Raw genomic sequence first — 72,089 nt, 5'->3', positions numbered from 1 at the left:
TTTCATTTATCTGAAGTTGCTTTATTTCAGTTTCATTTTCAAAGATTATTTTTATTGCATATTAGACTTCCAGTAGAGAAATGTTGCTGTTGCTGTTTTCACCACATTAAAGATGTCAAAGTCTTTTTACCTCAATTGTTTCTGGGGAGAAATCATATATTTTCATATCATTATTCTCTTAAATGTAAGATGTCTCCTTGTTTCCACTGACTGATTTTAAGATTTTCTCTTTATCCTTGATTTTCATACTGTGCTATGATGTGCCTGTATGATCTTTAGTAAATATCATTTTTCTTGGGCTTGTCAAGATTCTTGGATTTATAAATTGATATTTTTATACAAATTGAGGAAACTTTGGCCTTAATTACTTCTACATTTCTTTGTATTTCCCCACCATTCTCTTTCCTTACTTTTGTATCTCCAATTATATATATATATATACATATATATATATATATAAGCATGTGACAATGTTCTATAAATCAATAAATCTTTGTTAATTTTTCTCCTTTGTTTTTCATATTGGATAATTTTCTTGCTCTATCTTGATATTCACTAGCTGTTTCTTCTATAGTTTCTAATATTCCAACTGTTAAGCCTATCCAGTGAATGTTTCATTATATGATTTGTATTTTTCAGTTCTAGAATTTTATTGAATCTTCTTATAGTTTCCATTTCTCTGTTGAGGATTCTCATCTTTTCCTTTAACCCTGTGAGCACATTTTTTTTTTTTTACTTTATTTTAATTTACAATACTGTATTGGTTTTGCCATACATTGACATGAATCCACCACGGGTGTACATGCGTTCCCAAACATGAACCCCCCTCCCACCTCCCTCCCCATAACATTTCTCTGGGTCATCACCGTGCACCAGCCCCAAGCATGCTGTATCCTGCGTCGGACATAGACTGGCAATTCGATTCTTACATGATAGTATACATGTTACAATGCCATTCTCCCAAATCATCCCACCCTCTCCCTCTCCCTCTGAGTCCAAAAGTCCTTTATACACATCTGTGTCTTTTTTGCTGTCTTGCATACAGGGTCGTCATTGCCATCTTTCTAAATTCCATATATACGTGTTAGTATACTGTATTGGTGTTTTTCTTTCTGGCTTACTTCACTCTGTATAATTGGCTCCAGTTTCATCCATCTCATCAGAACTGATTCAAATGTATTCTTTTTAATAGGTGCACATTTTTAATAGGTGCTTTCATGGTCTTGTCTAGGCTATCTAAGGATCTGTTTCTTCTTACTGCTTTTATTCCTTGTTGTGGGCTGCCTTTTTCTGCCTCTTCCCATATTTCTTAATTTTGTTCTGACTGATGAATGTTGCTGATGATTTGTTGTCAGTCAGTCAGTCAGTTCAGTCGCTCAGTCGTGTCCGACTCTGCGACCCCATGAATCACAGCACGCCAGGCCTCCCTGTCCATCACCATCTCCCGGAGTTCACTCAGACTCATGTCCATTGATTCCGTGATGCCATCCAGCCATCTCATCCTCTGTTGTCCCCTTCTCCTCCTGCCCCCAATCCCTCCCAGCATCAGAGTCTTTTCCAGTGAGTCAGCTCTTTGCATGAGGTGGGCAAAGTACTGGAGTTTCAGCTTTAGCATCATTCCCTCCGAAGAAATCCCAGAGCTGATCTCCTTCAGAATGGACTGGTTGGATCTCCTTGCAGTCCAAGGGACTCTAGGGACCCAAATTATGTCATTTTCTTTTAAAGAGTGTTGAGTTCTGTTTTGGGAAGCGGGTAAATAACTAGGGGGCTTACCTGGTGGCTGGACTGTAAAGAATCTGCCTGCAGTGCAGGATACCTAGGTTCTATGTCTGGGTTGGACTAGACACTCTTTTAGGTTCTGTTAGGCTTTGTTTGGGCTTCTTTCAGTGGCTTCTTTAGTGGTAAAGAACCCACCTGTCAATACAGAAGATGCAGGATCACTTCTTGGGTTAAGAAGATACTCTGGAGAAGAAAATGGCAACCGACTCCAGTATTCTTGCCTGGTAAATCCCATGGACAAAGGAGCCGGGTGGGCTAAACTCCCTAGGGTTGCAAAAAGTCTTGGACACAACTTAATGAGTAAGTAGCAACAAGGCTTTGTTGAATTTCTTTGTAAGGACAGGTCTTTTTTTGTTTCAGCCTTAAACTTGTGCTATGGCTTTATTTTCAGATATGATTCTTGCTCCAGAAGTGTGGCCTTCCGGGGTTCTCAACTGAATGCCCGAGGTCTTGGTTAGATTTCTCACTCTGTACCAGAGCTTTAATGTTTTTAGCACTATACAACTTCCTGTTTCTGCAGTCAGCTTTCAGCCCTGCAGAAGCTGCTCTCTACAAGACTTTCTTGAGTCTTGTCCTGCAAAGTCCCAGCCCAGCCTTCAGCCAAGGACATATGGTGAATCCCACACAAACTTTTGGAACACCCACTTTTGGAACTCCCTTCTTCCTAGTACCCTAAAAAAATCCAAGGACTTCTACAGTCTGGAATTCTGATCTCTGCCTTTTCAACTTGGCAAAAGTGCCAATCCACTCCAGTTGGGCTTTATTTATTTTTTTTTTTTTAACATTAGGAAAATGCCCCTAATAGAAAACATGGAGGTTCACCTTATATGTTTCTCTTCTCTCAGGTATCACAATCCTTCACTGTCTGTTGTTAATGCTTAAAGAAAGATAGTTCATATACTTCGACCATCTTTATACTTGTTTATGGTGGGAGGGCAAATCTGGTACCATTTACTCCCTTATGGCTGGGAGCAGAAGTTTGAATGCTGTTTGTAACCATAAGGAAAGATTTTATAACTAACCGCAAATGTATTTGGTGAAAACAATGCAGTAGAAATGGAAGTCTTTCTCACTGCCCTCGCCCCTCATACCCCCAAACATGTGCACCAATCATCGGAAATCTGAGCTCTGATCACCACTGGGTGTTCCAGTGTGACTAATGTCTTGACTCCAGTGGTGTTCTAAATATCTTCATGAGTTGCCATTAATTAAAAATGTAAGAAGACTGACCTAAAAATCCACAGTTTCTGCTCTATTTTAAAATGAAAAGATCTGGTGGCATTAAATGGCAACAGTAGCCTGGAGCAGAATAGCGGTTGCCTTCTTTAGAGAGAATGTGTGTTTTCTGATCTTGCCATAGGCTTAAGAGAGTCCACTTCACTCATTATGTTGTCTGCCTGATCCCTGTAGCTATTTATATATGTGAGCCTGACATGTGGGATGATAATCTTACACATAAGTAGCATGCCCACAATATCCAACATGATCTACCCCATCACTACCACGTTCTCCATGATAGCTTTATTCCATGAACATATCCAGTTTTCCCAAGCTCCTGCTGGCCATGTAAATATTTCTCTAGAGAAAAGAAATAAAGACACAGGGAGCAGATACGGAATGAAGTTAAATTTGGCCATTGTACCTTGGTCTTCATGTAGGTAGAAGTTCATCAGTAAGTGGTCAGGGGCCAGCCATGCTGTCTGCTTCCATTCTGATTCCAAGATTAAGATGTGTTTATGCCTTTCAGCCAGCAAACCTCTCTATTGCTTAAAAGCTTCTCAGAGATTACTTTCCTGGAAATTCAATTTGGCCCTGCTCTGAATTTTATACCCGTAGTTTTGCTTGAAACTCAAAGAAATGAAAAACCATAATTGTTTTGCTTATGCAATAGGGAAATAGTCTTTGTGTTTTATAATCAAAACATTGCTTTTTCTTGGATTCTGTGTGTAGTGGGGGGGTGGGGCATGTGTTTTGAGGGATACTAATATTAACCAACATGTCTTGGATACTTACTATGTACTAGGAATTCTGCTAAGCATTTTCTATGAAAAGTGAAATTTTGTCTTCAACAACAATCCAGAGAGGTAGGAAGGAATGTTTTCTTCTTTTCACAGATTAAAAAAAGTGAGGCAAAGAGGTTAAACACTTGACTGAGGTCAAATAAGTGGTGATATTGGAATTTGAAATCTCTGAATTGAAAATGAGATATGTGAACCAAGTGCTAACCAGGTTGTGCCCTTTGACTTTCTAAGTGTAACATTTGCCATCAAGGGTGTCGAGGATTCCCCACCCACCACCACTCTAGCAGGCCCCTGGTTTATGCAACCCAGAGGGTCTTTCATACCGAGAGTTATACTCAAGTATTCACTGTGAAAAGGAACTCCTTCAAGTGCATGCCTCTTCTGTGTAGAGTCAGCAAAACCTGCAAAATGAACCACAGAGTGTCCCAGTGAAATGTGCAAATTCCATAGGAAGTGAATTTCACCTACTGTGCTCTACACTGACTTTGTAGCTCATCCCTCTGTATTGACTCAGAAAGCAGGCAGGACAGAGGCATAAAGAAAACCCCTTTAGTTTCAGGGCAAAAAAAGCCTGCAAAGACTTGGCTGAGGGGATCAGGTAAGCTTTGAGGAGTGTTCCTTCTTCCCACTCAAGGTCATAAAACATGAAAGCTGGAAGGTCCCAGGGAGATATTTTCCTCCAGTCTTCTCATTTTATAGATGGAGCAACAGAAGTCCAGACACCAGTCAGCGGGGGTCTGACTCCCTAGCTATTGAGTCAGCGATGGTGGACTAGAACCCAATACCCAGACTTTGTGGTTCTCCAGCACATTGTTCTCTGCACAGTACCCACAGTGCATCTGCTGGGCAAGACTAAGGGTCTCCTCAGAAGAGGACTCCACTCTATCTTCTGGCCACAGAAACAGAGGGAGAGCAAAGCATCCACAAAGAAGGAGCCGGCAGTGGAAGAGCAGTGATCATTCAATCAATAGGCAAAATACCACATTATTAAAAGTAGAGCTAACTTTTCCTCTTCTATTACCACCCAAACTTTCATAGACATCTCTAAGCTGTCTTCCAAGAGATCTGAAGTAATAGGAAACTGAGGATATTGTTTTATTTTATTGGTTCCTTCTCTGATGATTAGTGCCAGGAAGCAGAGAACTTATAATAGTGAGGGTGCTGACATGGAGCATCTCTTTTGTTTCAGTACTTTGACACAATGCTTGCTGCTTGACCTCTCTTATGTGTAGTATGGTGTCCCCTTGTCATCAGTGGAGCAAATGGGCTGGCAGAAGTCAACAGGTATTCTGAAGTTTGCATATCTACTAAGTTCAAAGTCTGGACCTAGAACCTCTGCATTTCCAGGTGCTTCTTCTCGTAGATGAGCAACCATCAAATAAAACGTATTGAACTCTAAAGGAGACATAAGTCTGAGGAGGCAAACTTGGAATAGTGGACAGAGATGTGATATATTCTACCTATGGACATATGTCAGCTCACTAGCTGTATGACTATGGCCAGCCACTCAACTTCTCTAAGCTTTCACTTTTTCATCTGCAAATTAATAACAATCATAGCTGCCTTATGGGGATTAACATAAATATTGCATGCTTATCCTTACATTACATAAAGTAGTTGTCATGTAGTAAATTGTTCAAGAAATGTTAGAGAGTGTTCTTTCCAATAGCCTTGGTCAACACTCAGATTATTCAAGAGTAACCAGAACAAAAGATCTATACCTGGTTAAGAAAAATCAAGATACAAACAGAAATACCAAACCTTGACTGCAGTATGGCCTCTGATCAGGCTCCTCCACGGCACAGATACTTGTTTCCCTCTTTTGATGACCTTTCAGATATTCCTGTTGGCAAGCACTAAGGCAGAATAAAGATTTTTAACCTTTTCTAAGCCTCCTTAAATTCTTCACAAAAAGCTTTGTATCTCCTATCTTTGATATGCTGATTTAGTATGTGTATGGGTTTTAAAGAAAGAATGATTGAAAAGAATAAAGACTGTAGATGGGCACTCTTCTGAGGCTATAATCTGTGCATACTATGTGAGTCATGCTCTCAGGTTTTGGAAATGGGAAACAGAATTCCAAGAGGTTGAGTTCTAAATGCCAATGATAAATCTTAAACTCTAGTTGAGGATAGAAGTGAAGAAGTGAAGTCGCTCAGTCGTGTCCGACTCTTTGCGACCCCATGGACTGTAGTCTACTGGAGTGGGTTGCCATTTCCTTCTCCAGTTGAGGATAAGGTTATCCTAAATGTGGGAATGGGGATGGGCCATGAAAAGGGGCTGTGAGTGTGGAAACAAGACAGTTGGGAAAAGGGCCCCAGAGCGCTTACTTGAGCAAGGGCAATAAGAAGCCAACCTCCACGATGGATCTGTCTCCCCAGTGACTGACACTCTAACCTCCCATTTCTGACAAAAATAAGGATTATTGTAAAAGTGGCAGAGGAGGTAAGGTTCCTGATACCAGCCCTGCCACCTCCCCTGTGTAATCAGGGTGGACAAGTGACTGTGCTTGTTTCTGCTTCCTTTGCTGGATTACATTTTTAATAAAGTGAATATTATTTTTCCCTTAAAAATATCTGCCTATTTTTATGGGCTTGTACCCACAGAAATGATCATAAATAAAAATATTTAGCAAACTGATTTTGTAGTCGATTTTGGTGCATCTGCCTAGTCTCTATTTCACCATTTTTCTAAGAACTATTCACCTACCCAAGTGGATAGGCTTTTGTAGCTATATGCATGCTGACTGGCCCTTCTTTTACTGGTTGTAAGTGGATTGGATTAGAGATGGAGAGTGGACCCAAACTGGTCTAATGAGATTCTCTTTTAGGATTTTGGTATTCAATTAGTTGGAAATCCTGATGGGTGGGAGGTGATGTGGTTCTAGGGCTGGGCCTGTGATATTCCACCATGTGCAAAAGGAACTGAGGTAAAGAGAGAGAAAGAGAGGAAAAAAAAAAAAAAAAAAGGTACCTGGGGAGAAATAGAGCTTCCCAGGTGCCTGAGGGGTAAAGAATCCACTTGTCAATATAGGAGATGAGAGTTAGATCCCTGAGTCACGAAGTCCTCCTGGAGGAGGAAATGGTAAACCACTCCAATATTCTTGCCTGGAAAATTCCATGGACAGAGGAGGTTAGTGGGCTACACTCCACAAGGAGTCAGACACTACTGAGTGACTGAGCATGCATACAGAAGCAAATAACCTCACAGTCACAGAAAACCTGGCAATAGCCCCCTTGGTTATGATGGAATGTCCAGTCTCTATTTCCTTTTTTCCTGGAGCCTAAGGGTTGTTGAGTTCTATGAGATACACAGAGATTCTTTCAAAAGAAAGAATTTGAAAGAAAAACTTTCAAAGAGAGAGTTTTAATTTTCTCATATCTGAGTCTGTCATTTGTTCCAAAAATCTAACTGAGGTAGTGTGTATCATAGTACTGTGTACGATGATTAAGTGGTCAAGATTATTATCCAAGTGCTCTGTACCAAAGGTGTCCTGTAGGGAAGGATGAGTTTCTCATGCTCCCTACAAGAAAGCAAGGCTTCTGCCAGAAAAAAGCTACAACAATCGCTTTGTTCAAGTTCACTCGCCGTGCAGTTCTATTTTCTCTTCCATGTATGTGCATTCTTTCCAACTAAACTGGAAGCATCTTTAGGGAGATGATTGTACTTACTCATCTTTTCATCCCCTGTAGTACCTGGCCCCTGATACTATTGAATTTGCTGATGGTGTTCATGCAAAAAGGAAAAATAATAAACTTTCTACTTCAACAATTTTCCATTTGGGCAAAACTTCTCTTACCTCGACTTAGGAAATAATCACATTTCTTTCCTTTTTTTGTTGTAACTGATCTCTCTTCTTAGCTTTGTGTCAATGAGGAGATAGGTTTATTTAGCCAGTAATTTCCACTGCAGAAAATCTTGGTCCCAGATTGCCCTGCAAAAGCAATATGTTCTGTTTTATTTTTATATTACATTATATTTATTTTAATTGCATTCTCCATCTGGTCAAAGATAGCATTAGGCATCATAGATGGAGAAAAGAAACAAAGAGATATCTAACCATGATAATAACTGGAATTATTATTTTTTAAAACTATCCTGGGGTACTATAACCTCTAGGAATGAGGTGAAAAACAATAGCCCTTTTGTTAGAGAGCTCTAGAATGATTCTGCAGAGGGAGAGAGAGAGGTGAAATGAACCAAATGGACTCCTAGGGTCCCCTGAGTGGACTCTTGCAATGGTCCCACACCTGGAACCAGTTCCAGGACAGTGTGGACCACAGTGTGAAATGATACATATAAGCTCTAAGCTATCTCGAGCACTTTTACTATTTCCCAAGTAGTTTCAGCAGGACATTAATGCACAGTTTCAATCACATATTTTATTAATAAACTTTAGAAGAGACCCCCAAAGGGGAGGTCATTTCCTTCTCATTTCAGAAGATGTTTCTGCAAAACTCTGCTAGCAACTGGAGGTCTTCCAAATGAAGCTAATATTAGGTTGTGGTTTAGCATACTAGAAATAAATCCTAAATTGGATGCCTGCAGTGGATGGCCAGGCACTTGGCTTCTGGGTCAGGATCCCAGTTGAGGGGTTATCAAGGACGCTGAATCATTTATTCCTGTGTTTAAATCTGAAAATGATGGGACTGGAGGGGAAGGTTTACACATGAAAGTTTGCCAAGAAACTGTGAGTGGTAACATTCCTTGATGAGAGTCCATTTCCCCAGCCACTCCCTACAAGCTACCACTTAGGATATTTATGTTTCAAAAAAAAAAAAACAGAAAAACAACTCATCTGAAACTGGCATAGGCAAATAATGGCATTTGTTGGCTCAGAGATTGATGATTCAGGGGTATATATCTTCTGGTGAAATCTGACTCAGAGATTCAACATATACTACAAGGGTCCATTGTTTTGAAAACCTTTTGTCCATCTTTAGGGTCAGATCTTTTCTTCAGGTTGGCCCCAGGCTCAGGTTCCAGAAATGGTTTCACGGTTTGAAACATCTTTTTCCATGCCAGTCAGAAAATAAAGTGCCTTTCCTAGCCTTTAATAATAGTTGGGAAGCATTTTCCCCAAAAATTTCAAAGAAAAGACTCTTTGCACTTATTGGTCCAGTTAGGTCATGCCCTCATCTCTAAGGCAATCCTTGTGCCTGAAACGAGGGTTCATGGATTTCACAGATCAGCTTAAGCTTATCAGAGCTCATACCAGAAACGGTATGGACCAAACAGAAGAAGAAGATATTAAGAAGGGGTGGCAAGAATACACTGAAGATCTATACAAAACAAGATCTTAATGACCCAGGTAACCATGATGGTGTGATCACTCTCTAGAGCCAGACATCCTAGAGTGTGAAGTCAAGTGGGCCTTAGGTAGCATTACTATGAACACAGCAAGTGGAGGTGATGGAATTCCAGCTGAGCTATTTCAAATCCTAAAAGATGATGCTGTTTAAGTGCTGCACTCAATATGCCAGCAAATTTGGAAAACTCAGCAGTGGCCACAGGACTGGAAAAGGTCAGTGTTCATTCTGATCCCAAAGAAGGGCAATGCCAAAGAATGTTCAAACTACAAAACAATTGCACTCATTTCACATGCTAGCAAAATAATGCTCACAATCCTTCAAGCTAGGCTTCAGCAAAATGTGAACCGAGAACTTCTAGATATATAAGCTGGATTTAGAAAAGGCAGAGGAACCAGAGATCAAATTGCCAACATCTGTTGGATCATAAAAAAAACTAGAGACTTGCAGAAAAACATTTACTTCCACCTCATTGACGATGAAAAGCCTTTGACTGTGTAGATCACAACACACTGTGAAAAATTCTTAAAGAGATGGAAATACCAGACCACCTTACCTGCCTCCTGAGAAACTTGTATGCAGGTCAAGAACTGGGCATGAAACAATAGACTGGTTCCAAATTGGGAAAGGAGTACATCAAGGCTGTATATTGTCACTTTGTTTATTTAACTTCTATGCAGAGTACATCATAAGAAATGCTGGGCTGGAAGAAACACAAACTGGAATCAAGATTGCTGGGAGAAATATTAATAACCTCAGATATGCAGATGACACCACCCTTATGGCAGAAAGTGAAGAACTCAAGAGCCTCTTGATGAAAGTGAAAGAGGAGAGTGAAAAAGTTGGCTTAAAGCTCAACATTCAGAAAACTAAGATCATGGCATCCAGTCCCATGACTTCATGGCAATTAGACAGGGAAACAGTGGAAACAGTGTCAGACTTTATTTTGGGGAGCTCCAAAATTACTGCAGATGGTGATTGCAGCCATGAAAGTAAAAGACGCTTACTCCTTGGAAGGAACGTTATGACCAACCTAGATAGCATATTGAAAAGCAGAGACATTACTTTGCCAACAAAGGTCCGTCTAGTCAAGGCTATGGTTCTTCCAATGGTCATGTATGGATGTGAGAGTTTGACTGTGAAGAAAGCTGAGCAGCGAAGAATTGATGCTTTTGAAGTGTGGTGTTGGAAAAGACTCTTGAGAGTCCCTTGGAGTGCAAGGAGATCCAACCTGTCCATTCTAAAGGAGACCAGTCCTGGGTGTTCATTGGAAGGGCTGATGTTGAAGCTGAAATTCCAATGCTTTGGCCACCTGATGTGAAAAGCTGACTCATTTGAAAAGACCCTGATGCTGGGAAAGATTGAGGGCAGGAAGAGAAGGGGATGACAGAGGATGAGATAGTTGGATGGCATCACCAACTCAATGGATGTTGGTTTGAGTAGACTCCAGGAGTTGATGATGGACAGGGAGGCCTGGCGTGCTGCAGTTCATGGGGTCACAAAGAGTTGGACACGACTGAGTGGCTGAACTGAACTGATGCAAGGAGTCAACTCGTTGGAAAAGCCCCTGATGCTGGGAAAATTGAAGGCAGGAGGAGAAGGGGACGACAGAGGATGAGATGGTTGGATGGTACCAATCTCAATGGACATGAGTCTGAGCAAAGTCCAGGAGATGGTGAAGGAGAGGGAAGCCTGGTGTGCTGCAGTCCATAGGGTCACAAAGAGTCAGACATGACTAAGTGACTGAACAACAACAGCAATCAGAACTTCTACCGGAAGTGGGACTTTCCCCCAGTGGAAATCTGGAATGCTGTCATCATGAAAGAGGAGGAAAGGGGTACAGGAGCAAAACTGCAGGTACCACCTACAATGTTCAGAATCATGACCAGTACCACTGACTACCCTCTGTGCTAAATGGTCCCCTTTCACCTGATAGCTACTACTTTTGATGCCAATTTTGGTGTATTTTACAGAAAAAATGAAAGCATTTTTCTTTTATTCTGTAAGTTCTGATAGGAACTATCCTTGAAAGAACTTTCTAAAATAAGAAAGATGGACTGAATAATTAGAATAATTAGAAGGCTGTCATAGACACAGTTGGTGCCCCACTCATATCCCTGTTCAGGGGCCCTTCTGGAGCCCTTCCCCAGCTGCTTTGAGTGGTGGCTGCTAAGAGCTAGTTCTCATCCTGCTCTTTGGGGAACTGCTGTTGGCCGATGGGAGCTGCTTTGTTCAAGTTGACCTCGGCTCCCTCCCAGACACCCATGCAATTGGTGACTAATGGGATACAAAATTCTTGCCCCCATTCCTCAGGCTGAGACAAATCTGGTGAGCAATTTGTCTTCTGAGCCCCTTGTACCTCAGGCCAAGTCTAGGTTTTAGCTGACATCCACCCCACACTGATCGCCTCACTCCCTGACAGCTTCTTCCTGATGAGCAGCCTCTCAGATCACACTACCCAGATCTCTGTCTCAGGCTCTGCTTCTACAGAACCTGACTGGTGTAGAGGAAGAAAAAGCAAAACACAGGCAAACACAAAAATGTAAGTCAGAAGCTGTGGTTTCAGGTGAGTTTGATGATCTAATAGGTTACAAAAATTGGAAGGCGCCTGAAATAATGTAAGACTTTGCTATTTCCAGGTAACCACCCCCTCCCACCCTATCCCCACCCAAGTGAGTCAAATGTAAAAGGAAGGATGCCTTATAGAAATGGAGGTGGCACAGATGAGCTCAGGGCTGCAGGCAAGCCTTGGTAGAAGTCCGTTCACATCACTGGCCTCAAATGCTCCTCTCCTCCTCTCTCTCCTCTCTGTGTCTACTTCACTGTTCCCTTCTCTACTCCCCAGGCCACGTTGGAGGAAATCATCACAGGCCAGAGCTCTAAATAGTTTTCTCTTGCACCTAGGATTAGACAGGACTCCACCATTCCATTGTTTTGCTCCCGAAGAAACTTTATTGGCCCACATGTATCACAGAATCCCTGGGCCAATTAAGGACGAGGCCCGTGGAGGCTTGATCTGCCCCATGCTGCCACGATCACACAGCAGCAGGCAGAAAACTCGGCGAAGTGTGCACTGGCTATCGGAACTTCTGCCTAGAAGTGACGCGTGTACTTTCCACTCACATTTCTTTGGCCAACACATAGTCACATCCAACTTCAAAGAAAAAAAGGAAGCACAACCATATCACATGACCAGAGGTAGAAAGACAGATTCAGGATGGCACCAATAGGATTGTGATAACAGTAAATATTGAAGGTTCATATTAAGTTGACAGGAGGTAATTGTGATAATGAAGAATTCCTCAAGGAAATTGCGAAAAGATAGTGTAGGCTTCATTCCCTCACAATTTGGGGAATAATAGCTTAAATCTAATCATCTGAGATTGCCAGATTGTGAACCAGGTTGGTGGTTTTCATCCTATGCCATGGACGGAATGACTGCTTCTACAGCCTCCGTAAGAGGTTAGCGATGGGCTTCTTGGTACTCCTATTTTTCTTTTTCTTTTTTTTAAACTATTCTCATCAGTTTTATTATGCATGCGTGTATTTGATGGAATTCTGCTTTTTAGCACCCATTCCTCCTCCGCACCCCAATTTCTATTTGGAAAACGATGTCCTCCATGCTGTGGGCAACTTCAAAATGTCCTGCCCATCAGCCATAGAGGCTACTGGCTTCTTCTAGCATAAGCTCTCACCACTTGGTACAGCCAAGCACTTGCAGGCAGGCATATGCAGTCTCAGTTGTGTCCGATTCTTTGCGACCCAATGGGCTGTAGCCCACCAGGCTCCTCTGTCCATGGGATTCTCAAGGTAAGAATACTGGAGTGGCTTGCCGTTTCCTCCTCCAGTGGATCTTTCCAACTCAGGAATTGAACCCTCATCTCCTGAGTCTCCTGCATTGGCAGGCAGATTCTTTACCACTGAGCCACTTGGGAAGCCCACCAAGCGTGTAACTCAAGTGTAATCAGACTCTCTCTCCTGAATTTTGACCCTTAGACCAGTAACTACAAAGGCAAAAATAATGGTCCGAGTTTATCCAGCGCCGCTTCTGTTCCCGCTGTTTTGTTTATTCTCAGCCTCATGCTTCCATCCTCCCTTCAATCACCAGTACTTTTCTAGTACATCCGCTTTTGCTAGTTTAGTTACCTGCAACCAAATAACCCTAGGTGGATAAAGTTTCATTAAGATTGGTTTTTGTTTATTTTTTATCTAGTTCCACTGCTAAAATATTAGAGTTTGGGATAATTTTAGATGTTGTTCCTAGTCCCATGCATTTAAGCTTGAAAAACAACAACAGAAGAAAATGCTTATTGCAGATCTGGCAGCTGACTCAATGCAAATGTTACAATCAACAGGAACCACAAAGAAACCTAGGTCAGTAATAGGCTCATGTAGAAGATTTCTCAATAGCTTTCCCACCAATCTTCCGGTGCTGGCCTCTGAAATTTAACCCTTTCTAACATCCAAATGTGCAGACTTGCACATCTGAAATTGTGTAATCTCAGTTTTGCTTTTGAATTTCACTCTAAATTTCTCTCTGTAATGGAGGAGAAAGAACATTGTTCCCTGTGCTTGCTGAATTTGAGTGAGGTTTGTACAGGCCCATTTCTGTAAAATAGAGACACCATTTTTGGTGAATGATTTGTATAATCCTGGCACCACCTCCTCAGTCTTCCTGGCTGATATTTACGAGTTTAAATATGGCTAATGATACAACATTCCTGCCAGATGGTCAATAGGAACTACATGGTTTCCGATATTTGAGCATCAGACAAATGCTTGATTCCTTTGATGGAGACTCAAACATGAAGTCTTTTTTGGAAAATAATTTAAGTCTGAGAGTGCATAAACATTATGAGAGGTAAACAGAATTAGCCAGCAAAGATAAATGTAGCAAGAATGTGCTTAGCATGGACCATACATGCTTCTCACCTGGGTTGATTTTGGTGTCTCGTCAGGGCTGCTCCATGTCTTAGGACCCTATTTGTGTGTTCTGTCTAGAACACCTGTTGTTACATAGGTTGCAGGGTGTTAACATGCAGTTCCTCTGTGACCTGCCCAATGTTCGTTTATTTCGTTTATAGGACTTTGCTCCCTCCCACTATAAATGTTTATAGGTTTTGCTGATCATTTTCATTGCCTCCACAGTCTCCACCGCCTTCCTCCTGTAAAGCATTCTTTGGCTATAGTCTGAAAAGTCTGTCTCACGCTGCCTGGAGGATACTCCATTTCATTCCATCCCTCTGTTGAGTCTCCATCCTGCGTGTCTGTCTTCCCAGCCTCCATCTCCCTAGGTCACTCAATTGATTATTGGAGATACTCCTTGAGGGCTTCTCAGGTAGCACAGCGGTAAAGAATCTGCCTGCAGTGCAGGAGATGTGGGTTATATCCCTGGATCAGGAAGATCCCCTGGAGAAGGGAATGGCAACCCACTCCAGTATTCTTGCCTGGAAAATCCCATGGACCGAGGAGCCTGGCAGGCTACAGTCCATGGGTTCACAAAGAGTTGGACATGACTTAGTGACTGAGCAACCACAACAATGCTCCTTGAACAGCCATCACCCACAGTGAACATCCCGGGTATTCTCTGAGAAATATTTCTCACTCTCTGCAAAATAGTTACTTCTTCATCTTTACCCAGAAAGCAACCTGGTTTCCACCAGGAAAGACTGACCTCTTGGAAAAATATCACCCCAATCCTCAAAACAAAATTTTATATGTGAATTTTTGTTTGCTTGCTTCGTCTTCTAACTTTTAAAGCATCACTTGGCTGTGGCAAATGCAAGCACATTTCAAGTGTAGAAATACCACTGTGTGTTTCCTGCCTACTCTTTCCAGGTTCTAAGTGAGGATGACTCTTGAACTTAGATAAGAGGGTGGAATAAGAGAGAGTTTCATGGAAGAGAGGATTTGCAAAGAATATAGAACCGAGTCCAGCGGAAGAGGGTTAAGGAAAACAGAAAGCAACTGCTGCTGCTGCTGCTAAGTCACTTCCGTCGTGTCCAACTCTGTGCGACCCCATGGATGGCAGCCCACCAGGCTCCTCTGTCCCTGGGATTCTCCAGGCAAGAACACTGGAGTGGGTTGCCATTTCCTTCTCCAGTGCATGAAAGTGAAAAGTGAAAGTGAAGTTGCTCAGTCGTGTCCGACCCTCAGCGACCCCGTGGACCGCAGCCTTCCAGGCTCCTCCATCCATGGGATTTTCCAGGCAAGAGTACTGGAGTGGGGTGTCATTGCCTTCTCCACAGAAAGCAACTAGTTTTGGACAAAAAATTAAAAGGAAGCCACACACAGACTCTGGAGATGTTCAAAACCGATTAAAGACTGGCCTCTTTCTCTTTAAGCATCAGTTTCCTTTGCACAGATATCCCAAACAATCCACCCGGCTGACCTCCCTGCTCTCTCCTCCACTGACCTCCCTGCTCTCTCCTCCACATGCAGGTCTCTGGCAAAATCCAAGGAGTGATAAACAACAACTACAGATAAGTGCCCCGGAAGTAGAGGTTCAACTCCTGAACTATGAACACATTTAGTAAATTACATGACATTACTGAACAGTCATTACTGTCCTTCTGACCTTGATCTTATCAGGCTCATTCATTCCTATAAACGTGCCTATATAAATCAGCACTCCAGCCAACAGTCTCTTGCGGGGGAAAGGTATTTGCTTACCCCGACTGTCATCCCTCTGTCCCTCGGTCTGTCCTGAGTCGTCATTGTCAGGTCCTGGGAAGTACAGGATCTGCTTCCTCAGTTATGCAGTCATGTGAATTCATTTCTCACGTGGGCATCACACAGGGCAATTCTGTCACTGGCCAGTATTCTCTTTTGGCTCCTCTCCCCGCTCCATCACCCCCACACCACCATTCCCCTAGCTGTCTGGGATCTGGGGCCAGCTTCGGGAACAGCCCTGCCTCTTAGGAGAAAGAGTGCTTTCCTATGCTCTTCACCCTGAACAAGATCTTTCATTTCCAAAGGGAAGATGTTTTATTTTGCCCCTGAATTAGAACAATGAAACATTTCTTGTAAACCTGGAAATTAAAATGCAGACAATACATGTCCTTCAGTTTCCTTTTATTGGTCTTCAGAGGTGAACCAAGGAACAGTTGTAAATATGTATCAGGGTAGCTCCTGGCCTGGAGGTATTGAAACTCCACTGACAGCAAAGCCGAGTGCGCTGTCTGGCGTCTCCACGGGCCCCCTCCCATGTGTCCCCACCCTCCATCTCCCTTCCATCTCTCTTCCCTGTTTACAGTGACTTTGAGGCTGGTAAGAAGCATTTTGAGGTGACACTCGAGCAGCTGTGTGGTCCAGAATGCATTATCACATTATGTCTCAATTACAATATTCTTCAGTGGATGGGGAAGGCCGGCACAGCCAGTATCCAACCTTAGAGAGCACTGCCATCTCCTGGAAAACCCTCTATCCTTGGGGCCTGCTGTCCCGGCTCCCCCAGTGCCACCAGGAGGGAAACAAAGCCTTAGTCATGGCCTTGTATCTTTAGAACCCAAGATCTGGGTACCCAGAACCATCTTCTCCCACCCCTTCCACTTGTAACGCTCCAATTCCCTGAAGGACACGTAAAGGTGTGGCACTGTCCTCTTAATTAAAACAAGTAACTAGGTTGGGGAGGCCACTGGTGCTGAGACAGTGATCATTACTCCTGCCTTCTGCTCCCAAGGCTGGTAGCAGACGCTGCTTCCTGTAAATGAGTGCCTGGCACCAGTACAATCCTGCCTCCGGGATCTTTGGAAGAAGCTGTAACCTTATTTACACCATTAAGGACAGTGCTGAGGACTTGGGACTGAAGTCACCTGCTCAGGCAGAGCTTGGGAGAGTTCTGTGGCAATTTCTTATTTCCATCTTACAGGCCTGATGGGATAACTAGTGAGATATTTTTCAGAAAGCACTGAGGACATAGAAAAGCCTCTCTGTGTTTCCACTGAAACTCAAGGCATATGAAAGCCAGCACACATGATTGTGTCTTAGAGGTTCAGTGGATCTTCTGAAACAGCTTTATTGATTAGACCTGGCTCATGGTCAGGCTTGGCCTAGAAGAACAAAATACACTTGGGAAGATATCAAACTCATTGTTATGAACAAGAATGGGGTAATGGATTTGTCTACCAACAGCTTTGCTTTGAAATAAAAAAGGTTGTCAGCATAAAGACAAATAAAAAATATTCTCATTAACTGAATTAATTGATTTCAGTTAATTAACTGGATTGTTCAAATTCAACTAGCATCCCTCTGAATCCGTAGTTCTTATCTTTTCGAAGACCCTTTGAAAAATGTGAAAATGTCTGTATCCTTTCCCCAGAAAAATACAGACATCGATTTAAAAAATTTCATCACCACTTGGACAAAGCCAGAGTGATCTTAGAGACACTCAATTTAAAATGCCCTTTGTAGCTTGACTTTGCAAACCTAGGTTTAAATAGTGGGTTTCTTGATTATTTGGGGGAGAGATGGAGGCCCTATAAATACTTGCAAATGAGCTGACCTCTAGACTGGCACCTACAAGGAATGGCCAGGTATTCCCTTCTCTTTCACTCCCTGGACTCATATTGAAAGTAGGTTTAAATGCTCATCTTTTGAAAATCCTGGTCTTGTGAAGGTACACATCTGAAAAGCTCTGATAATGCCTTGTTTTCAGCCTGGCTCCAGGAAAACAAAGCTGAATCAAGGGTTCTGCCATGGCACCTATTTAGACAAGCCCTGTGTCTCTGCGCCTGGAGAGAAACCCTAATGAAAGTGGTTTGGGAAAGCAGCTTTCCACTTGGCCGGAGGATGCGATACCACCTCTTTCGACACGGTCATGTCTGTAGTCTTGCAATCCTTCCAGGGGACTGTTGTGTATGAAACAAAGGGCAAATTTCATGGCACAGAGGTGAGGTGAATTGTCAGAACTCCATTGAAATTGCAGTAAAACATGGACACACAGGATTTATTCCTGGGATCCAGGCTTCTAACCCAAGGCTTGTGTCCTTGACTTTCTGTTTTATCTTTATCATCAGTTTCTGCAAGGAAGCCTTCTCTTTCTCTTCCTGATTTGTTGGCAGGTGCTGTGTGGTTACAAGGGTAGTTTCTGGTTTGAGTTTCCAAAGAAGTTTCACCTTCCAGCCTGCCTGGGCCACTTCAGCAGGTCACTGGGAACTCACTTTCATTTCTGCATTTCACTATTTAAACCTCATCTCTCTCCACTTAGCAGATGGAAAAGTGAAGCACACATAGATAAGGATAATGAACATCAACTCCTGGCACTTAATAATGATAATAACAGATAAATACCAACGGTTCTTGTGTATCAGGCAGCTTATTTAGCACTTCATGTGCTTTTTCTCATTTACTCTCCCCAACAACACTATAAAAGACACAGTTATGAGCCCTTCTTTTCAAATTATATAAAAGAAAGTTCAGACATTGAGAGAAGATTCAGTTAACTGTTATGCAATAATGCTGTATAACAAACAGCTACAAATTCTCCACATCAAACAACAATAAGCACCTAGTTAGACTGTATCTCTGGGTTTACAGGAGGTTGAATTTACACTAAACTGGATGCAGCTGGGGCAATTCTACTTGTGTTTTTCATCCTTTTTAGATCAATGCACTGGCTGAGGCATACTTCTCATAGGGATGGTGGAGATGAAAACAGCAAAGTGGAAACACATGAGGCCACTGAAGTCTTAGGCTCAGAACTAATACAGGGGCACCTTTACCTACACAAAATTAGCCAACACACGTCACATGGGTGAGCCTACAGTCCAGAAATGAAAGGGACACTCTGCCCAATATGGAACTATGGCACAGTGGATGCAGAAAATGGTGAAGATACCCTGAGAAAACGATAATTCAAAAAGTTACAGATACCCCAATATTCACTGCAGCACTATGTACAATGGCCAGGACCTGGAAGCAATCTAAATGTCCATCGATAGATCAGTGGATAAAGAAAATGTGGTACATAATTACAACGGAATATTACTCTGCCATAAAAAGGAATAAAAGTGGGTCATTTATAGTGATGTGGATGAACCTATAGTCTGTCATACAGAGTGAAGTAAGAAAGAGAAAAACAAATATCATATATTCATACGTATATGTAGAATCTAGGAAACTCGTTGCAGGACGGGAATAGAGACACAGACATAGAGAACAGACGTCTGGACACAGAGATGGGGAGGGGAGGGTGGGATGAACGGGGAGATTAGCACTGACATATACACACTGCTGCTGCTGCTGCTGCTGCTAAGTCACGTCAGTCGTGTCCGACTCTGTGTGACCCCATAGACGGCAGCCCACCAGGCTCCCCCGTCCCTGGGATTCTCCAGGCAAGAACACTGGAGTGGGTTGCTGTTTTCTTCTCCAATGCGTGAAAGTGAAAAGTGAAAGTGAAGTCACTCAGTCGTGTCCGACTCTTAGCGACCCCATGGACTGCAGCCCACCAGGCTCCTCTGTCCATGGGATTTTCCAGGCAAGAGGACTGGAGTGGGGTGCCATCGCCTTCTCTGATATATATACACTACCACGTGTGAAATAAGACAGCCAGTGGGAAGCTCTACACCACAGGGAGTTCAGCTTGGTGTTTTGTGATGACCTAGACAGGAGGAGAAGGGGATGACAGAGGAGGAGATGGCTGGATAGCATCACTGACTCAATGGACATGAGTTTGAGTAAACTCTGGGAGCTGGTGATGGACAGGGAGGCTTGGCGTACTGCAGTCCATGGGGTCGCAAAGAGTCAGACTGACTGACTGAACTGAACTGAGAGGGGTGGGATGAGAGGTGTGGGAGGGAGGCTCCTGAGGGGAGGGGATATATGTATACATGTAGCTGATTCCCTTTATTGTACAGTAGACACTAATGCAACATTGTAAAGCTATTATATCCAACTAAAGAAAGAAAAAGGTGAAGAACTGGAAACAAAACTAGCTAAGGGACAGGGTTGGAATTTGAACCAAGGAAGCCTGGCTTTAAAACCTAAGTTCATAACTATTGTGTTACATTAGAAAGGCCACTATTGCTTTCTTAAAAACACAGCTTGTCCCTCACAGACTAGTGGGATTAATGTAGACAAATGAGAATAAGAGTGGAAAGCTATTAATGAGGAAAAATGGAAGAATGAGAAATAGGACAGAGAGGGGGTTTGTAACTATGGTGTTAAATCACAATTACCAATATTTACCAGTTACTGAATACTTGCTTACATTTTATATCATCATTTCAGAGTAAACAGACTCCTGAGCATCTATACTGACATGTGTCAAATGTTTTGAGACTCAGAGTCACTTTTCAGTAATTTGGGAGATGTTTCCCATCGTGGTAGCAGCACTCGTTTGGACAGGTCAGGGACACTGTACTCTTTTGGAAAGGGTGCTGGATCAGAAATATGAGGATCCAAGCTCACAAGGAGCAGCAAGAGAGTAATACCAACATCAGGAAATCAGATGAAGACAAATCGGAGGGACAATGCCTTAGAATGACCTTTGAGAATCAGCAGGATCAGACACGACTGAAGCGACTTAGCAGCAGCAGCAGCAAGATTGGGATAAAATAAAGGTGATGAATAAAAGGTAGATGACTGAGCACAGATGAAACTTTTGCCTATCAGGGAAAGACAATCTAGTTTCTCTAAATTTGTACCTCAACTCAGAGCTAGATTTCTGGTTGTTGCTGTTGTGGTTGAGTCTCTCAGTTGTGTCCAACTCTTCGACCCCATAGATGGCAGCACACCAAGCTTGCTTCCCTGTCTTTCAGAATCTCCCAGAGTTTGCTCAGACTCATATCCGTTGAGTCGATGATGCTATCCAACCATCTCATTCTCATTATTCACAGATTGCTGGTGGCAACTGCAAGTAATCTGACAAGGGAGAGAAATCTATGTCAAGGCCAGGTACCCAAATTCCTGGTCATCTTCAAGGGGGCTCATTCAGTCCATTTTTGGGAATTTGATTGAAACTGTTGGAAAATAAAAGCACTTTTCCTCCAGTGTTGCAGAGAGGGTGAAATGTAGACCTGGAGCTGTGGGTGGTCACTGGCATCTATGTGGAAAGAACCTGCTTCAGTCAAACCAACAAATGCTGATACAAAAGTAAAAAATGAAAAACTACTAATTCTGATAACACTTGGAATTGCCAGATCCTTTTCTTCCTGAACTCCCTCTGTACATTTCTATGATCCAAACCAGTAAATCCCCTTTTATTGGTTTAAAGCCAGACCGTTTGGGATTCCAGTCCCTTGTAGCTGAAAAAAATCTCCCTAAGACACCTGTGGTTCCTTAGAAGAAGGCATGCCCCTCAGTCCTAGGAACTCCATTCCTGCAAAGGCCGGATCCTGAGGATTTCCTCCTGTGACCAGGGAGAGAAGCCAACATCAGATGCTTGGCTTTTTATTTTAAGAAGCAAACATCCAGAGACAACCAGGTGTTTCTTCACTCTTCTTCCTGACTCTGAGAGAGGGTTTGTGCAGGCTTGTCCCAGCCCCCACCACTCTCCTCCTAGCCCCTGACTTCCAACCATACTCCCCCTCCCCATCCCACCCTGCCTCATTCTGCTTCATAAAAGACTGAGAATACTTTCATTACAAAAGCATAACTGAATGGAAAATCCATGGCTATTCACAAGCTCTCAAATGAAAGAATGTGTCTTGCATAGAGCACATATCATTTAAGCAATCAGACCCTTTCCAAGTATTGCTCCAGCTTTAAGGCAAGTAGGGGACACCTCCCCGGGCCACTTTAGATACTGTCATGGAGCCTGAGGTAATGGCTCGTCTACTCTTAGCTCTGTGCACGTGGCCCAGGTGAGATGTTTGCTTGTTTTTCTGTATTTTGAACTGGACTCTAAGATCCTTGAGGGAAGAAATTTCTTCTTTTCATGCTTTATCCCCTTTTACTTAAGAAAATAAATCAAGGTACCCTCGATTACCCAGTGGCATCTATATCCCAATGATGAGCCAAGTGCTCTTGATTAGAGTTCTGCAAAGTGTGTTTCCTAGAGCAGTAGCAGCAGCATCACCTGGGAACTTGTTAGAAATACAAGTTCTCAGGCCCCACTTGGTGAATCAGAAACTGAGCTGAGCCTAGCAAGCCATGATTAACAACCCTTCCAGATGATTCCACTGTCCTAATCTCTTGCTATTCAGTGTGTCATAGTCCAAGGACCAATAGTAGCAGCCTCATCTGGGAGCTTGTTAAACATGCAAAATTTCAAGCTCTACCACAGACATGTTGCTACGCCTGGGAATCTGTGTTTGAACATGCTTCCCAGGAAATCTGTAGCTTCAGTCATGTCCAACTCTTTGTGACCCAATGGACTGTAGCCCACCAGGCTCCTCTGTCCATGGGATTCTCCAGGTGAGAATACTGAGTGGCTTGCCATACCCTCCTCCAGGAGATCTGACCAACACGGGGACTGAACCCACATCTCTTATGTCTTCAGCATTGGCAGGCGACTTCTTTACAACTAGCACTACCTGGGAAGCCCCGTACTCTAAAGCAGCATTTCCTATATATTTAAGAACATCACTTTACTTAAGGAAAACTCAAGTTCTGATGCCTGAGAACAGGAATTTTTAACAAGCTGCCAGATGAGACTGATGCTGCTGGTCCATGGGCCACACTTCAAGTAGTAAGTGCCTAGAGAGAAAACAGCAAGTTATTCAAGACTCAGGGAAATTGGGGGCAGGGAGAGCAGAGAAACATCTCCAGACCTACTCACTAACCATCCTCCTCCCAAGATCAGGCAGAGCAAATTTTTTTATCTGATTTTAATATCACACTTTAAGGAAATTTTTTATTTCAAATAATAATTCTGCTGCAAAACAAATCTTCTAGGCAACTGCATTACAGAAAATAGTCAGCCTTTAAAGTGATAGACTTGCAAACCTAATTTTAAATTAAATGTCATAGGGCAAATTAGTGTATGTGCACAAAGAAACTGGTGGATTGACATGAAGTTTGCACGAAGAAACTGGTGGATTGACATGAAGTTTGCTTGTTCCTGGAGACTTGGTTTACAGTTGCAAAGCAAACCTTAAGTTTTGACTGATACTTCAGTGAGACAATTTTGCATTTCCTATTTCCTGTCTGAAAAGAAATGGCTCATCATTTTTTCATACTGCTTCCCTTGGGCTCCATGGATCTGTAAGTCTGTATTAAGCATTGGTCTGTTACACCTTTCTTGGTAGTGATGAGGTAAAGGTGAATTAAGACAAAGTCTCATGATCTCCTAATACCACTGTTTTTCTGTTTGGCCATGCTGAACAATTCTTTTTTTTTTGCCGAACAATTCTAACCCTCCTTTTTCCACACCCCCATAATCAAAAAGACCCCACACTGAATCTTTCTGAACAACATCTCCGATGTCTGTTTGATTCCATTTTTATGGCCACCAACTCAACTGAAGTCTTATTCAATTATGTATGTGCACCATACACTATTTTCTTAACTGTTTGCCTAATATGTCTCTCCTCCAACTGTCTCATTCTAATCTATCCTTTGAGACTAATCTTCATGTTAGGAAAAACACACTGACTGAAACCGCCCACCCTGGCCAGGCACCATGGTAACCATTTGCATGAGTTATTTTACGAAAGGAGGTCCTAGTAAGGAACACAAAACTAACAAGCCACCCACAAGCCTAAGAATTTGGGAAAGGTCAAAAGGAGACACGATGTGTCCTACCATCTCCCAAAATCCTTCTCTCTGGCAACCATTTTGGCTGAGCAGTGTGTAGGCCACACCAGTAAGGACCCTGAGTTAGAGTGATTGGCCAAAGACAACCCAGAAACTAATCCCATCACCATAAAACCTGAGACTGTGAGCCACTCAGCAGAGCAGTTCTCCTGTGTTCCTTTCCCTTACTGCTCTCCACCTGGGCTGCGGCTGCTGCTAAGTCACTTCAGTCATGTCCCGACTTTGTGCGACCCCATAGACAGCAGCCCACCAGGCTCCCCCGTCCCTGGGATTCTCCAGGCAAGAACACTGGAGTGGGTTGCCATTTCCTTCTCCAATGCGTGAAAGTGAAAAGTGAAAGTGAAGTCGCTCAGTCGTGTCCAACTCTTAGCAACCCCATGGACGGCAGCCTACCAGGGTCCTCCGTCCATGGGACTTGCCAGGCAAGAGGACTGGAGTGGGGTGCCATCGCCTTCTCCCTTCCACCTGGGCACCTTCCCCAAAAAAGTCTCTTGCTTTGTCGGCTCCTGTATCTCACTGGACAATTCATTTCCGAGTGTTAGACAAGAGCCCACTCTCAGGTCCTGGAAGGGGTTCCGCTTTCTGTAACATTTACACATGTGTTTAATTACTCTCTTTGTGCAAAAATAGGGGGACTACCTGCAGTCTATAGGGATAATAGCTAAACTCTTATCCAGTGCTCAGGGCCTTCAACAAATTGATTCCAACTTGACTTTCCACCTCACTTTCTCAGGATCTTCCACCTAATCAACCAGATTTTGCTGGTGGCAGGGGGTAGGGTGGGGAGGGGGTGGGATTCAACCTCGTGAATACACATTCTTCTTTGCCTCCTCTGTGTTTCTGTGGTTGCTTTTGTACCATTTATGTAAAGAGGGAGGGAGACTTTTTTTTTAATTGGCACCATTTTTAGAGCTGACTTGCACAAATGTATTTTTTTTTAAAGAACAAATTCTCAGAAAAAAACATAAGAGCTCCAGAGGAAAGGAACATGCAGGTAGGAAAGGAGTTAACACATTCAGCATTTAAGCTCTTCGGAGCTTTATTTTTTATTAGTATTATTTTAAATGAATGACTCCTTGGAAAGAAATAAAATTCCTTTTTCAGGGGAGCTAAGAAAAGACTATGCAGTCTTGATTATGGCCGAGTGGAAAACTGTTATGAGTGGCTATTATTTCCACATAAAGTCTTATAATACCAGATATTTCAAAATTTACAAGTCCATAAAGGCTAATCTTTTTTTTACTGTGCCTTCAATAGAGACCAGACTGGAAATGCATATGTTTTCCTGAAGTGAAAGTCTTTTCTGGAACAAGATTCCTCATGATCCAGAATGGTTACATCTTCAAAATAGGAAATATTTCTGTCCATATGATATTGTAATCCCCAGGCATATTCTGAATATTAAATATAGTAATAAAAAAATTATCTCTAGGTTTTTAAAATTGAAGTATAGTTGATTAACATTTGTTTTCATTTCAGGTATATAACACAGTGATTCAGTTATATATTTTTAATATATTATATATATAACACATATGTAATATACATGGGGTTTCCCAGGTGGTGCTAGAGGTAAAGAACCCACCTGGTGCAAGAGACCTGGGTTTAATCCCTGGGTCGAGAAGATCCCCTGGAGGAGGACATGGTAATCCACTCCAGTATTCTTGCCTGAAGAATCCCATGGACAAAGAAGTGTGGAAGGCTGCAGTCCATAGGGTCACACAGAGTTAGACATGACTGAAGTGACTTAGCACATCAGTTCAGTTCAGTTCAGTCATTCAGTTGTGTCCGACTCTTCGCGACCCCATGAATCGTAGCACGCCAGGCCTCCCTGTCCATCACCATCTCCCGGAGTTCACTCAGACTCACGTCAATCGAGTCCGAGATGCCATCCAGCCATCTCATCCTCAGTCGTCCCCTTCTCCTCCTGCCCCCAATCCCTCCCAGCATCAGAGTCTTTTCCAATAAGTCAACTCTTCACATGAGGTGGCCAAAGTACTGGAGCTTCAGCTTTAGCATCATTCCTTCCGAAGAAATCCCAGGGCTGATCACCTTCAGAATGGACTGGTTGGATCTCCTTGCAGTCTAAGGGATTCTCAAGAGTCTTCTCCAACACCACAGTTCAAACGCATCAATTCTTCGGCGCTCAGCCTTCTTCACAGTCCAACTCTCACATCCATACATGACCACAGGAAAAACCATAGCCTTGACTAGGCGGACCTTAGTCGGCAAAGTAATGTCTCTGCTTTTGAATATGCTGTCTAGGTTGGTCATAACTTTTCTTCCAAGGAGTAAGCTTCATAGGCACACATATAATATACATAATGAGTGAAGTCGCTCAGTCGTGTCCTACTCTTTGCAACCCCATGGACTATATAGCCTACCAGGCTCCTCTGTCCATGGCATTTTCCAGGCAAGAGTACTGGAATGGGTTGCCATTTCCTTCTCCAGGGGATCTTCCCGACACAGGGATCAAACCTGAGTCTCCTGTATTGTAGGCAGACGCTTTACCATCTGAGCCACCAGGGAAGTCTTCTTATATACATAATACATATATGTCTATATTATATATATATATATGCTTTTATGAAAAGCCATTTTAGGAAATTAATAAAGTATTATGTTTTGGTAATAATTCCCAAGGAGACTGTCTTATGTTGGGTTCCCTAGAGGTAGACCCAGAAGTGAGGATTCATGTACAAATGGCTTGTTTAGGAGGTACCACCAAGAGGAAGTGACACAGGACAAGGAGAGGTGGAAGCCAAGCAGGGCTGTAACCTCAGAGAAAGGCTTTGGAGGGTCACGTCACCTGTATCCCACAGGCACGCTGGGACGCAAGTGATGCTTTGACATTTTTCCCAACCCACTACAAGGGGCTGGGTTTCATATTATTGGACCCATGTGTTTCTATCCAGGCAGAAGCTGGGAGTTTCTGGTGGTGGGTAGAACTCACAAATGCATCTAAGTTCTCTGTAGCTGCAGTCAAATCACATGCGGTAGCCCAAGGGCAGACAGTGGATAAAGAGTCACAGAGACACATCAAGGACAGAGACAGATGCAGGAGAAGGGACCTGACAGGATCTGGAGGAAGCACTGGCCGGGGCCACTAGACAGTACTTTTAACGTGGTAGAACCTGGAAGTTCCTATCCCCAGAAATTATTTGATCAATCAAGAATGATTAAGAACAGTGTGACCACATGAAGGATGCAGATGTGTTTTCTTGGACCTGTGTGGCCTTGTAAAAATAAAGACATTTGGGCACTTCCCTGGTGGTCCAGTGGCTAAGACTTTGCACTCCCAATGCAGGGGTCTGGGGTTCAATTCTTGATCAGGGAACTAGGTCCCACATATTGCAACAAAGAGTTCACACGCCCAACAAAAAGACTGCTGCATGCTGTAATGAAGATCAAAGATTTTGCATGCTTCAATTAAGATCTGGAACAGCCACATAAATAAATAAAGGTAAAAATTTTTTTAAATAAAAGCAAGGACATTTGATAGAAAAAAAAAAAAAGAATGATGTGACCATAGATATGCTACTTACATTCTCTTCATCTCAGGCTCTTCATGAAATTAATAAAAGTGCCCAACTCAGGATTCTTGTGAGTATTATGCAAAGGAATACACACAAAGGATTCTAATCACTACCTATAGTATCAAATTAATAATTATTAATTTAATTTTTAAAAACTCCTTCATATTTAATATTGTAATTTTATATTCTTGGGCAGTGGGCCTCTCAGTAACATAATAGTATTATACCAGATTCAAATTATATGCAGAAGATAAGAATATTACCAGGCAATATGAAGAATGTATTTTCAGTAACATATCAGAAGATTGGTGAACTGCATAAGAAAAGGAAGGGAAACAGAGCTTGGCTTTACCTAATGTAAGCAAAAATATAACTCATTTTGACACTGAGGTAGAAAAAAGAGCTAGAAGCTTGAATACCATCTGAGTTTATCATTTTGCATCATTTTAAACTCTAAATTCACCTATGAGTCAAGAAGATCTCAATCCTTTCTAGGAATTGCTATGAGAAAAAAAGCATCAACCAGGTGTAATGGAAAGAAAGAAACAGTAAACAAAAAAGCAAAATATTTAAACTTAAGAGTTAGATGTGTGTGCACACTCAGTCCTGTCTGACTCTTTGTGACCCCATGGACTGTAACCTGCCAGTTTCTCCGGTCCATGGAATTTTCTAGGCAATAATACTGGAGTAGATTATCATTTCCTTCTCCAGGGGATCTTTCCAACCCAGGGATCAAACCCATGTCTCCTGCATCTTCTGCACTGGCAGGCAGATTCTTTACCACTCTGCCACCCAGGAAGCCCTGGAAACCAAGGAAACAAATGTAAATATGCTGATGTTCACGCTGTCTCTTATGCTGCATGTGATAACTTCCTGTCTCTGATCAGGGGGTTCATGTTTTCTCACAATCATGAAGCTGAAACCAGCTAACTTCCAAGCTTTAGAATGCGTCTTGTGTGCTCAGTTCCATCAGTCGTATCCGACTCCTTGTGACCCTGTTGCAGGAAGGCTTGCAGTTGTGGGTTTTATGGTGATGGGATTAGTTTCTGCGTTGTCTTTAGCCAATCATTCTGACTCAGAGTCCTTCCTGGTGGTGCACGCCTTGTTCAGCCAAGATGGATGCCAGAGAGAAGGATTCTGGGAGGTGGTCGGACATGAGGTATCTCCTTTTGACCTTTCCGGAACTCTTCCGGTTGGTGGTGGCTTATTAGTTCCGTGTTCCTTAGCAGGACCTCCTGTCATAAAACAACTCATGCAAATGGTTACTATGGTGCTTGGACAGGGTGGGCGGTTTCAGTCAGTGTGCTTCCCCTAACAACCCTAAGGACTGTAGTCCGCCAAGCTCTTCTGTCTGTGGGATTCTCCAGGTAAGAATACTGGAGTGAGTTGCCTTGCCTTCCTCCAGGAGATCTTCCTGATCCAGGTATTGAACCAGTGTCTTTCCTGCATCTCCTGCATTGAAGGTGGATTCTTTACCCACTGAGCCACCTGGGAAGCCCTAGCTTTAAAGTAGGTTAAAATAAAATTTCAGACCCAACAAAGCCTCAGTACAGGCTGCTGCTGCTGCTGCTAAGTCGCTTCAGTCATGTCTGACTCTGTGTGACCCCATAGACAGCAGCCCTCCAGGCTCCTCTGTTCCTAGGATTCTCCAGGCAAGAATACTAGAGTGGGTTGCCATTTCCTTCTCCAATGCATGCATGCATGCATGCTAATTCACTTCAGTCATGTCCAACTCTGTGCAACCCTATGGACAGCAGCCCACCAGGCTCCTCCGTCCATAGGATTCTCTAGGCAAGAATACTGGAGTGGGTTGCCATTTCCTTCTCCAGTACAGGATACTTTCAAAATTGCATTAGTTGCATCAGTTGTGAAGTTTTCCCAAACTATTACCATTTAAGACCAGAAAGTTGAAAACATCCTTGAGAAAGATGAGTGTAGTCATTCATCACTGTTCTAGTCTTGCTTTTAGTATCCTTTCATACAGAGTAGAACACTTTCAGAAGACGTGAAAAACATGTCCTGGCCCTCGGTCTCCCATACCCTCAGAGAGACGTGAAGCCCCTGAGAAAGCTACAATTGCATCTGAAACTTTTGGAAAGATCCCTAGGGGAGGTTTCAGGCAACCTGATGGCTTGCATTTTCATCCATTCCCTACCAGCTTTATTTGGCCATGGACTCAATCTTTAGACATGAATTGAGCTTTGTAGCTCCTAAAGTACTCAGAGGTCCAACTTGTTAACAGACAGCCTTAGAAACAAAAACACAGGCTGTATGAAAGCTAATAAACTGAGTCTCAGGCCTCAGCGCCTCAGGTCTTTTCTAGGATATGGCATTGGTGACCATACTAATTTTCTTCCTTCACATGCTGACCATTGACGAAACCCAACCATTTGCTCCCCGACAATGCCACAATTGCGAAGCGGGCATTTTTATGTAAATAGCTGTTCTCTGATTCATTAAGCCCCACTGCCCCTGACATTTTCCTTTCTGACCCTTATAAGCCACACACTGGCAAAACACAAAAAAATAAGAAGGACAAAGAAAGGCAATAAAAGGGTTACAACCAAGAAGTGTATTGTGACTGTGATCAACAAGGAAATTCAGAAATGGGTGACTGAACACCCAAGGATGCCTTGTCAGTCGGTCACAGCGACAACATTTGTTCAAAGCCTGACAAGTGCTTAGCATCATTTCAAGGGGTCACATAGAGATACATAGGAAATGACAGTCATAGGTGCTACCTGAAGAGCATGTAAAGTGTTATGGACAAGATGGCACCATTAAATGGCTGTGTACCTGGAAACATACAATCTGGCCCTTACTTACCTCTCTACTTACTCTTTATTTCTTTCCTAGCCCCTGCTACAAGCTGCTATGGTTAGTTTATATATTTGTGTTCTTGATTATAATGGCTCTCCAGAAAGGAGATTTGCCTGGTAAGCAATGCTGTCCATTCCACTCAATCTCACCCATTGGAACAGAAATTCTACAAGAACAGGGACCATGTCCACTTTATTCACCATTGTAAACCCAGAGCCTGGCAAAATGTACATTGTAGATTCTCAAAAAAATTTTTTTAATAAGTAAAATATTAAATAAATAAGTAAAACAAGCAACAGCTATAGAGAAATTATATAACTTTATCTTCTGACTGCTGCTACTAACACAGTTACATAAAATTAAGAGTAAACTTGGGTCAAAGGCACAGCAAAATTTTCAAAGAATTTAGATGGGAAAAAGCTTTCCAGACCCTGAGGCAGCTGCCTTGAAACTGACCACAGATCAGTTTCTGTGAGCACAGGCAAGATCAGAGCTTCCTAGACAACCTATAGATGTGTGAACCACTGAATTGTAGAGTGGTACCTGGTAAAGAATCTGCCTGCAATGCAGGAGACCTGGGTTTGATCCCTGGGTTGGGAAGATCCCCTGGAGAAGGGAAAGGCTGCCCACTTCAGTATTCTGGCCTGGAGAATTCCATGGACTATATAGTCCATGGGGTTGCAAAGGGTTTTACCTGACTGAGTGACTTTCAGTTGTAGCATTACTGTACCAATAACTAATATTATACTCTTTTAGAGTAATAAAAATTAATTACAGCAGAACAAACACGAAAATACAAAGCTGATTCATCTTTATTGAAAGTATTTCTAGTTAAATTATTTGATTTCTCCATAGTTGCAAAAGCACCTTTTGGGCAGCCATTTCCATGTCACTGGGGCTGAGCAGGCCTGGGTAGGATGCACTTAGAGAAGAGACATGAAGGACATCAGCAAGCTCAGCACGAGAGCAGTAGATTTTGCCTTTATGGCACTGTTTGTGTACCAGTATTTCTCATATACATCATCCAGGACTGAAAGCACAGCCTCCATGGTTTCCTCACAAGTGGCCTGAATCTGAGTTTCTGGCAGGACAAATCCATAGGTACCATTGTCCCTCAGTTCAAATGTGTATGAAAAGGGGATCCCAATGTCCCGAGCCCAGTCTCTCGAGGATCCTGATGTAGCATCTACAAATACAACATGGAGGCAGAGTTAGAAGTTACCCTGGGAAAAGATAGATTTCTATAGCCATTTAAGGGACTAAAGGTTCAGCCTAGCAAAATCAACTCTTTCATATTAGGATCTATGGACAGCTGCCTTCTTCCTCTCTGTGGTATTTTCTGCTTCTGTCTCCACTTACCATTCCCACAATACCTGGCATTATGCCTAGCACCTAACAGAGGTTTAGTTAAAATTTCTCAGCTGAATCAAAGACAAGACAATTGATATTAGACAGTAAGAGTCAACTGACATATCAAGGACAGAAACAAAATGACCTATAGGACAAATATTAGGAGAATATCATCTTGTTGATTCTTCAGTGCTTGGAGGAGGTGGTAGCTGGGGATTGGGAAAGCAATGCACGGTTCTTTCAACTAAATTGTCTTTAAAAAAAAAAAAAAACTCCAGGCCCCACCTCTTTTGCTTTCTTAGCCTGATGGTCCTCTGGGAACTAAATCAACTGATCAAGGGTCATTGGAAATGGTCTTTCCTGTTAACTCCTGTACCTTCTCATGGCTAGCTTTTATAACTGAAGCCAGAGGGAGTACTGATCTGAGCCAGTGTATTAATTTTTACCCTTAGTTAGCTTGCACCTTATCCCTAGAGAGCACAATTCTGGATTAGTACAGACTGCCTTTTATCCTTGATCATTTTGATTTGTACAACTTCCTGTTGATCCATGGAACGCTTTTATCCTGTCCACCCCACCCCACTCCAAAGTCCACTGATTTCTTTTGTGCCTTAGATACTATTGAAGAAGCAAAAAAAAAAAAAAGATACTTACATAAAATATCTGCACTCGATCCAACTCTATAATTGGTTCCATGCTTTGCTTTCAATGCATTTGCTGCCTTCTGTCCAACTTGGATCTGTAGGTGGGAAATGCAGAGACAGATATCTGGTGTTAAAAATAAATCTAACAATCCAGAGGGTTTGCTATTTTGTCCAAATCCATCCTCTGAGTTCCAGACCATCTTTCTAACTTCCCACTGAACACCTATACCTGGGTCATCTGCTGATACTTCAGACTCAATATACTCAAATCCAGTTTCATCATCTCCTCCACTAATAAGGCTGTTTTGATTTTCATCATTTTGTCTTATCACGAGCCCCATATGTAAATTCCGACAAGCATCTTTGACTCTTCTCTCAAATAATCACCAAGTTGCACGTCTAACATCATCACTCTATTTCAGTTTTATTAACTCTGAAATGGACTATTGTCATCTTCTAATGAATTTTCCTTCCTCTCACTAATCCTTAATCCCAGCTGATCTCCCTGACTTCAGGGTGAAATTTTGTAAAGCAGGACCATGATCATGATCCTGCTGAAAACCCTCACTGACTCTTGGTTGCCCACTGCATTAGGGTACACTGCTCAGTGTAGTTTTCAGATTCTCTACAATAAGGACCTAACCCCACCTTTCCAGCATCATATTTTCTTGATCCCACCCTAGATTATAGTCAAACTCCAGTTCTCCCACAGTTCCCCAGATGTGCCCCATGTCCCTCAGCCTCTCTGCATTTTCTCAAAATACGCCCTGTACCTGGGATGTCTCATTTCTTATCTCTGTTGAAATTCTGCACCACCTCAAAACCTCAAGTGCCAAGTTCTCTGTAGGTCTTTCTTGAGCATCATGACTAGATTATCTCTCCCCCCCTTTTTTTTTCTTACATAGCCCTTTCTTCATACTCCTCTTATTGCTTCCCTCTTATTTATCTTTAAATGTATTTATCTTTCACAAGCTCATAGATTTTCAGAACAGGAAAAGACACCCTTCTCCGTACCTATCACCATGTCCCCTGACTGCACTGGAAACCCTTCAGAACTAGATGATGTCTAAGGTCTCAGCCTTGCTCTCTGAAGACCCTTTCCTGAGATCAGAAACACTAACTGAAGTCTAACTGTATTGGCTGTGTTTACTGACCATGTAATAAATCTCCTTTCATGCCCTACTGACAGCCTAAGTATTCCCCACCCTAGATTCCCTAGTGCTATATTCTAGTCACCTGATGACTCACCTCACTACTTCCCCTTGGGTTCTACACAAGACATCGTGAAAACACCCTTAGCCACCACCTACCTGGATCCACCATTCCTTCATCCCTTAGGGCAGCCAGACTACATTTTCAGGAGCATCAGTTCCCGTACTTCTTCCCTTGACCAGTGACAGATCTTGTTCTAGATTCTGCTTTTGTTTTTTTCCTGCTCCTGTACTGTCCCCCTGAATCCTAATGTGTGACCGTGTGGTGTTCAGGTAAAGTGGATTCAGGCACAGTGACATTCAAAATGAAAAGCACGAGAGGTAATAAGTGGTGGTAGGGTTCCATGCAGCAATGGTAGGACTTAGAACTTCAAATTGAACATATTTGCAAGCTTTTTGCCTCCTCTCCTCTCACTACTGAGTTTTACATTCTCTCTCTCTTCCTGAAAGATTCTACATCTGCCCTAGTTCCTGGTTCCTAGTTCCTGTTTCTGTCTCCAGAACAGATTTGATGGGTAGGAAGGGTTAAATAATTGCAAGGAATAAATCTGGTTTTAATCACTTACCCTGGAAAGAAGTTGTTGTTTTTGTTGTTCAATCGCTAAATCATGTGTGACTCTTTGTGACCCACCAGGCTCCTCTGTCCATGGGATTTCTCAGGCAAGAATAACTGGAGTGGATTGCCATTTCCTTCTCCAGGGGATCTTCCTGACCCAGGGATTGGACACTTGTCTCCTTCATTGGGCAGGCAGGTTCTTTACCCCTGAGCCACCAGAGAAGCCTCTGGAAAGGGGTACAAGAGCTGTCTGCAGAAAGAAGAGGAAATTATAAGAAGGAGAAGAGAGTCAGGGAGGCAATTTTTGGAGAGAAAAATTCCATTAAGGAAATCAGAAAGAAGAGTAGAGAGAAAGGAAGGGTTCAGGGTAGTTGCCGTGAGTGAGTGAAATTAAAACACGCACCCTGGAGAAAGAGTTGCTAAAATTTAGCAGCTCACTCCTTTTTGTAGTTCTTTGGGAGTCTCTGGTAGAGATATGAATTGCTTTTAATTATTCTTAATTCCCATGTGTATCTGTGTTTCTTTGAAAGAAACTCTGCTAACTTGTCCATGTGGGGTCTTAACCGTTATTTGGTTTGCATGAAGCAGCTCCAGGCTACATTTTCTATTCAGATGGGTTCTTGCACTCATTTTTTTATTTCTTGAAACTCACTCCAGACCAAGATTCTTTCTTCTCATGGCCAAACTTAATTTTATATAGTTCCGTCTCCTTAAATCCTGCCTATTGGGTGGGAAAGAGTCTTTTCCAGTTTCCTTTTCTTCATTGACAAAAGAACTTGTGATTTTTTAAATGATTTCACCAGGGATTACAATGGATAAGTAGATAGGAATAGGAAATATAATATCTATGAGAAGCACACAGCTGTGATACTTAGCTTATGAGTTTGGTCCTTTCTGAAAAGATGAAATGATTTCCCTAAATTTCCCTATCTCTAGGGGTCGACCTCCTGATTATTCTTCTGCCTCCTTTCAACACTATACTGCAAGGCCATAGAGAGCCAATTCCTCTGCTGTCCTTCTTCGCAGCCTAAAGTTTCCTTCTAGTCAAAATAATAAAAAATCTCTTTGCTAGTAGTGTGTAATTTACATTGTTAAAGACCTCATGCATGCTTAATAACTTCTTTCCTGGGCCCAGAAAGTTTCCTGTAGGCATATATTCACAGGCAAGCACTCAACAAGATTGATTAAGGCCCTGGCATCTGTGTGGGAGGATGGAGCTTGGAATGGGATACAGGGGTTGATATGGAAAGAGTTCAAATGGAAAGAATGTCAGCATTCGAAACATTAGACTTCTTATAGCTATTCTAATTTCCAGAGAAGTTTCAAATGAGGCTATATATAGTTCTATTTCCCCTACTTAGTGATTGCCAAGTTGTCTATCACGCAGTATAATATTTATCATGATTTATACAAATTTTTCATTTTGTAAATACATAGAGATTAATTACTAGTCTCTGGTGGTTGTAAATATACCAGAAATGGAACACTCCTGGAACAGTTGGTGTGATTCTGTCTTTGTGTGCTCTCTCAAAGCTTACCACTGAGAACCTAAAAACACTGCTAACTAGCTTCAATGAGTTTGACACATGGTGGCAACATTTTCAGTCTTTTTATGGAGAAGTCTTAGTGATGAATGTTATGCTAACTTTTCAACACCTGATACTGTAAGAGACACAGAAGTGAAGCAATCTTTGTCAATTCAATTTTCCAGTCTCTACATAGAGTATTAAGGATTGCCAGTAATTCTCATCTTAGAGTTCCACCTTCCATTAGTGGTAAAGTCAGTACCCACACTGTGGTCAGAGGGTTCTAAGGAGACAGCCCTCAATAGCCCAAGACCCTGTGAACTTTGAATGCAAACCTTGCAACATGGAGATGTAGTATCTGTTTTCCTGGACCAAAAAAGGGAATGAAATTACCTAGAAAAATACTGGGATATATGAGCCTCTTTTTTTCTTATTTGCTGGTAGAAGACCTGTCCCATCAAAGATCTATAATGGCCTGCCTGTGGTGGTTCATTCATATTTGTCATAGAATCTTTTAAGAAGAAATCAAATACCCACAGCGAGATGGTTGGATAGAATCATTGACTCAATGGACATGAGTTTGAGCAAACTCTGGGAGACAGTGAAGCCTGTCGTCTCCATGTTTCTGACAAAGAGTCAGAAACAACCGAGTGACTAAACAACAACAACGGCAAATATCACAGGAACTGGGAGATAAGGAGGGGTCTGGGCTTCTTGACTGAAATCCCTCTTTCACTGCCTTACTGAAGAAATAGAATTTCTGGGGCACAGAATTAAGGAGAATATATAGAACACGGTGGCCCAGGCATCAAAGTCAATGACAGCTTCCAGAAGTTGCAAACCCTTCTTAAGTGGAGAGGAGAGGCAGTGTCTGGTGGCCTGATGAATGTAACGCTTGGAATCTGAAGACGTGAGCTCCAACTCAGACTCCACCATTTACCATCTACAGGGATTTTAGAAATACTACTAACTCAAGGTCTTAACTTTTGCATCTCCAAAGTGAGCTTACTATATTGTCATGAGGATCAGATAAGGGCCATAAAACCTCCTTGTAATTTTTAAAGTTCCAAGTAAACGTTATTTCTACCTCGTACAAAATAATCAGGTAGTACAAATGCCCAAAAACAATTGTGGAAAGACACTGGGGTACTGTTGGATATTTCTGACTACTGGAGGAGGTATTCCCCTCAGCAAAGATCTATAGTGGGTTTTTATTAGTGCCCAGACATGCGTTTTATAAGTGATGTTACAGGGGGAGACAGACAAGAGGAATGACAGTCAGTGGGCCACCAGCCTTCTAAGATTTTAAGAAGAGAGCAAGCCAGGCCCCCATCCAGCCCAGCATCCATTGATAATGAGAAACTTGTTTAAAAAATATTTTTAAAGGGTATACAGAAAATAACAAGTGTTGGTGAGAATGTGGAGAAATTGGAACTCTTATTCACTATTGGAGGGAATGGAAAATGCTGTACTTGCTCTGGAAATGATGGTTCCTCAAAAAGTTGAAGCTAGAATTACAACACGATTCAGCAATTCTACTCCTGGATGTGCCATATGCTCAGTCATGTCTGACTCTTTGTGACCCCATGGATTGTAGCTTGCCAGGCTCCTCTGTCCATGGAGTTTTCCAGGCAAGAATACAAGAGCAGGTTGCCATTTTCTCCTCCAGGGGATCTTCCTGATCCAGGGATCGAAACTGCATCTCCTGTGTCTCCTGCATTGCAGGCAGATTCTGAATTGAAAGCAGGATCTCAAGGAGATATTTGTACTCTTGTGTTCATAGCTGCATTATTTGCAATAGGTGACAGATGGAAACAATTCAATCGCCCATTGATTGATGAATTGGTAAAGAAAATGTGGTACATACATACAATGGAATATAAGTCAGCCTTGAAAAGAGAACTTCAGACACATGGTACAACATGTATGAAGCGTGAAGATATTATGCTAAGTGAAATAATCCAGTCACCAAAAGGACAGATGCTGTAAGATTCCACTTATATGAGCTACCTAGAGTAGTCAAACTCAGGAGGCAGAGAGTAGAATGGTGGTTGCCAGAGACAAGGTGGATCCAGAGTTGTTGTTTGACAGGTAGAGATATTTGATGATGCAAGGTGAAAGTTTTGAAGATTGGTTGCACCAAATGTGAATATACGTAACTACTGACCTGTCCACCTAAAAATGGTTAAGATAGTAAATTTTATGTTATATTGATTCTACCACAATTAAAAATGAAAAAATAAATTTTAGGAAAAGATAACAAATAGTACAACAATTCTAAATTGACCTTTTCTTTGACTTATGTCTATTGTTCTCAGGTTCACAAAAGGGCGAGAGAGCCCAGTACTTTCCAGCAATTCTGCGCACCAGGGCTTGGGTAAACAGAGCTTCAGAAAAGGACCTCAGATACGACAAAGCAGAATTTCCCTGCCCCGGCTTGAATTCCACTGGCACTTCCCCTTACAAATATTCCTAGGCAAAAACTAGAGGCAGAATTCAGGAAGAAATAAAGCATTGTGTTGAGCAGAGAAGAGAGCAGATATTATTTAGCCATGTTATTTTAGATATGCCATATTCCACTAACAGCTGGCAAGTTCTTTAAAGCACGGTTCAGAAGCTATAATTGCTGAACTGAGCTTCAAGAGAATTTACAGAAATGAAAGCACATTCCTACAGATTATTAACATAATCATCTCATTTATATTATACACGAATACCTAAGATGTCTCCCAACTTGACACTTTTCGAAACAGGTAGTTAATTAACGTGGGTAAAGCAGCATTTAACCTGAAGTCTTCCCAGCAGGCGTCTGGCAAGGTGAGAAAAGCGGGAGAAAGAAAATAAGGAAAAGCAGAGGGGACAAAAGCAGGGCTGGAGCCAAAATCCTACTAAAGGAAACGAGGGGTAAAGGAAGGCAGAGGATTCTCAGGGCTCCGGCACCGTGTATGGCTTACCAGTTCTTCATGGTTATTTGATTTATTTGTGGTGTAGCCGTAAGGCACGAGAAGGAGCTGCCCATAAGAGTGCATAGTCAGGAAGCAGGCAATGTTCTCCTTCTTGCTCTCGATAAAGCCGGAAACAGCTTTCGTCTCTGGTTCAGACATGGGCCCCGTTCCACAAAATGTTAAACTTTCACAGTTGTGAGATGCACCGATACCTGAAATATACAGGAAACCCCAAGGAAGGCATCATGGTCTTCGTTTAGCACTGACCTGGGTGGAGGTTGAGATCGACGGCGGACGGCGGGGGAAGGAGGGGTGGGGGTTGCGAGAAATCACTCTTACTCAGGGCATCTGTGGGTGGAATCAAGGCTTGCCTTTGCTTGTCTAAGTTTGTCCTGGTTAAATAAGTCATTTAAGGAGGAGCACAGAAAGGCAGGAGGGCTGATGTTCAGATTTAGAAGCAAACTCCCTGCTTATGTGGCTGGGGAAGGAAGATGCAAAAAGGAAAAGCATTTTCAGCACTTTCACTTAAATTTTTGGTGAACCCTGAAACAAATGCTTGGGAACCAGTTCTTGGGTTCCAGGGTCAGCCTCTGTCATAGTCTTATTGTCCTAGGTGTCTCTCTTGCTGTTTTACTGGCATGAGTCTCTCTAGAGCTATTTTGCAAGGATAGAAAAACAGTTATTTTCAGTCAGTTGTCCTCACCAGTAATAATAAGGACCATCAACAGAGCACCTTTTCCATTTTGGGCACTGTGCTCAGCCCCTCCTGTAAGACATCTGAGAAATGGGATCAGTTCAGTTCAGTTCAGTCACTCAGTTGTGTCCGACTCTTTGTGACCCCATGAATCGCAGCACACCAGGCCTCCCTGTCCATCACCAACTCCAGGAGTTCACTCAGACTCGCATCCATCAAGTCCGTGATACCATCTAGCCATCTCATCCTCTGTCGTCCTCTTCTCCTCCTGCCACCAATCCCTCCCAGCATCGGAGTCTTTTCCAGTGAGTCAACTCTTCGCATGAGGTGGCCAAAGTACTGGAGCTTCAGCTTTAGCATCATTCCTTCCAAAGAAATCCGAGGGCTAATCTCCTTCAGAATGGACTGGTTGGATCTCCTTGCAGTCCAAGGGACTCTCAAGAGTCTTCTCCAACACCACAGTTCAAACGTATCAATTCTTCTGCACTCAGCTTTCTTCACAGTCCAACTCTCACATCCATACATGACCACAGGAAAAACCATAGCCTTGACTAGACGGACCTTAGTCGGCAAAGTAATGTCTCTGCTTTTCAATATGCTATCTAGGTTGGTCATAACTTTTCTTCCAAGGAGTAAGCGTCTTTTAATTTCATGGCTGCAGTCACCATCTGCAGTGATTTGGGAGCCCCCCAAAATAAAGTCTGACACTGTTTCCATTGTTTCCCCATCTATTTCCCATGAAGTGATGGGACCGGATGCCATGATCTTAGTTTTCTGAATGTTGAGCTTTAAGCCATCTTTTTCACTCTCCACTTTCACTTTCATCAAGAGGCTTTTGAGTTCCTCTTCACTTTCTGCCATAAGGGTGGTGTCATCTGCATATCTGAGGTTATTGATATTGAGAAATGGGATATTTTCTGCCATATCAGTAAACAAGGATATCATAGTCATCACCAATTGCAGCCCTCCAATGTGAGCTGAGCCCTAAGGGAACTCGGGAAAGAGAAGAATACTTGCCATCTAGCAGCCATCAAAATGCAGCCACTCTCTGCAGTGAGCCCCAAGGAAGTTCAGGAGGTGAAAAACAGACAATACTGGCCCCAGAGAGCTGAGGTGCATTATCAAAGGAATGGTTTCGGTCCCGACTCTTGCATCTTCCCATACACAGAAAGGGTTAAATTCCTTATCTCGGTATATCTGGTTTTTCTCATTAACAATGATATTTTGACCTTCAGACCACCTGCTCTTTATTGTGAAACTCTACATAAACCTGACTTTCTCCTCACCTGCTCAGAGTAGTTCTCTCAAGGTCACTTCATACACTGTCTCCCAAGCTTGAAGTCCTAAAAATTCTCACCGAATAAAACACAATTCTCAACTTTTAGGTTGTGAATATTTTTCGGGTTGATACATCTTATTGAATCCCCATGACAACCTCCTGATAAGATGGTATTATGTTGAGCCACATTTTTAAAAAAGAGAAAACTAAAGCTGAGAGAGCAATTTTTCCAAGATCACACACACAGCCACTGAATCTGAACCTTTGTCATCTGGTTTTTAACCAGACTGCTCTTATCCGTCTTTGTTTCTATTTGCTTCCAATCTATTGAGTCTGTTCAGATTCAGAAACATGAAAATGCCTTGATGAGAAGAAAATGTTTGTCTTGTTCTGCCCTCATGCTATAAAAAATATCTGCAAGGATAATTCTCTGACTTTTCTTTGTAACAGTTCATAAAGAGGTCCTTGATGAAAGTGAAAAAGGAAAGTGAAGAAGCTGGCTTAAAACTCAACATTCAAAAAACCAAGATCATGGCATCCGGCCCCATCACTTTATGGCAAATAGATGGGGAAACAATGGGAACAGGGACAGACTATTTTCTTGGGCTTCAAAATCACTGTGGATGCTGACTGCAGCCAAGAAATTAAAAGACACTTGCTCCTGGGAAGAAAAGGTATAACAAACCTAGACAGTGTATTAAAAAGCAGAGACATCACTTTGTCAACAAAGGTCCATATAGTCAAAGCTGTGGTTTTTCCAATAGTCATGTACAGATGTGAGAGTTGGACAATAAAGAAGGCTGAGCACCAAAGAATTGATGCATTCAAATTGTGGTGCTGGAGAAGACTCTTGAGAGTTCCTTGGACAGCAAGGAGATCAAACCAGTCAATTCTAAAGGAAACAAATCCTGAATTTTCAGTGGAAGGACTGATGCTGAAGCTGAAGCTCAATACTTTGGCCACCTCATGTGAAGACCTGACTCATTGGAAAAGACTCTGATGCTAGGAAAAACTGAGGGCAGGAGGGGAAGGGTGCAACAGAGGATGAGATGGTTGGATGGCATCATTGACTCAACGGACATGTGTTTGAACAAACTCTGGGAGATAGTGTAGGTCATGGAAGCCTGGCATGCTGCAGTCCACAGGGTCACAAAGAGTCAGACATGACTTAGTGACTGAACAATATATTTTAAAACAAAGTGATGGGTTTCAAACATATTCACACTGATCAAAGTCATCGTTGCCCTTTTTTTAGGCAATCTCACTTGAAATGAGTCCTGCAGATGAGTGTTGCTGTTCTTACTGCATAGATAATATCATCTCTTTAGACAGAGTAGCACTGATCAGGAAGTCCAGAAAGCTATACAAAATTAGATGTTTATTTCAAAAGTTGCATATATAAATAGTACTAACTCCAGTAATGCACCTTTTTCCTGGCTTCTCTGCTCCATTTTTTTGTTTTTTGTTTTTTTTTTGTTATTCATCTACTTACTAATGATGTACTTAGTAAGCATGTACTTACTACACCAGGATGCATCAAAGTTTCGATTGAGATCTGTTCCAAAACACGTGCCATTATTATGGGATGAACGGGATTTCCTCCAAAGCCGATCCTGTAACAGGGAAACAAACAGGGATGTTGTCATTCTAAGGTCTCATAAATCACAGTGTTAGTGATGATGGGTGGTCCTTGAACATGAAAAATAGTTCCTAGGATTGTTTGGAAGAACCTGCCTCAATATTATGAAGCTAGTGAATTTAATTTTTAGTCCCCCAGATGGGTTAGTAACCCCCAATAACAGGAACATCTGTACAACCCTAAGTGCACATGTGTGTAAACCATCACTTTGCAGGGGTAATTTGGCCTCTCCCTCATGGGCAGATTAATAGTGCCTGGTGGATGTGATCTGCTTAATCAGGAAAAGCTTCAGAGAGTCATTTTGTTTAAGGTCCAAGTGATTAATAATGAAAGAGAAATGGCTTGGCAGATGGAAAAAGGCTCTTCCAGGTGCATCAGAGATGGTTTGTGCACATTTCTAGAAGCAGACAACTGATGAGTAGAGATAGGGATAAAGACATGTTTCACCAGATAAGCCAGGAGGGAAGGGCTTGATTCATACTGGGCCAGAGAGGCCGTTACAGAGAAAGGGGTCCCTTGAAAGTCTGGGGGAGCCGGAAGAAGTGGGAGGAATGAATACTCCCTAGAAACAGGGGCTCTGACTTCTGGAGCGGTATGCTTTAGAAACATTTTAAAAGAGAAAGTTGTCTATTAAATGAAAATCTTGGATTTCCCTGGTGGTGTAGTGAATATGAATCTGCTTGTTGATGCAGGGTTCAATCCCTGGTCAGGAAGACCCCCACGTGCCACAGAGCAACTAAGCCTGTGTTCCACAGCTACTGAGCCTGTGCACCCTCGAGTCTGTGCTCAGCAACAGAAGAAGCCAGCACAATGAGAAGTCCACACACAGCAATGAAGAGTACCCCAAGCTTACTGCAAATAGAGAAAGCCTGCACAAGGCAACGAAGACCCAACACAGCCAAAAAAAAAAAAAAAAAAGATAATTTTATGAGATGTTCCCTTGCCCCCAACTCCATATACATGACCACCACGGAAAAATAAAGGTTGGGTTAGAATTTGTAGATTATTTGTGCCACTCATGTTTCAAGAACTGATTTAAGGATACATGGTAGTGTAGGAATTTTATACCAACATAATCTTTATCAGGTGACAGGCAATCCACAAATGTCAAAGAGATAGAGTTGAAGAAACATTAAGTCTGGCTGAAAAACTGGGAATATGTCAAAAAACAAACAAACAAAAATGTTCAAAAAAGGCCTTCAGCCTCCTCAATCCTAAACTTAACTTAGATTGTTGACTTAAAAATGTGGATTTTAATCCCAAATGAGGTTTCTTCCTTTAAATGACCACAAAACATTTTTATAGTTGTAGTGACTGAAGTCAGAAAATGAACCTGAATCAAGATCTAGTTCATGAACCCATCCCAGGACCAAACTCAATGTACTCACAGTCGTCCAAGTGTAGATGTAACCATCTATGTTAAGAACCGGAAGCACATAGAAGTCCAGGTTTTTAAGGAGCCTTCTTATCCTTGAGTTGTCTTTATAGTTCTGTAGAATCTGGACATTTAATAGAAAAATGTTTGGAATGATCCTGGGAAGAGATCTTTACTCTCAATTTTCTGACAATTTCAGCTTAATTGTGAGTGTGGACTTTGACCATCAATCCTGCCTCAAGTGTCCTGTTCAATGCTGTGGTCTTTCTGAAACCTCTGCATGCATCAGAATCACCTGGAGTCTGGCTTGTTAACATACTGCCCACCTGGCTATACACCCCCCCATCTCCACCCCTAGCCCCAATTCACTAGGTATGAGGTAGTGAGGTGGAAACCCAGAATTTGCATTTTAATAAGTTCCCAGTTATGTTGATGCTATGGGTCTAGGAACTACACTTTGAGAACTACTCCTTGTGGATGTCATCCTGTTTGGGCTTCTGAAAAGGCTTGACACAAAAGTATCTTATATTAATTATAAAGTCTTATTCCCTAAGGAGGGGTATAGATAATATGTGAGAATTCACGGTGCAAGGTATTGATAGTTTCTATGTGTTAATCTCTTAATCCACACAACAGGCACTGAAGTAGTCATTTCATGCACTTTATGCAGGTGAAAAACTAGGGGTCCTGGTGTTAGAAATTGTGCACCAGATTATCAGAAAGAGATGGCTCTGGGATTCAAACTCATCTCTGACTCCCAAGATGTATTTTCTTCTCCATTTAGATTTGTTTACCTTCCAAGAAAAATGATTTGGGGTGCACTATAAAGACAAGAGAACACCTAACTCAGTGTTCAGTGAAACTACTTATGAATTCCATTCACTTTGAGGTGAAGGAGCAGCTCAGTGGAGAGCTGCCTTGCCAACATGTGAAAAGAAACGTGCTCTCCAAATAGCCGAGACGTGACAGGTGTTTTGTAGGGTCGTTAACCACCTGGTGTCTCAGACAGTAAAGAATCCGCCTGCCATGTGGGAGATGTGGGAGACCTGGGTTCAGTCCCTGGGTCGGGAAGATCCCCTAGAGGAGTGCATAGCAACCCACTCCAGTATTCTTGCCTGGAGAATCCCCATGGACAGAGGAGCCTTGCAGGCTATAGTCCATGGGGTTGCAAAGAGTCAGACACGACTGAGCGCCTAAGCACAGCTAGCCATTGTGAGAAAGTTAAAAACACTTACTTCTTTCACAAACCACTGGCAGAAAGCAGGGGCAATCCATTCCCTGGCATGAATTCCACAGTCCATCCAGATAATCTTCTTGGGGTTATTGGATGGTTGGCTGATCTGGAGGGGACATTTGTGTTCCATCATCAAACAATTGCTTATGATTGCAAGCCACTGTGACAAATTATTAGATTTTTCCCCCGCAGGGGCACCTGTCTCCCTCCATTCTGTGGTTTCAAGGATGAGGCAAGGCTGCTGGCAAAGACACCCACCAATATGACCCTCCTATGGTTACACTTGCATTCTTATTGTTCTTAGGACAACTTACTGACTCCCCTGTGTCCCCAACACAAAGCCTGGTCTTCCCTGGTCTTACCTTTTACCTTAAATTATTCCCCAACTTTAAATAAAGGCAAAAACTTCCAAGCCACAAACTGTGATGCTAAATCTCTATAAACCTTAGAAAACCTTCCCACATAGAGTTCACTCAGAGTCAAAAAGTACACAAGTAGCAACATTCAAGAATCAAAAGAAGTAAAATTGAATCCCAGTCTACATTTAAGGGCTTCTCTAATGGCTTAGCAGTAAAGAACTCCCCAGCCAATGCAGGAGACATAAGAAATGCCGGGTCAATCTCTGGGTTGGGAAGATACCCTGGAGAAGAAAATGGCAACCCGCTCCAGTATTTCTGCCTAGAAAATCACATGGACAGAGGAGCCTGGCGGGCTACAGTTCACAGAGCTGCAAAGAGTCAGACACAACTAATGTGACTTAACATGCACACAAGCACTACATTTAAACTTCTTGAAAACTGTGAAAGGATCCAAATACACAATGTTCTGCAATACTTATTAAATTCATTAATTTCCTCTTTCTTTAGAGACTCCTCCAGTCCCAGCTGACCCAGTCTTCTTTCTCCTCTTCCCACTTGTCATTCTTGTCTATCAGGTCAGCCTCACTGAAACAACAGAGATCCCCTCCTCTTTTGGGGCAATTGTGGATTAACCTAGCAATTACAGATTCTCTTTGGTGGAGAAGCTGTGAACATGTCCATGTTTGTAACAGTCACATCTGGTTCTGTTCTGTAAATGTCCTGGACTCTTGTTCATTGAAAGCTCTTGGGAGTTGGACTGATGAAGGTTCTCCCTCTGTATCTATGAGAAAGTTACAAATTTTGAAATATATGGCTTGAACTCATCATATTCAAGGAATTTTTCCTTTTAGCCTCACCCATTTTCAAAGCTCCTAATCTACCTTTTACTTTAAATTCTGTCTTATAATTCCCTCTTTTATGAATATATATATGACCATAAGTTTTTCTTTATTGTCTCCTTATTACATGCCAATTCTCTTTTTTAAAAGATGTCCTTTGCAAAGGATGTTTAGATGTCTTCTTGGCTAGCTCAGCTCAGCTTGACAGCCTATGGAAAGTCACATAGGTAGGTGGCCCACGTTTAACATAGCAGTCAACTCCTGGGTAAATTCTGTTTTGAAGTCAATAGACTTTTTTGTAACTGTGAGTAACTAAAATTTGAGGATGTGCTTCGCAAAATAACATGTCTATAGTAAATAGTAAGAGGACAGCAAACAAATAATGCTAGTTTTTAATGCCAAACTGCTTTGGTGGTGGTTCTTGAAGAGCAGTCCTGGGCAAGTAATATCAGCACCAGCTGAGAACTTGTTAGAAATGCACTGTGGTCCTGAAACTTGTGCGTGTGTGTGCTTAGTTGCGCAGTCATGTCCAACTCTTTGTGACCTCATGGACTGTAGCCTACCAGGTTCCTCTGTCCATGAGGATTCTCCAGGCAAGAATACTGGAATGGGTTGCTATGCCTTCTCCAGGGGATCTTCCCAACTCAGGGATTGAACCCAGGTCTCCAACATTGTGGGTGGATTCTTTACCATCTGAGCAGGGAAGCCCTCTGAAACTTGAGTGAGCATCAAAATGACCTGGGGGAGGGCTTGTTAAAGCACAGATTGCTGAGCCCAACCCCAGAGTTTCTGATTCAGTAGATCGGCAGTTAGGCCCAAGCATGTTCATTTCTAACAAGTTCCCAGGTAATGTTGATGCTGCTGGTCCAGGGCCACCCTTTGAAAACCCGCTGATCAGGTGCAGCAGTTATCAACCCTGCCTGTACCTTAGGATCATCTAGGGAGCTTCCAAGGGATGCCTGGGACCCATCCTGGAGCAATTAGCTCAGAATCTCTGTGAATGGGACCCAGGCATCAGTATTAAGCAACCAGCATTGAAAAATCACTGGTCCAAACCTGAGAGTCTATGGAAAAGTGGTTAATCAGTCTCAAACACTTTTCATTATGTCATATGCAGAAGGGGGAGAGAACTTTGGGAATGGCTTATTCCTCTGGCTATGCTATGGTCTGACTTTGTGACTTTGCACGAGTCACTTTACTTCTCTGGGTCTTTGTTCCATTAGAAAATGAGGGAACCAAACATAAATGTTGTCCATAATATTCAAATATTTTTATGGAAAATAATGTGTTAAAGAAAGCTGAGCACTGAAGAATTGATGTTTTTGAACTGTGGTGTTGGAGAAGACTCTTGAGAGTCCCTTGGACTGTAAGGAGATCCAACCAGTCCATTCTGAAGGAGATAAGCCCTGGGATTTCTTTGGAAGGAATGATGCTAAAGCTGAAACTCCAGTACTTTGGCCACCTCATGCAAAGAGTTGACTCATTGGAAAAGACTCTGATGCTGGGAGGGATTGGGGGCAGGAGGAGAAGGGGACGACAGAGGATGAGATGGCTGGATGGCATCACTGACTTGATGGACGTGAATCTGAGTGAACTCCGGGAGTTGGTGATGGACAGAGAGGCCTGCCATGACAGGGAGGCACGACATCCATGACATCCATCCAGGCAGAGTCAGATACGACTGAGCGACTGAACTCAACTGAACTGAATGTGTTAAAAAAAACAATTTTGTAAAAACTCAAAAGCGTGAAAAGTGAACTGGGGATTTCACCCTTATGCAGACCATCCTTCCTGCCCCTACCCCACCAACTGTGGGAGCTCTGGAGGCATCCAGGCCTTCACAGAACACAGTCTGGAAACCTCTCAGCCAGAATGTCTTAAGTCCTTTTCAACCACCATCTGCAATTCTAATTTCCTCAGTTTTAGCAGGGACAAGTGAGGCCCAGCAGGAAGAAAACTAAGGAGTAAGTTCTTACTTCTGGGCCTTAGGTAGTACAGTGGTAAAGCATCCTAGTGCCAATGAAGGAGTCTGAAGAAACGCAGGTTCGATTGCTAGGTCAGGAGCATTCCCTAGAGAAGGAAATGGCAACCCACTCCAGTATTCTTGCCTGAAATCCCATGGACGGAGGAGCCCAATGGGCTACAGTCTATGAGGCTGCAAAGAGTTGGACATGACTGAGCGACTGAGCAGGCAGGCCTGAGGTGTCACCCAACCATTCCAAGTTCTCTTTACTTCCGAATATGATTCCACCCAGATGATTAATATGTAAGCATTTAGAAGTTGTTAAGTTTAAAAGTCCAGTTTAGGGTGGAAAAGTCAGCATCTCTGGGTCCTGTCTCTTTAACCTTGTCCGTGCTTCTGACTAGCCCCTGAATAGTAAGCAAATATCCTTGGATAAGGCTGTAACTCTCAGCCTTCTCACTCACCTTCAAATAATACATGGGCCGGCTCTCATAAGTCATTCCTAGGAAATGCTGCGTCACCACTTCCGTGTACTTCTCCCTTATCTCACTCATCCACTGGTAGATCTGAAACAGCCAGGGAGGACTGAGGTTATCAGTTAGAAGATCCTTTGCTTGCCTCTAATTAAGAAATTGTTTCTTTCATCAAGATACTGAACTCTCAACTCTTGGCTGTTCATTAGCACACAAATGAAAGACTAAACCAATGAATTATAACTGTCCCTTCTCCCATATTCTTTAAAGATCTACTCTACCACCCAGGCTAGGACACCCTGTTGAACTTCACAAATAAATGATTGAGAATGATCAAGTTCAACAATGCAGAATAACACTACTTAAACATTGTCCAATCACACAATTTTCAAATAGCCACCAGACTTCTGGACTTTGCTGTGGCACTCAATTATGCCAGAAATTTCAGGATAAGTTTATTTTGTGGGATCTTCTTTGAATCCCCAAAATATCCTTTGTTAATGTTCATGGATTCAAAATTGGAGAAGAGTCTGGTTATGCCCCTTTCACAGAACAGTGAAATTTCTAAATCAAGACCAAGTTAATAACTTAAAGGAGAGAATGAAATAAAGTCCTTTAAGGGTCCTTTAAGGGAGAATGAAATAAGCAATGAACCAAGATAAGACATATTAGGACAGTCCTCAGCATATGATACCCTCCACATTCAATTTCTGTATAGCAGAATTATCTGAATGATAAGAATTATGGTAAATGATAATAATTAATTTGGCATAACAAATTCTATTTAAATTTCTGTGTTTTAATTGATTTTGTCTCAATTCTGAGACAAATTTCTGTGTCTCAATTGACTTTCATCTTAGCATGGAATATCTATGGATAAAATGCATTATTATAACAGTAATAATAAGTGAGGGAAGAGATGAACAACTCATCACATGGGTACTATGTGCTTTTCTGTGATGAGACTGGATCAGATGCAGTGCCCTGAGTCCTGGGAGAGATATAAATAGCATATAACAGTTGCAGCTATCATTTTATTTATTGCTTCATCAGTAAAAGTGTAGCCTATTTTATTTACTCTCACAACCAAACAACTGCAGGAGAAGTACTGCTATTCCTTTTTCATGTATAAGGAAACTGAGGAAAAAAGAGATTAAATGTCTTGGACAAGGTCACAGAGCAAGTAGCCAAGCCAAGTATATCTCATCTCTGATACCAGCATGTACACTTCTCATGGATCTTACTGGATCTTGTTTTTTAAAAAAAGATCTAAGGGACTTTAGTATTTTGGGGTGAACGTTACAGAAGAAAGTGTAAATTCTTTCTTGTACTCTTTGAAAAAAAACCTGGAAAATATTAATATATTCCCCAAGACTGAGGAAATAAGTGGCAAAGCCTGGCTGGAGGGAAATTTGGGCATTTATATAAAATATGTAAATGATTGTTTAGCCCAGTAATTCTATTTTTAGAAATTTATACTTCAAAAGAAGTGTTACATAATATCACATACACACACCACATATATGCATATATACTTTTTACTGTATCCAGTTTCAGAAAGCACTAAACATATCTTCATAGCAATACAAATATTTCTTTTGAGAGCTGTTGCCTGTGTTTCTTGTATCCTACCAGAAATACCACCCTTTCAGCTAAACAGGATTCAATCAGAAGGCTTCTCCACCCGTGTTTTGCATCCATATACACACTGATCCTGCCCTACTTAAAGCAGTTAAAAGACTTGATGAACAAGAGTAACGTTTAATTTTGATCCATGTTTACACTAGAAAAACTGATTGGGGCATTCTTTTCCTTTTTTTTTTCTTTTGGTTGTTGATTTGCCTTTTTATTTCTATCACTAGATTTGTATCTGTAATGGTGATGGTCACGGGATGACGTTTGTGAATCCCTTGACCTCAGTGCACAGACAAATCTCAGCTTCTCATTCTGAGGCCCTCTGGTCTGTAGATATTAACAGTGAACTATCCCTTGCCCACCGTAAAGCAGTTGTAACCACCACCAACCCCCCGCCCATGTGTCCGTGCTTACCTCCCCCATGGGGTGGTATCTGTTATAAGGATACATCTCCAGGATCCTCCATGGACTCACTACTTTACCCACAACTTCTTGTCTCTGTTGTGTGAGAGATCTGCAAAGACAAAGAGCAGCCGTGAAGCCAGATATCATGAGGTTGGAAGGTTGATGATAAAAGTAGGGAAAACCAACATGCACAGCACCTTGAGGACAGAAGTTATTCCTCAAGTCTCGTCTCTGCAGCTTACAAACTGTGAGACTGTGGGTACCACTGAGCCCCTCTGAGCTGCCATTTCTTCATCTCCAGGTTGGGGACTTTGCAGGGAGGCTGGGATAATTCAGCAAGATGTTGTAGATAAGAACACTTTTTAAATTTGTAAAAGAAAGAATAAGATTTATTGAGCTAAAACTTACTGTGAGACATTCATTAGATTAACCACTTTAAATCTCTCACTTTTCTGGAAAACTCTAAGATGAGGTATTCTTTTTCTTTTTTTTTGCCACACCCTGAGGCATATGGAACCTTTGTTCCCAGACCAGGGATCAAACCCATGTTTCCTGAACTGGAAGATGAAGTCTTAGCCACTGGACCACTGGTTAAGTCCTAAGATAAGGTATTCTCTTAAAAAAAAAAAAAAAAAGTTTATTTATTTATTTTTGGCTGCACTGGGTCTTTATGTTGCTACAAGTGGGCTTTCTCTAGTTGCTGTGAGCAGGGGCTACATTCTAGCTGCAGTGCTGGTGTTTCTCATTGCAGCGGCTTCTCTTGTTGCAGCTCCCAGGTTCTGAAGCATAGGTTCAATAGTTGTGGCACACGGGCTTCGTTGCTCCACACCACACAGAATCTTCCCAGACCAGGGATCAAAATGCATCTCTTGCATTTGCAGGTAGATTCTTTATCACTGAGCCACCAGGGAAGCCCCAAAGTATTCTTATTACCCTCATTTCAGAAATGAAGAAATTGAGTCACAGGGAAAGTGTTATTAGGACTTAAACTCCAAAAGCCTGAGTGAAAAGCCTGAAGTATTAACCACAATACTGTATACAGTTGTAATAATCTTAATGTAGTGGTTTATATTTTTTAAAAACAAGCTTTGTTTTTTAGAGGAGTTTTAGGTTCACAGCAAAATTGGATGAAAAATACTGAGAGTTCCTATACACTTACTGTTTCCTGCCCCCTCCGACACACACAACCTCCCCCATTACCAACATCCCACATCAGAGCAGTCTATTTATTATAATAAACCTATATAGACACATCATTATTTCCCAAAGTCCATAGGTTACATGAGGGTTCACTCTTGCTGTTGTACATTCTATGGATTTGGACAAATGTCTAATGACGTGTATCCACCATTATATTAATAGTATCATACAGAAGAGCTTCACTGCCCTAGAAATCTTCTCTGATCTGCCTATGCATCTTTCCCTCCCACCTAACCCCTGGCAACCACTGATCTTTTCAGTTTTAGTTTTGCCTTTTATAGAATGTCATGTCGTTGGAATCATGCAGCATGTGGCCTTTTCAGATTGGTTTCCTTCACTTAGTAATATGTATTTAACTTTCTTCTATGTCTTTTTAGGGCTTGACAGTTCATTTCTTTTTGTGCATGCTAAGTCGCTTCAGTCGTGTCCAACTCGGAGCAACCCTATGGACTGTAGCCTCCAGGCTCCTCTGTCCCTGGGGATTCTCTAGGCAAGAATACTGGAGTGGGTTGCTGTGCCCTCCTCCATGGGATTGTCCCAACCCAGGATGGAACCCAGGTCTCCTATGTCTCCTGCCTTGGCAGGCAGGTTTTTAGTGCTGTCTGACATTCTGCTGGCTATATTACCACAGTTTATTCATCCATTCACCCACTGAAGGATATCTTGGTGGCTTCCAAGTTTTGGAAGTTATGAGTAAAGCTGCCATATACAGCTGTGTGCACTGTGTTGTGGACGTACGTTTTCAATTCATTTGGATCATACCACGGAGCATGTTTGCTAAATCACATGGCAAGAGCGTGTTTAATTTTGTAAGAAACTACCAAATGGTCTTCCGGAGTGACTGAAGTGACTGTGCCGTTTTGCGTTCTCTCCAGCAATGTTTCCTATGTTTATTTGCCACCTGTGTATCTTCTTTGGTGAGGTGTGTCCATTCAGGTCCTTTGTCCCTTTTAAAAATCAGGTTGTCTCTATGTTGTTGTTAACAAAGAGTTCTTTGTGTGTTTTAGATACCTGTGCTTTATCAGATATGTCTTTTACAAATATCTTCTCTCACTTTCTGCCTTGTCTTCTCCTTCTCTTGACATTATCTTTTGAAGAAGTTTTTAATTTTAATAAAGTATCAGTTCAGTTCAGTTGCTCAGTCGTGTCCGACTCTTTGTGACCCCATGAATTGCAGCACGCCAGGCCTCCCTGTCCATCACCAACTCCCGGAGTTCACTCAGACTCACGTCCATCGAGTCCGTGATGCCATCCAGCCATCTCATCCTCGGTCATCCCCTTCTCCTCCTGCCCCCAACCCCTCCCAGCATCGGAGTCTTTTCCAATGAGTCAACTCTTCGCGTGAGGTGGCCAAAGTATTGGAGTTTCAGCTTTAGCATCAGTCCTTCCAAAGAAATCCCAGGACTGATCTCCTTTAGAATGGACTGGTTGGATCTCCTTGCAGTCCAAGGGACTCTCAAGAGTCTTCTCCAACACCGCAGTTCAAAAGCATCAATTCTTCGGGTTATCAATTATTTACTTCATGGTTCACGTGTTTGGTGATGTATTTAAAAAATCATCACTGTTCCCAAATTCATCTAGGCTTTCTCCTACATTATCTTCTAGGAGTTTTATGGTTTTATATTTTACATTTTTAGGTCTATAATCCATTTTGAGTTAATTTTTGTAAAGAACGTAGGTCTGTGTCTAGATTCACTTTGTGTGTGTGTGTCCAATTGTTCCAGCACCATTTATTGGATTTTTTCAAATTTTTTTCCCTGCATCTACTGACATGATCATGTGGTTTTTTAATTTTTAGCCTATTGATACAATAGATTACATTATTTGGTTATCAAATGTTAAACTAGACTTGCATATCTGGGATAAATTCAGTCAGTGGGCTGGTGTATAATTCATTTCATACATTTTTGGATTTAATTTGCTAGTGTTTTGTGGTGGATTTTTACATCTATGTTCCTGAGAGATATTGATCTATAGTGTTTTTTCCCTCATGATGTCTTTGACTGGTTTTGATATTTGGTTGGCCTCAAAGAATGAATTAAAAAGTATTCCCTCTGCTTATATTTTTTAGATGAAATTGTAGAGATGTAACCTTTTCCTTAAATATTTCATAGAATTCACCAGTGAACCCATCTGGGCTTGGTGCTTTCTGTTTTGTAAGGTTATTAATTATTGATTCAATTTCTATAATATATATTCTTTGTTGCTTAGTTGCTAAGTCATGTCCGACTCTTTTGTGATCTCATGGACTGTTTAGCCCACCAGGTTCCTCTGTCCTTGGGATTTCCCAGGCAAGAATAATGGAGTGGATTGGGTTGCCATTTCCTTCTCCAGTGGAGCTTCCCAACTCAGGGATAGAACCCAGGTCTCCTGCATTGGCAGGTGGATTCTTTACCACTGAGCCACCTGGGAAGCCCATAATAGATATAGGCCTATGTAATAGATTGCCATATATGGCTTATATTTTAACAAACAGTTTGATAAAAGTATTCAATGCCTCTCCTTTGTGCCAGATATTGTGCCAGAACAATAATGCATACTATATGATTTATTCTCACTACAACTCTGTGAAATGTCATCATCCATGTTTTATAAAGAACGAAATTTGGCCAAGTGAAATCAGGTAACTTGCAGATAGTCACAGAGTTAGTAAGTCATAGAGCTAATTCTCTGTCTCCAAACCACACAAATGTTTGAGGAATGTTTTGGTTCCCTAACTAAAAGTCTTTACCTAAGTTAAAAGTAGGGTTATATTTTCATTATGAAAGCATAGTAATTGATCATTCATTTACCCAAAAACTATATTTGGAGTGATTTCTTTCTATGTTAAAAGCACTAGGAAATGAGTTTTTGGTGATGCTAGGGTGTGAACTTTTGGATAGAGAGAAAGAAATGTGTTAGTGATCTAATTAGCTAATGTTTCAATGATTTTATCTATTTTCTCACATTTTTTTTCTCTGAACATTCTGGCATTATATTTAGTCTCATTTTATAATCTGTAAAATGGGAATAATACCTTTCCAAGGGATTCTTATGAGGATTAAATTAGTTAGTCCATGTTTTAAAATAAACTAATCTCTGGAACTTAGTTAATGCTTAATGAATGTTAAAACACAGTAGGAATTCAAAACAGTGCTAAGTAAAAACCCTATTTTGCTACAATAACATTGAAAATAATAATTATATGGAGAATAATTTAGCCATCTAACTGATATTATCTTCAAACAATATCAAACTACAAAATATTTTGATAGAATAATTAAAACTCAACTTCCATTCATAGCTATATAACTCCAATGTAGAAATGACTACATTTAATTTTTTAATCTGCTCAATTAACACCATGTACCATAATAATCACCCACTGTAGTAGAAATCAATTTCTCTACACAATTCCATGCTTTTAATTGTTAATCATATTAATAATAATAATCTGAACTTAGCAGAAGCTCTTTATCTTCAAAACTGTAAATGTTTTATTGTTAAAAGAGTAGTACTTCATTTAGCTTGTCCAAGAAAAGCTCACAAGATATGATTGTCTAGATAATTAGTTAAAACAATGAAGTGAATTTTGAAAGGCTATTACAAGAAACAACTGCTATTAAAATTGTAACTGTTGTGGAGCAATACACTTTTCCACTCAAGGATGCATTTCTAATGCTTATCATTTATTCGATTTTTTAAGAAAACCAGAGTGCTTCAGAATGAACAATTTCAGTTTAAAAATACTATAAGTGTAATATTTTGAGGCTGATTATCTACAAAACGTATTAACATTTTATAGAGAAAACACATGCATCCCTTGGTGTGTTTAAAATTTAAAAAAATTCAACTTACCCGTAAATTTTCAGAAGCTCATTTCATCTGCTATTATCAAATAATCATCTAGTATATATATGTTATATTAACATTTGTTAACCCTTATTGGGCACTATATTCTAGGCATCAGTCTAAACATTTACATAATTATCTTATCTAATTCATTCAACAACCCAATAGGTAGGCACCCTTGGGACTCTATGCAAAAGTGATAACATAGTAATAGTAATAGAATACAGATTTCTTCCTTATAGAGCTTAAAATCTACTTAAGGAAGTGAGATATAAATACATGAAAAGCAAAATAACTTAGCTATTAAAAAATGTAAAGTGAGGTATGATAAGCTAGAGCCTAACTACCAATTAAATAGTGCACTAAGTGTATTGAGGACAGGAGAGGGAGAATTCCAAACTAAAGAGTAGCTGGTAATAATAACAACCAATATTTTACAAGCAATTATGCATGTCAGCACTGTTCTAACTCTATATATAATTCTAACAACAATCCTTAAGGTAAATACTAGTATCCTAGGTTGTTGGATTTTTTTTTTCTCCTCTGAAGATTTTGTTACGGAGGCTAAATTAGACATTTGCATGCAGGCTAAATCGCTTGTCATGTCCAACTCTTTGCTACCCCATGGGCTGTAGCCTGCCAGGCTCCTCTGTCCATAGGATTCTCCAGGCAAGAATACTGGAGGGGGTTGCCATGCCCTTCTCCCAGGATCTTCCTGACTTTGGGATCCAACCCACAAATCTCACATCTACCTGCACTGGCAGGGGGGTTCTTCACCACTAGCGCCACCTGGGAAGTCAAATTATACATTTATTATACTCTAGAAAATATGCATAAAAATGTTTATTAGCCTATTTTTTTTAAATTATCGATCTCTAATTTGGACTACAAAGAAAGCTAAATAAGTATTAGTACTGTAAGTGCATTGGGACCTAGTTTCAGCGCTTTTGCAGAATGGGGAGAGGAGAGGAAATGAAGCTAATAAGAGTCCTTTCAGCCCTTCGTTCTCACTGCTCACAATGACTGTCCAAATGGGAAAGGGGATCACTGCAGATGCTTTCTGGGACCAGGGATGGTGGTTGTTCAAGGCAGCACAGTTCTTTCCATCACACAGTTCAGCAAAGGTCTGTTTCAATCACAGTCATCTACTTGGTGACATAGGAAAGTGAATACACTAAAAAGCAGTCCTGGCAGCTGGTGAATTCCTGTTTCAACTGAGCTGGTATTCCCAGGCAATTTTACAACATGAAAGGGAATAAATGAAAGGTCACTGGACACTATCAAGCACCAACCTTCAAATTTGCCCCAGTTAAATGTCTGGAAAATGTGTGAGTATGATGCCTCCAGCATTGAATGACTGGGTGCATACAATATGCAAAAAAAGTAAACCATATGAGATTTGAATGAAAACCGCTAATATTAGAAGTGCTAATCATTTTACATGAAATTAAACACAATACTTATATCTCAAAACCCCAAATGTTACTTAGTTCAAACAACATATAAACCATATACTTAGAAAAGGCAGCTTCCTGTTTCCAGGCAATTTCTTGGGTGATGCATAATACATGTAGAGAGGGAAGGAAAAAGCTGGCTAATCCCCTGAATTATCACCAGTCTCATCTCACGATCAAATGAAAAGATTATTGTACGTTGTGTATTCTTTTTGAATAGGAATTCATAAAATGTTTAACAGAGAAAATGATCTCTTGGGGTACATTATTAATAAATACTGCAGATCAAAGATTGTCTGATGAAATTTTTTTTGGAATGTTGAAAGAGGCAAAAAATCCTAATGTATATTGAGGCAAATTTTGTATTTAAATACTTAGGAAACAGTTACATGAATATTTCATGACAGTAATGTATTTTCAATTTTTTTCCTTTCTTACAAAATTAACATTTGCTTATAAGTGGAAAATTTAGGAAGTAGAAAGAGAAGAAAAATAGAAAAGAGAAGGAAGGAATAATCCTCCCATCGTCTTGAGTTAACCACTGCATATATTCTGACATATTTCCCTTCAGGCTTTTATCAGTGCATATTTTTTTATAAACACAGTGCAAATTGTATCTACATATAATTTTGTATTTGCTTCTTTCTATTATATATTCTATCAGAGACATTTTCTCAAACTAATAGAAACTCATTATAAATATTTTTACTGACTGCATAGTATTTGACAGTAATTTCTGGAGCTTCCCAGGTGGTGTTAGTGGTAAAGAACTGCCTGCCAATGCAGGACATATAAGAGATAGGGGATCAGTCCCCAGGTTGGGAAGACCCCTTGGAAGAGGGCATGGAAACCCACTCCAGTATTCTTGCCTGGAAAATTCCATGGACAGAAGAGCCTGGTGGGCTACAGTCCAAAGGCTCACAAAGAGTTGGACATGACTGAGCATGCAGAAGCATCCATCCTTGATTCATAGTGCTAGATTCAAATGATTCTACATATTGGGAGTATGTAATATATATAATAGACCACCTCCCTAAATGATCAAGGGAAAGATTACAAAGCTTGTCATCCTTGTTAATTGTAGATTTTCTGGACTACTATTATATCAGATGTTCAAGCTGGTTTTAGAAAAGGCAGAGGAACCAGAGATCAAATTGCCAACATCCGCTGGATTGTCGAAAAAGCAAAAGAGTTCCAGAAAAACACCTATTTTTGCTTTATTGACTATGCCAAAGCCTTTGACTGTGTGGAACACAATAAACTGTGGAAAATTCTGAAAGAGATGGAAACATCAGACCACCTGACCTGCCTCTTGAGAAATCTGTACGCAGGTCAGGAAGCAACAGTTAGAACTGGACATGGAACAACATACTGGTTCCAAATAGGAAAAGGAATACGTCAAAGCTGTATATTGTCACCCTGCTTATTTAACTTATATGCAGAGTACATCATGAGAAATGCTGGGCTAGAGGAAGCACAAGCTGGAATCAAGATTGCTGGGAGAAATATCAATAACCTCAGATATGCAGATGACATCACCCTCATGGCAGAAAGTGAAGAACTAAAGAGCCTCTTGATGAAAGTGAAAGAGGAGAGTGAAAGAGTTGGCTTAAAGCTCAACATTCAGAAAACTAAGATCATGGCATCCAGTCCCATCACTTCAATTAGATGGGGAAACAGTGGAAACAGTGGCTGACTTTATTTTTTTGGGCTCCAAAATCACTGCAGATGGTGACTGCAGCCATGAAATTATAAGACGCTTACTCCTTGGAAAGAACGTTATGACCAACCTAGACAGCATATTCAAAAGCAGAGACATTACTTTGCCAGCAAAGGTCCGTCTAGCCAAGGCTATAGTTTTTCCAGTGGTCATGTATGGATGTGAGAGTTGGACTGTGAAGAAGGCTGAGCACCGAAGAATTGATGCTTTTGAAGTGTGGTATTGGAGAAGACTCTTGAGAGTCCCTTGGACTGCAAGGAGATCCAACCAGTCCATCCTAAAGGAGATCAGTCCTGGGTGTTCATTAGAAGGACTGATGTTGAAGCTGAAACTCCAATACTTTGGGCACCTGATGCGAAGAGCTGACTCATTTGAAAAGATCCTGATGCTGGAAGGGATTGGGGGCAGGAAGAGAAGGGGACGACAGAGGATGAGATGGCTGGATGGCATCACTGACTCAATGCACATGAATCTGAGTGAACTCCGGGAGTTGGTGATGGACAGGGAGGCCTGGCGTGCTGTGGTTCATGGGGTCGCAAAGAGTCGGACACAAGTAAGTGACTGAACTGAACTGAACTGATTACATCATACAAAGTATGTAAGGAGGATCAAAAATGGCAGCTAATCTATGTTTTGCGTTGGTCAGAGCCATATGAAAGTGGACATTATTTTATGTCAGTAAATAATAATGAAAATGAAAACCATCAGCAAGGACCAGGACTGGCAGATCTGGAATGTTCTGCTCAAATGCTGGGATGAGGGAGGGGCTGTGCACTGGAAGCCATCTTGTCTGATTCCCCATATCTGAGCCAAATCATTTCCATAATTTAACTTGGGCTTGTCAATCATTTTTAAAATAAAAATTTTATGTATCTCCTTTGTAGATATTTGCAAAATGAAGAATAATTGAGGGAAAAGGGAAAGAATTACCAGCCAAAGATAACAGTGTCCATTTTGGTAAATACCAGGTTTCTTTTATTTTTTCAAGCTTTTTTATTACATCTTGTATTCTGCATCTTTCTTTTAGCATAAAACATGTCTTTTCAAATGCTATTAATTTTTTCATAGTTATTATTCTAATGGATAAATAATATCCTACTGCCGTATGTCATGTATCAATATTTACATACCTTAATATGGGCCCCATAGGTTGTTTCCAAATGTTACAATATTTAATATCATGTTCATCTTATAAATAAAGCTATATCTCAGTGCATATGATTCTTTGCATAGCTTGTTTTCTCAATATAAATTTACAGAAGAAGGAATACCGGTTCAAAGAATATGTAAGTTTGCAGGTTTGTGATATTTTAAGCAAGTTTTTTCTTCCAATCAAAGTCCTGTGACATATGTAAGTATTTGTCTCTGATTTATGAATGAAGAATCTCAGAAGAAAAGATAAATGCAGTATCTATATGAAACCCAAGTAAAGTAATGAAAACATGAGATGGTGATGTAAACAGCTTTAGGTATCACATAGATCCTGGACTTCCTTTATGTATCTGAAATCAGACTGTCTATGAAGCTGAGGGACAGGCTGAGGTCATACAGTTAATCTAGGGCAAAAATTGGACTGGATTTCTCTGTTCAGTGAGAGCGTGTTTGCTGTAGGATTACATTAAACATGAAACTAAAGGGGAAACACTGTTTATAACCACATATGCATGCTGAGATATATTAAATGTGCAGAATATAAACTATGTATAATATTCAGTTCAGTTCAGTCACTCAGTCATGTCCGACTCTTTGCAACCCCATGAACTGCAGCACGCCAGGCCTCCATGTCCATCACCATCTCCCGGAGTTCACTCAGACTCACGTCCATCGAGTTTGTGATACCATCCAGCCATCTCATCCTCAGTCATCCCCTTCTCCTCCTGCCCCCAATCCTTCCCAGCATCAGAGTCTTTTCCAATGAGTCAACTCTTCACATGAGGTGGCCAAAGTACTGGAGCTTCAGCTTTAGCATCATTCCTTCCAAAGAAATCCCAGGGTTGATCTCCTTCAGAATGGACTGGTTTGATCTCCTTGCAGAACAAGGAACTCTCAAGAGTCTTCTCCAACGCCACAGTTCAAAAGCATCAATTCTTCAGTGCTCAGCCTTCTTCACAGTCCAACTCTCACATCCATACATGACCACTGGAAAAACCATAGCCTTGACTAGACAGACCTTAGTCGGCAAAGTAATGTCTCTGCTTTACAATATGCTTTCTAGGTTGGTCATAACTCTTCTTCCAAGGAGTAAGTGTCTTTTAATTTCATGGCTGCAGTCACCATCTGCAGTGATTTTGGAGCCCCAAAAAATAAAGTCTGACACTGTTTCCACTGTTTCCCCATCTATTTCCCATGAAGTGATGTGACCGGATGCCATGATCTTCGTTTTCTGAACGTTGAGCTTTAAGCCAACTTTTTCGCTCTCCTCTTTCACTTTCATCAAAAGGCTTTTTAGCTTCTCTTCACTTTCTGCCATAAGAGCGGTGTCATCTGCATATCTGAGGTTATTGATATTTCTCCCACCAATCTTGATTCCAGCTTGTGTTTCTTCCAGTCCAGCGTTTCTCATGATGTACTCTGCATAGAAGTTAAATAAGCAGGGTGACAATATACAGCCTTGATGTACTCCTTTTCCTATTTGGAACCAGTCTGTTGTTCCATGTCCAGTTCTAACTCTTGCTTCCTGACCTGCATACAGATTTCTCAAGAGGCAGTTTAGGTGGTCTGGTATTCCCATGTCTTTCAGAATTTTCCACAGTTTATTGTGTTCCACACAGTCAAAGGCTTTGGCATAGTCAATGAAGCAAAAATAGATGTTTTTCTGGAACTCTCTCACTTTTTCCATGATCCAGCAGATGTTGGCAATTTGATCTCTGATTCCTCTGCCTTTTCTAAAACCAGATTGAATATCAGGAAGTTCACGGTTCATGCATTGCTGAAGCCTGGCTTGGAGAATTTTGAACATTACTTTACTAGCATGTGAGATGAATGCAATTGTGCGGTAGTTTGAGCATTCTTTTGCATTGCCTTTCTTTGGGATTGGAATGAAAACTGACCTTTTCCAGTCCTGTGGCCACTGCTGAGTTTTCCAAATGTGCTGGCATATTGAGTGCAGCACTTTCACAGCATCATCTTTCAGGATTTGAAACAGCTCCACTGGAATTCCATCACCTCCACTAGCTTTGTTTGTAGTGATGCTTTCTAACGCCCACTTGACTTCACATTCCAAGATGTCTGGCTCTAGATTAGTGATCACATCCTCATGATTATCTGGGTCGTGATGCTCTTTTTTGTACAGTTCTTCCATGTATTCTTGCCACCTCTTCTTAATATCTTCTGCTTCTGTTAGGTCCATACCATTTCTGTCCTTTATTGAGCCCATCTTTGCATGAAATGTTCCCTTGGTATCTCTAATTTTCTTGAAGAGATCTCTGGTCTTTCCCATTCTGTTGTTTTCCTCTATATCTTTGCATTGATCGCTGAAGAAGGCTTTCTTATCTCTTCTTGCTATTCTTTGGAACTCTGCATTCAGATGCTTATATCTTTCCTTTTCTCCTTTGCTTTTCACCTCTCTTCTTTTCATAGCTATTTGTAAGGCCTCCTCAGACAGCCAGTTTGCTTTTCTGCATTTCTTTTCCATGGGGATGGTCTTGATCCCTGTCTCCTGTACAATGTCATGAATATACTTTATGTTGAAACTACACATACACACAATGTTTAATATATATTATATATTCAAAAAAGTTATTATGAGTGGAGAAAGAACACAAAATGGGTAAATGACATGAATGAGCAATTTATAAACTGATAAAATGAGTAATAAATAAGACAAAATACTTAACCTTATAAGAAATCAACAAAATGAAGTATAAGTAACTGTGGCTATTCACTTCTCAAATTGGAAAATGCTTAAAAAGTGCTTTCATACACTGTAGTTGGAAGTGTAAACTGATGCAGTTTTTCTAGAGCACTTTGGCAATATGTAGCAAGATTCTTGAGTTTTTTGTAGCCTCTAACCCAGTGATTCCACTTCTTATTTAGGGAAATTATTTTAAAAATTGCAACAATAACAACAAAAATTATCATATGGCTGGATGTGCACCACAGCATTATGTATAAAATGACAGTAGAAATCACTCTGCCTTATAGGGTAGCAATGATGGAATATTATTAGTGATTGCATTATGTTTTCAATAAGTTATGAATGCCATAAGAGATTTTGTATAAGACAACTCAACTGAAAATTGTTTGCAGTAGTACTATATGCTTAATTAGCTATTCACTATCTATTCAAAAACATCAACAGTAATTATGTCTTAGTGAAATTGTTTGTTAGTTTTAAACACTTAAAACATTTTTTGAATAATTAGAATAATGTGATTTATAATGTAGAAATTATGTAAATGAAGGATATAGAATTTTCATTACAGTTTTCTTTTTTTCAATTACAAAATATGACATATCTATTGGTATTTATCATACACTGTGCTAGGAAATCTTTGTTGAAGATCTATATTTTTACTTAAAGATTATTAGAGTAATGCTCTGGAGAAGGGAGTGGCTCACTCCAATATTCTTGCCTGGAGAATCCCACGGACAGAGGAGCCTGGTGGGCTACGATGCATGGGGTTGTAAAGGATTGGACACGACTGAAGTAACTTAGCAGCAGCAGCAGCAGCAGAGTAACACTCAGTTTGATTCCTGGGTTGGGAAGAGCCCCTGGAAAAGTATTCTTGCCTGAAGAATTCCATGGACAGAGGAGCTTGGCAAGCTACAGTCCACGGGGTTGCAAAGAGCCAGACATGACTGAGAGACTAACACACACACACACAGAGTAATACTCAATGGTAAAATTTCAGTCATTATTATTCTCATTACATGGTGGTGTGTGTAATGGGTAGGAAGAGTGGAGAATCCAACTGCACTGATATTAAAAAGAAGCTTTGCATTTAGACAATCCAAATCATACCAGTCACCCCTCCTTCCACCTCATACTCACCTATCATATCCCAACCAACCAGGAACCAGCATACCCAACAGATAAAAGGTTCCAAGCAGAGGTTTCATTGTTCTGTAAAGAAAGCTAGAAAATCCTGTGCTTCTCGTGCAGGTCAGTGGATCCTGTGTCTCTGAGAATGCATAAGGGCATAAGTTCCCACAATCAAGATAAGATAAGTCAGTTACTGGATGTCTCTGTAGAAGTTAATATGTGAGCAGTTGCTTCATTAAATCCCATCATGTCTTCAAACAGCTTTTTTTAAATAGTGGAAAATTATTTGACTTTTTTCTTCTTTAAAACCAACTTTATCAAAGCTCTTGGCTCCCCCAGATGCAGAAAGAAGTTTCTCCCCAGTGTAAAGTCCTCAGTTCTAGGAATTCCCATCACCCATATTCACGAGCAGACTACTCCTGTTCTTTCTTCCACACAAGTCACTGAGTATAATAAGGGGTGTGTCTTCTCTTGAAGAATCTAAGCTACTCCATTTTGTTAACAGAAAAACATTTTGTAAGGTTCCAGGAAAAGAGCCTTTGGAAATCCCCTGACCTCACCCCACCACCCATGAGCCAATTGGACCCCAGACCAGAATCTCCTGACTTACGTTCAGGAACTTGTGGTCTACCTAGGTGTGGAGGAGCTGGAAAGCTTTGAGCAAATACTGAAAATGTATTTGCTCCACTCTTGACGAAGGTTGGAAGGTGGAATGAGCATAACAAAGTGTTATGAGCGTTCACTGAGTGCCTGAGGCTGGGAACGGATAACGAAGGGTTATACACCCGGCCTTAAGGCGTTCGAAGGCTTCCTTCTGACCACCTGTTTCTGAGAGCAAGGACTGTTGTTTCATGATAAGACTCCCTTTAGAGTTTCGCCAAAGCTATGTTATGGCTTGGGCGGTGGGAACTATATTTTATGCTTAAATGCTTTGATGTTTATCTGAAATGGCTACGTGCAAGTCTGTCTTATGCTCTATTCCCTGAAAATTATAAAACTACACAACTGGATAATAAACTTTGTCAGTCCACTAGAGGCTGTCCCTGAATGTCCTTTTCAGAGTGCGGTTCTCTGAGCCTTACACTATGTAATAGGGACCAATCAAAAACCAACACACAACCCTTTGAAAGAAAGTGACCAATCAGACGTCCCCCTACCTAGAAATTCTTTTTTTTCATGAACACTCCCTAGATAAGCAATGTAATCCAAAACCCAGGGCTCCTCCCTATAGCTGCTGTGTCTGTAACGGTGGGAGCCCCAGCTCGAACTTGGTAATAAAAACTCTTGCTTTTGCATCGGATATCGGCTCCCTGGTGGTCATTGGGAGATTTCACGACTTGGGCATAAATGGTCGTGGTGGGCATGATTATTATTCGGGATCTTCACTTCACTCTGCAATCTAAGGCTTTATCTGGGGTCAAATGTCTTCTCTTGTTCTGATGGACCACATCATCGGCTTCTTAAACAAACCCAGGCCTCTCCATATCTGAGCAATGAAAATGTGTTAAATCCTTTCCGAAGTGGATTTCCTCATACATTCTTCTTACATCAAGGACTCTTGTCAGACACTGCCTCCCACCCCCATGTTTTTAGACAAACCCAGGATATGCTTCGAATCTCAAACAGCGACCAGTAAAACAAAGGTTCAAGTTGAGATTAATGATAAAAATCTAACTGAGCTAGGCAAATTTTAGTGCAGAGATGTAAAGGGCTTAAACAGAGTTCTTAGCATTTGAGCTGTGTGTGTGTTCGTTGTTCAGATGTGTCCAATGCTTTGCAGTCCCAACGGGCTCCTCTGCCAATGGAATTCTCCAGGAGATCTTCCTGACTCAGAAATTCAACCCGGCTCTCCTGCATTGCAGGCAGATTCTTTACCATCTGAGTCACCAGGGAAGCTCTGCAGTAAAGAATCTGCCTGCAATGCAGGAGACATGGGTTCAATCCCTGGATCAGGAAGATCCCCTAGAGGAGGAAGTGGCAATCTACTTCCTGAAAAACCTTGCCTGAAAAATCACATGGACAGAGGACAGTAGCTGGCTATAGTCCAAATGGTCACAAAGAGTCAGACACAACTGAGCCACTAAGCATCTCCCCTCATGGTGGGGGTTAGGGTTCTAGCATTTGGGGATCCATCTAAATCCTTTGCCATGTATGATCATTCATCCATTCATTTATTCTACAAAAATGTAATGAGTACTTACCAGGTACCAAGCACTATTACAGAGATCAATACACACAAGATGAATGAGGTTCTTTAAATGGAATTCACAGTAGAACTGAGAAGAGAATAAACAAGTTCACAAACAAATAATACAGTTTTGAGTAAAGAAAATGAACGTAAGGAAAGATATGGGCCAAGAATATATTGAGATAGAGAGCCATTCCTGACTGATGTAAGACAGTTCCGAATGACGTGGTTCTTCAAAGGTCTGTAGAAAAGGTATTTTAAGTAAAGGGGCCAAACGTGTAGGGAAGAAATGAGTTTGGCGTGATAGAGGAACTGGAAGAAAAATCAGTGTTTAAGTGAAGTGGGAGCAAGAGAGAGTGATGGAAAATGAAGTCAGAGAGATAGGCAAGAGCCAGATCTTGTAGAAACCATGGGCCACAGTATGGACTTTGGATTTTATTCTAAGAAATCATTGAACAAGTTGCGTTTTGATATTTTTATTTTTAATTAATCTTATTGATGTAAGTTGCTCTACAATGTTGTGTTGGGCTACCCAGGTGCCACTAGTGGTAAAGACCTGCTTGCCAATGTGGGAGACATAACAGACATGGGTTCCATCCCTGGGTCAGTAAGGTCCTCTGGAGGAGGGCATGGGAACCCACTCCAGTATTCTTGTCTGGAGAATCTCCAAGGACAGAGGAAAATGGCCAACTAGAGTTCATAGTGTTACAGAGTTGGACATGACTGAAGGGACCACACAGTATGCTGTGTTAGTTTCTACTGTATAGCAAAATCAATCAATCATATTTATACATACATACCATCCCTTTTGGCTTTCCTTCCCATTCAGGTCACCACTATGGATGGAAGTTCATAACACTGTACAGGAGGTGGTGATCAAAACCATCCCCAAGAAAAAGAAATGCAAAAGGAAAATGGTTGTCTGAGGAGGCCTTACAAATAATTGAGAAAAGAAGAAAAGCAAAAGGCAAAGGAAAAAAGGGAAGATATACCCATCTGAATGCAGAGTTCCAGAGAATAGCAAGGAGAGATAAGAAAGCCTTTTCAAGTAAACAGTGCAAAGAAATAGAGTAAAACAACAGAATGGTAAACACTAGTGAGCTCTTTCAGAAAATTAGAGATACCAAGGGAACATTTCATGCAAAGATGGGCACAATAAAGGACAGAAATGGTATGGAAATAACAGAAGCAGAAGATATTAAGAAAAGATGGCAAGAATACACAGAAGAACTATACAAAAAAGATCTTCATGACCCAGATAACCAAAATGGTGTGACCACTCACCTAGAGCCAGACATCCTGGAATGTGAAGTTAAGTGGGCCTTAGAAAGCATCACTACAAACAAAGCTAGTGGAGGTGATGGAATTCCAGCTGAGCTATTTCAAATCCTAAAAGATGATGCTGTGAAAGTGCTGCACTCAATATGCCAACAAATTTGGAAAACTCAGCAGTGGCCACAGGACTGGAAAAGGTCAGTTTTCATTCCAATCCCAAAGAAAGACAATGCCAAAGTATGTTGAAACTACTATACAATTGCACTCATCTCACATGCTAGCAAAGTAATGTTCAAAATTCTCCAAGCTAGGCTTCAACAGTATGCGAACTGAGAACTTCCAAATGTTCAAGCTGGATTTAGAAGAGGCAGAGGAACCAGAGATCAAATCGCCAACATTAGTTGGATCATAGAAAAAGTGAGAGAATTCCAGGAAAACATCTACTTCTGCTTTATTGACTTCACCAAAGCCTTTGACTGTGTGGATCACAACAAACTGTGGAAAATTCTGAAAGAGATGGGAATACCAGACCACCTGACCTGCCTCTTGAGAAGTCTGTGTGCAGGTCAGGAAGCAACAGTTACAACTGGACATGGAATAGCAGACTGGTTCCAAATTGGGAAAGGAGGACCTCAAGGCTGTACATTGTCATCCTGCTTATTTAACTTATATGCAGAGTACATCATCAGAAATGTTGGACTGGATGAGGCACAGCTGGAATCAAGATTGCTGGAAGAGATATCAATAACCTCAGGTATGCAGATGACACCACCCTTATGGCAGAAAGCAAAGAGGAACTAAAGCACCTTCTTGATGAAACTGAAAAAGAAGAGTTAAAAAGCTGACTTAAAACACAACATTTTAAAAGTGAAGATCATGGCATCCAGTCCCATCACTTCATGGCAAATAGATGGGGAAACAATGGAAACAGTGACAGACTTTATTTTTTTGGGCTCCAAAATCACTGCAGATGGTGACTGCAGCCATGAAATTAAAAGACGCTTGCTCCTTGGAAGAAAAGTTATGACCAATCTAGATAGCATATCAAAAAGCAGAGACATTACTTTGCCAACCAAGTTCCATCTAGTCAAAGCTATTGCTTTTCCAGTAGTTATGTATGGATGTGAGTGTTAGGTTATAAAGAAAGCTGAGCACCAAAGAACTGATGCTTTTGAACTGCAGTGTTGGAGAAGACTCTTGGGAATCCCTTGGACTGCAAGGAGATCAAATCAGTCAATCATAAAGGAAATCAGTCCGAATATTCATTGGAAGGACTGATGCTGAAGCTGAAACTCCAATACTTTGGCCACCTGATGTGAAGAACTGACTCATTGGGAAAGACCCTGATGCTGGGAAAGATTGATGGCAAGAGGAGAAGGGGATGACAGAGGATGAGATGGTTGGATGGCATCACCAACTGGATGGACATGAGTTTGAGCAAGCTCCGGGAGTTGGTGATGGAAAGGGAAGCCTAGGGTGCTGCAGTCCATGGGGTCACAAAGAGTTGGACACGACTGAATAACTGAACTGAACTGAACTTGCACCTTAGAAGCAAAACAATGACAAACGTAGACAGCATGTTAAAAAGCAGAGACATTAATTTGCCAACAAAGGTCAGTACAGTCAAAGCTATGGTTTTTCCAGTAGCCATGTACAGATGTGAGAGTGCCAAAGAATTGATGGTTTTGAACTCTGGTGCTGGAGAAGACTCTTGAGGGTCCTTTGGATGGCAAAGAGATCAAACCAGTCAATCCTAAAAGAAATCAACCCTAAATGTTCATTTGAAGGACTGATAATGAAGCTGAAGCTCCAATACTTTGGGCCACCTGATCCAAAGAACTAATTCATTGGAAAAGACCTGGACGCTGGGAGAGATTGAAGGTAGGAGAAGGGGACAACAGATAATGAGATGGTAGGATGGCATCACCGACTCAATGGATGTGAATTTGGACAAGCTCTGGGAGATGGTGAAGGACAGGGAAGACTGGCATGCTGCAGTCCATGAAGTCTCAAAGAGTCAGACAAGACTGAGTGATTGAATAGCCTCAACAGGTCACCACAATTGAACAGCCTCAGCAGGTCAAAATAGATACTGAGTAGAGTGCCTTGTGCTATACAATATGTTCACATTAGTTATCTATTTTATACAAGTAATTCAATATTTAAAAAAGCAACCAAATCAAAACGTGGGCAGAAGACCTAAACAGACATTGCTCAAAGAAGATATAGAGGTGGCTAATAAACACATGAAAAGATGCTCAACATCACTCATTATTCAGTTCAGTTCAGTTCAGTTGCTCAGTCGTGTCTGACTCTTTGCAACCCCATGAATGGCAGCATGCCAGGCCTCCCTGTCCAACACCAACTCCCGGAGTTCACTCAGACTCACGTCCAGCTAGTCGGTGATGCCATCCAACCATCTCATCCTTGGTCATCCCCTTCTCCTCCTGCCCCCAATCCCTCCCAGCATCAGAGTCTTTTCCAATGAGTCAACTCTTCGCATGAGGTGGCCAAAGTACTGGAGTTTCAGCTTTAGCATCATTCCTTCCAAAGAAATCCCAGGGTTGATCTCCTTCAGAATGGACTGGTTTGATCTCCTTGCAGAACAAGGAACTCTCAAGAGTCTTCTCCAACACCACAGTTCAAAAGCATCAATTCTTCGGCGTTCAGCCTTCTTCACAGTCCAACTCTCACATCCATACATGACCAGTGGGAAAACCATAGCCTTGACTAGACGGACCTTTGTTGGCAAAGTAATGTCTCTGCTTTTCAATATGCTATCTAGGTTGGTCATAAATGTCCTTCCAAGGAGTAAGTGTCTTTTAATTTCATGGCTGCAGTCACTCATTATTAGAGAAATGTAAATCAAAAGTACAATGCAATATTACCTCACGCCAGTCAAAATGGCCACCATCAAAAAATCCTAAATCCTGGGGAAAGGAACCCTCTTACACTTTTGTGGGAATGTAAAATGATATGGCCACCATGGAAGTCAGTATGGAGATTCCTCCAAAAATTAGGGATAAAACAACCATATGATGCAGAGGGGGCAGGAGGAGAAGGGGACGACCCAGGATGAGATGGCTGGATGGCATCACGGACTCAATGGACGTGAGTCTGAGTGAACTCCAGGAGATGGTGATGGACAGGGAGGCCTGGCGGGCTGCGATTCATGGGGTCACAAAGAGTCAGACACGACTGAGCGACTGAACTGAACTGACACAGAAGAAACCAAAATTGAAAAAGACACATGTACTCCAATGTTCATTGCAGCACTATTAACAATAGCTAGGACATGGAAGCAACCTAGATATCCATCAACAGTGAATGGTTAAAGAATGTGGTACATATATACAATGGAATATTACTCAGCAATGGAAAGGAATGCATTTGAGTCAGTTCTAATGAGGTAGTGAACATAGAGCCTATTATGCAGAGTGAAGTGAGTCAGAAAGAGAAAACTAATATCATATATATGCAATCTAGAAAGATAGTACTGATTAACCTATTTTCAGGGTATAATGGAGATACAGATATAGAGAATAGACTTATAGACATAGGTTGGAGGGAGGAGGGAGACCTGGGGACGAATGGAGAAACTAACATGATAGCATATACCCTACCATATGTAAAATAGATAACCAATAGGAATTTGTTGCTTGACTCAGGGAACTAGAACAGGGGCTCTGTAACAACCTAGAGGAGTGGGAAGGGGTGGGAGGTGGGAGGGAGGTTCAAGAGAGAGGAGATATATGTATGCCTATGGCTGACTCACTCATGTTGATGTATGGCAGAAACCAACACAATATTGTAAAGCAATTATCCTTCAATGATAAATAATTAAATTTATAATAAAAAATGAAGACAGAAAGAGCAGTGGGGAAGGTTACCACAGCATTCCAGGGGAGAGATGATGGGGCCCAGGGCTGAATGTCATGGACTACATGGTAAGCCATGGTCGCACTGGGAATTTATTTTAACAGCAGACTAACACATATGCTTATGGAATAAATACAAACTATGAGGAAATTAGGAAACTCAAGAACAACTCCTAGACTGAGGGGCCACGAAATGGACTGAATAGTAGTGACTTTTTATGATATGGGGGAAATCAAAGGAAGAGGGACTCTGAGGGGATGGAAAGTCAAGATTCGATCTAGGGTTGATAATTCTGAGATGTTTCTTAGACACCCCAAGGACTTAGAAATGGGCAGCAGCTATAGCAGGCTGGATCGTGAAGGAAAGCTGGAGTGAACTGCGTACATTTGTGGCTATCTGGGATGAAAGGGCTGGTGTTTGAAGCCACACAGAGGAGCCCTTCCAGGGGCCAAGCATAGACTGAGAAGGGAAGAACAAGGACTGAGGTGCAGGTCAGTATAACATTTAGAGATTGTGGTATGGAAGAGGAGAAATCCAGCAATGGAAATTAAGAAAAAACAGCCAGTGAGGCATACACAAAACTGAGAGACTGTTGTGTCCCAGAAGTCAAGTGAGAAGAGCATTTTAAGAAAGTGAGAGTTACCCACTGGGCCAAATCCTGCAAAGAGGTCAAGTCTGATGAGAGCTGAGAGCTAGCAGGATAGAGATTCCTGGAGACCTTGAAAAGAGCAATTTCAGTCAGTATATGGCATGTGATAAGACAAAAGTCAACTAGAGTTGGTTCAAAAAGGACCAAGAAGAGAGAGGAGGTGGGAAGTACAGAAAATTTTGCAGCATGCCTCTGTGGCCTAATAGAAACTTCATTGTTAATAATCTTCCTTCATCCCCCTGGGGAAATTGCCAGTTTGGAAATCTTGAATTTGAAGTTTGATGGTGTTCAGAACGAGAAGTAAAATGCAACCCCTGTGATATTCTTCCCCTCACCTAAATGCAGAGACAGGTCAGCCACCTGGGTGGTACTAACTCTGAAGCAAATGTTTTCATGGAGCTGAGAGCTCCACAGAGGGAGAGAGGAACATAGGAGATAAGGGTGTTATCTTTCTGTGCTTCTGCTAATTGGAAGGGGACCCAGATGGACTCAGGGATGCATGGGTAGTTTAAATAAAAAGCAAGATTAAATAGGCTTTTCCTCTCAATAGATATGCAATCCCACACAATCATTCTGAAGAAAAAGAACATAAATAAAAATAAGAAGTACGTGAAATGCAT

At 41.5% G+C, this 72,089-nt stretch overlaps 1 protein-coding gene across 1 annotated transcript; it reads right to left on the bottom strand.

Moving 5' to 3' along the window:
- Positions 1-31,085: 31,085 nt before the first annotated feature.
- Positions 31,086-63,555, bottom strand: CPO (carboxypeptidase O). The gene is made up of 9 exons (XM_068969606.1): positions 63,488-63,555; positions 50,299-50,398; positions 48,241-48,342; positions 44,617-44,721; positions 43,395-43,505; positions 41,890-41,980; positions 38,404-38,606; positions 32,167-32,251; positions 31,086-31,348 (listed from the first exon to the last, which is right to left on the bottom strand). The coding sequence occupies exons 1-9, from the start codon at positions 63,553-63,555 to the stop codon at positions 31,086-31,088; spliced, it is 1,128 nt and encodes a 375-aa protein (XP_068825707.1).
- Positions 63,556-72,089: the final 8,534 nt, after the last annotated feature.

This window comes from Capricornis sumatraensis, chromosome 3 (assembly GCF_032405125.1).
Source record: "Capricornis sumatraensis isolate serow.1 chromosome 3, serow.2, whole genome shotgun sequence".
NCBI classification, from domain to species: domain Eukaryota; kingdom Metazoa; phylum Chordata; class Mammalia; order Artiodactyla; family Bovidae; genus Capricornis; species Capricornis sumatraensis.
Note: the sequence above shows the minus strand (reverse complement) of the source record. Positions and strands in the feature narration are given on the sequence as shown.

Excerpts from the sequence above, each read along its gene's own strand:
- CPO (XM_068969606.1), bottom strand. The coding sequence starts at position 63,555 with ATGAAACCTCTGCTTGGAACCTTTTATCTGTTGGGTATGCTGGTTCCT. Across the intron at positions 48,343-50,298 it reads GATACCACCCCATGGGGGAG|ATCTACCAGTGGATGAGTGA; the intron begins GTAAGCACGGAC and ends TGGCTGTTTCAG. Across the intron at positions 41,981-43,394 it reads ACATCTACACTTGGACGACT|GATCGGCTTTGGAGGAAATC; the intron begins GTGAGTACATTG and ends TCCCTGTTACAG.